At 37.0% G+C, this 72089-nt stretch overlaps 1 protein-coding gene and 1 long non-coding RNA gene across 3 annotated transcripts; one reads left to right on the forward strand and one right to left on the reverse strand.

Moving 5' to 3' along the window:
• Positions 1–26483: 26483 nt before the first annotated feature.
• On the reverse strand, positions 26484–46631 carry LOC131971096 (lactose-binding lectin l-2-like). The gene is made up of 4 exons (XM_059332396.1): positions 46519–46631; positions 43643–43712; positions 29449–29671; positions 26484–26842 (listed from the first exon to the last, which is right to left on the reverse strand). The coding sequence occupies exons 1-4, from the start codon at positions 46629–46631 to the stop codon at positions 26484–26486; spliced, it is 765 nt and encodes a 254-aa protein (XP_059188379.1).
• Positions 46632–47764: 1133 nt separating this feature from the next.
• LOC131971669 (uncharacterized) lies at positions 47765–54913 on the forward strand. Of its 2 annotated transcripts, none has more exons than XR_009394403.1 (5): positions 47765–47918; positions 49280–49388; positions 50999–51124; positions 51241–51328; positions 54746–54913. It is a non-coding gene; the product is annotated as an uncharacterized LOC131971669 (long non-coding RNA). The 2 variants fall into 2 exon arrangements; XR_009394402.1 differs by having other exon boundaries at positions 49283–49388.
• Positions 54914–72089: the final 17176 nt, after the last annotated feature.

Raw genomic sequence — 72089 nt, forward strand, 5'->3', positions numbered from 1 at the left:
AGCTGAGGAAACAAACCAACAAACAATCAGATATTTGACAGAGACGACCTGAGACAGCATGAGAAAGGAAATAAAAACCTCTGGGTGCAACTGCTTGAGTTTGCTCAACTCTGAATTCAGATTTTTGTCAACTCAACTGTAAGTTGTACTAATTTATAATTTTACATTGTAATAACTTTTAATCCTTACTTCTGCTAACTTCTGCAATGTGCTGAATTGGCACGATTGTAACACCGCTATGAAATGTCAGCTAATGTTGCGACCACAATTTTGAGTTAGCATTGATACGCTAATGGCTACTCTTGTAGCTGTAACAAGCAGCGCCGCTAGCATCAGTTAGCCGCTAGCATCAGCTAGCCGCTAGCTTCAGCTTCAAAAGAAATAAGAGTTAGCAGAACTATTGTCCCTTGTTGTGAACCCCAACTTAAAGATATAAGTAACAACAACTCACCAACTTGTTTTTGAGCAGACAACTGGCTTCCTTTGTTGTGCTAACTTACATTATTGCCCTAAATGTCAATCATTTATATTTCCAAGTTTTACCAACTTAAATCACTGTTTTAGGCCAAAAAACACAAGTTGGCTTTTTTGCAGTGTGTTTGCCATCATCAGAGGGACAACAGTAACAGTAGAGCTCAGTATAGAGAGTGTTTCACTAAAAACAATCTCTTAACAATCCTTTTGATTATCGTGCACAGGTTCATCTCAGGCAGCAGTGGGAATAAGAATGGGTTAAAGAAAGTCACCTTCATGTTTGTGCTGCCTGTTTTCCTGCTGGAGATCTTCCGAAAACAGATTATCATCAGTGCCAGCTGTGAGATGTTGAAGATGATGATGAAGGTGATGATGATGGCAACACTCACGACCACAATCATCCACAGATCTGTGTGAGGTTAAAAAGAGAAAAGTTCTCTTTGACTGCTCAAACCCAGGCCTCCCACGTGTTGCCACTTTTCACAGCTTAGATGAAGACCTTTGGCTCTTTCAAACACTGCAGAGTTAAAACTATGTGTATGTTTATGTTTAGAAATGGTGGAGAGTAAAATTGGACGTGACATGAACATCACAACGTGGCCGTCTGATCCCAACCAGCTCACATCCAAATAAATGGTCAACAAATGTTGTATTAAAAAAAAAGACAAAGACAAAGACACTGGCATTTGGTCTTTTCTTAGCATTATTATTATTATCATTATTATTATTTCCTGGTTTGAAAGAGACAATTGGCCATTGTCAGGAATTAACAGGCATCCTGCAGCCAATCAGAGTCAGTTGTTCACCCAGACCATGGTACAAACATATATTATTATATATATATATATATATATATATATATATATTACCTTCTGTTGTCTCCTGTGTTGTTGTAGAAGTGGTCGGAGCTGTGAACAACAGAAACAAATCAAGTCGTGATGAGAGGAAGGAGATACTCTGTGTGCTATGCTTCTCTATACTATGACCATGAATCAGTATTAAAACATCAGCAACTGTCAGTGAAAAGAAAAACTTTCTTCAAATAAACATTTTTATTCTCATTAGTTTTCATTACACTTTGAGAACAAACTCACCATCTGTGACAATGATCTCAAAATGCTTGTAGGGATGGAGAGACAAAGCTCTTTTCAGACCACATCTGTACCGTCCAGAGTCAGACTTGGTCAGCTGTGTGATGTTCACAAACAGATACGCTCCTGACTCAACTCTTTCTAGATACCTGATGCTGATGATGTCTGATCACTTGCTTTCAACTTGTTTTCTAAACAGACGATCAAACATGATGAGTTGAGAGATTTCTGCTCTGATAATAATCAGCATCCTGTTGATATAAAGTGTCCTCAGTTAGTTTAGTCCTGCCTGTGGTCAGTTTAGAGCTATACTGCAGGCCGCCACCAGGGGGCGTTCAGGGGTTTATCAGTCAGTTAGAAGCAGTTACTTCCTCCATCTGTTGATATTCTCACATTGAAGTCAACACAAACTGATTATCTGCAGTTGGTCACACTGCACATTAACACCAGCATCCTGAGTGTTCACATTTATTGTCCAGAAATGTTTTTTACTTTCTCTTTGATGCTAAAGTAAACCTAAATCTAATATAAATACTGTTTGAATCAGGGGTTACCACTCACCTGGACCGGAGCAGATGAATGGATGCTTCAGGTCACATTTCCTGTCCCTCCATCTTCCAGAGGAGCTGAAATCTGCTACTACACAATCCTGCATCCCCCCGTCAGTTTCCCCTTTCTTCCAGTATCTGAACGAGGAGTTGCTTCCATCGGACCACTTCCAGGAGTCTTTGAAAAGGCCGATCCAGACTGCTACTCCTCCTGCTCGAACCAGCTCCTGGACCTCCTGGTTCTCTGCCTGGTTTCTCACACTGGACAGGTCTGTGTAGTGTTCTCTGCAGTAGCTCTGGGCCTCAGTCCAGGTCATGGAGTCGTTAGTGGGGTTAAATGTCACATTCAGCCCTGAAAATAGATACAGAGGCACCATAACACACAACATAGATGCAAACTTTATATCTGAGTTTTTTTGCGTCTGAATATTTTTCTGTTTCGAGTTCTGAATGAGGGTGATTTTAGAGCATGTTGTGCATTAGAAGGGTTAATGAATGTGAGCATGAAGCTGAAGTCTCCGTGGAGCTGTGTGCATATCAACTCCTTTTCTTGCAGCCCTGTTGACTGAGACAGTGACGTGGGATAAAGCTGTTAATGATGGAGCTCTTTATAGAAACAGTGAAATGAAGGCAGGACTCACGTCCATCTGCTTTAAATGAGCTTCATGTAACTGGAGACAGAGAGGCAAAGAGCAGCAGAGAAGGGGAGAGGTCAACAAGCTCAACTGGTCTGTTTTACCTTCACTCATCAATATTCTCACCTCTCACATCACAGCACACCGCCTGTAAGGTGTATGAGCAGCTCGCATCGTTCCATCGTCCATCATCACTATTCATCGCTGCGCAGTCTTCAACACCTCCTGCATTGTTTGGTTCTCCAGTAGCCCATCCTCTGAACTCCTCCTCCCCGTGTCTGTAGAAGCTTGTGTCTGACAGTGACCACTTCCAGCTCGTGACATCATCATCGTACAGTCCGATCCAGGCGACCTGAAACATATTTGCATTAATAATAATATTCAAGTGTCCATATGAACAGTGAAACAGGTTCTGCTTCCTGTAATAATTGCTGCTGTTTATACTGGACATTAAGAGATCTCTTATAAAAAACTTTCAATGGGGAACTAAATCCTTCGCCCTCCTTCAGTGTAAAAAAAAAACATTTAAAAGTTTCTCTGAAGTTTCACGTCTCAGACTGTAAAACTTTAAACCCACGTGTCACTGACATGATGTCAGAAACATGTTTGAAAGGAGAGAAAGAGGAAAGTGAACTCACATAGGAAACTCCTGCTCTTTCTGCTGTTTTCTTCAGGATCTCCACATCCTCCATGCTGTCTACAGTGGCCAGGTCTGTGTATTTCTCTCTGCAGTAACTTTGTGCTTCAGTAAAAGTCTTCTTTTCATGAATGACATGATACTGACGTCCAGCACACAGGCCTGTAGAGACACACATGCATACTGATCACATTCATGCTATAAATAACTTTTTATACATGTTCACTTTGTAACTTTACAGTTTAATGGATTCAGACGCGTCGTTGTGTTTGTAGTCAAATCTGGAATGTAACAAAGAACATTTACTCAAGTACTGCACACAAGGACAATTTAGACTATTTCTGTTTGACGACACATTATACCTGCTATCATATAATATAATCATATATAATATAATACAATAATATTTAATATAACAATATATAACAGTGGTTGGTGCCGTGAGATTTTGTGACAACCACACACTATTAATGCAGTATACAACAATATTAAGTAACTTTAATATGAAAAATAAAATAAAAATGTTTGAGATGGAATCTACTCATTTTGATCACATTAAATATGATCTTTATGTGTATGTAATTCTAAATCAAGAGAATTTTGAATGAATCCAACACAATAGAATTAGTCCGTTTTTAATTGACAGGCACTTCCTGTTAAGTTGTTATTAACTCAACTTGTAACGTAGTTAGATTTTAATTAATAATATTGCGTGCAATCTGTTGCCTCATTTTATTGAGTAGCTATTCTTATCTTTTTTTTTACAGACTAGTTTACCAAGTCGCTGCTGGCTGTCTTCCAGTCTGTGTCTGTGCACGGACTGGAAGACAGCCAGCGGTGACTTCGCGCATGCGCAATTCATTTGCAGCCTGGACGCTGAGGTGTCAACATGTCCTGCTGCTCCTCAACAAGTCAGAACGAGTCTCCAAAAGTCTCCAACAACACCAGAAAAAGTCTCTAGCTTTGTCTCAAGTCGCTTTTTTGAACAAGAGTCTCTAGAGGGGTCTGAATAGTCTAATATAGCTAAAGTCAGAGTTAAAAAAGTCAAAGTCTATTTATTTATAGAGCACATTTAAAAACAACCTCACTTTACCAAAGTGCTGTACAGTTATTAAAATAGAATAAAATCATACACAAATATAGTAATAAATAAAAACAATGAAAACAATAAAATACTAAAAACAGTAAAACAATAAAATAGTAATAAAAACTCAATCCAAAAACAGAGTTAGAGATAGAAAATAAAAATAAAAAGGTAAAAAAGTTTTTAAAAAACAGCGCAAACAAAATCCACCACAGAATTTAAAACTGTAAAAATATTATGCCTTAAATAAAAATCATCCTCAACAATAATTCCCTTCATATTCACAATCATGTAAGCAAACATATTAAAATATGCAATGATGAAGATCAGTGTCTCTGATGGATTAGAGGCATTAGAATGTGCAGTGGACACCAGATTTGGGCATTTACGGCAAAAATGTTGTCCAGTGGAAAGCCCTGATTATTATATAGTTTAATATAATTATTATATTAATATATAATATAATATAACTGCACAACATCTCACACTGAAAGATTTTTCTTTTTACTTATTCTGCATTTAAGAAACAGGACAAATTCATACAACAGAACACATCTTCATATTTTAAACCTTTTTGGCTTGTGACCTCTTCCAAAGAATCTGCATGTACAATAATAAATCATATATTGTATAACAAAGTGTTTTGCCTGAGGGCTCCGCACGGCAACAAAAATCAACTTCAATAAAAATGAAGTGAGTTTAATTAGTGCAGGTATCAAGTGAAGCCCAGTAGTGAAAAAGTGAGCACATTTGAACTGATTTCTCAGAACAATTAGAGATGTGACTGATTCCTACTTTTTAAAAAGGAGATCAGCTCAGTTTTAGCCTCTACATCAGTTATAATGTAACTGAAGGGCATCATAAAAGAGTTGTGATACATCAATGTAGTGTGAATCTAAAAGAAGAGAAAGACTTGCCTGGTGGAGCTATGAGGAGTAGAAAGACCACCAGCATCTTGTTGTCTCTCTGGCTTCATGAGAGGATGACCCTTCGGACTGGCTGCTGCTGCTGGAATTAACGGACAATGAACAGTAGCTCAGTGTTATACCAACATCGTGTCACACTCACACACGCAGCAATCCTTTGCATATTCGGGAGACAACAGGTATAATTACATAAACAAAAATGATCCCTTTGTTTTCACAGACTACAGATGACAACCTGTGGTCCAAAGGCTTCAGCGGCTCTGGGGAGAGAGAGAGGGAGGGAGGGAGGAAAGGTTTCCTCATTTAAATGAAATACTTTTAGGTTTTGGGGATCAACTTTAACGTAGATCCAGCTCTTTTTATTTTGGGTATACTTGCTGATAATATGACACATAAAGATTAATGTTCTTTCCTGAGAATTTAGCTTTTAATAGGAATAACAATGATAAGAGTTTCATTATTAATTACTTTATTAACCCATTTAGGCCTAAAACGCCTGTAAAAACTGCCTGTAAAACCTCTGGGCGATTTTGAAAGAACCCCCTAAAACCTGAAGTTTTTCTGGAAATTCAACAGAAGATTTTTCAGCCTCTGTAGCAGATAGAAATGAAATTCAAACAGCATTTGAGAGCTTATACCTGTGGCTTTCATGAGAAGTTTATTTGTCCAAACCGTCAATAAAGTTTTTTTAAATTTTTAAATTCAACAAACTCAGCAAATGTTACATTTGACTATGCATAATACTAATACATGCCCATTAGCAAGATGCAAATATGATATGACCATTGGAAGAAATAGACATAGTTCTCATTAGCATACTGTAATAAAAAATATTATTAATAATAATAATCATAATAATAATAAATAATAATACGTTTTAACTATATTGCACTTTTGAGGGTACTCATCGACACATAAAGTAATATAAGACATAAACAGTGATGATTTCTTATATCATCATCAAAATCAATTAGTCTTATTATTGTTATTAATATATTATTATTAATATTAATATTATCTCCAGATGGCCACTAATCTGTCTGTTCTTCGGTGAAAATATGTCATCTAAAAACATATTCCTCATCCATAAATCTGGTCAATTGGTTCCGAGGGTTCAAAGTCCAGATCAGCAATAAAATCATCGGTGCTGTTTTCATCAAGATCGCTTCCATCACTTACTTCTGAGCTCCCTCCGCTCATATATATATATATATATATATATATATATATATGTATAGGCTATATATATATATATATATATATAGCCTATACATATACATATTTCTATATGTACATATATACATACATATATATATATAGGCTATATATACATACATATATATATATATATACATATAGACGACTATAGCGGAGGCATTTATATATATATATATATAGGCTATATATAGATACATATATATATATATATAGATACATATATACATATACAAATACATATATATATATACATATAGACGACTATAGCGGAGGCATTTATATATATATATATATATATATATATATATGCCCTGGGCCTCCGCCAGGGCAGCCCCTTGTCTCCGAATCTGTTTGTGGTTTTCATGGACAGGACCTCAAGGCGCAGCTGTTGCAGATGATGTGGTTCTTTTGGCTTCATCAAGCCGGGACCTCCAGCACTCGTTGGGGCGGTTTGCAGCCGAGTGCGAAGCGGTTGGGATGAGAGTTAGCACCTCCAAGTCTGAGGCCATGGTTCTCTGCCGGAAAACGGTGGACTGTCCCCTCTGGGTGGAGAGAGTTTCTGCCTCAAGCGAAGGAGTTCAAGTATCTCGGGGTCTTGTTCACGAGTGAGGGTAGAACGGAGCGTGAGATGGACAGGCGGTTTGGTGCGGCGTCAGCAGTGATGCAGGCGTTGTACCGGACCGTCGTGGTGAAGAAGGAGCTGAGCCGGAAGGCAAAGCTCTCGATTTACCGCTCCATATATGTTCCAACCCTCATCTATGGTCATTAGCTTTGGGTAGTGACCGAAAGAGCAAGATCGCGGATACAAGCGGCTGAAATGAGCTTCCACTGTAGGAATACATACAGCGCAGACAACAACAAAGAAAAACACAAATGTACAACCATTTACACAGAGGCATCACAGCTGTGTGTGTGTGTGTGTGTGTGTGTGTGGATGAGAGGTAGATGATATCACATATATATATATAACATGGCTCACATATATACAACACAATGAAAATAAATAGGCAAACAAAGCAAGAAGCACTAACGTGAGAAGAGAGGGAAGAGGAAAGAAAAAGAGAAAAGAAAAAAATAAACAACATATAATATAATAACACAGGGGGACGGGAGACATCACCACACAATATAGCTTGATGTGATGCAGCACAACATCTTACACAATAACACAGTGCAAGATCATACACATAATCAACCCAACATAAACCAACACATCATGACAATGACAACCATAACAACAGCATACGCCGCAGTGAGGGGGCGGGGCCAACCAGAGCATCATTTATATACCTTTTCAAACATAGAGCTGCTCCTAAGTGTACTTGGTACCAGAGCACTCTAGGCCAAAGATGGATGATTGATTTTGTTATCGTAGCGTCAGATCTGCGGTCGCATGTCTTGGACACTCGGTGAAGCACTCGGTAGGGAGGTTTGCAGCCGAGTGCGGATCGGTTGGGATGAGAGTCAGCACCTCCAAGTCTGAGGCCACGGTTCTGTAAGGGTCTCTCTGGTTCCTAGATTGGAGCCCAAGAGAAAACACACCGGAGGAAAAGACTGGTCTCAATGCAGGCCTTTAATTAGGTCACAGGTAAAGATATAGAGTGCTGGACTCAGACTGACACAGATCTCACAGGATCCCAGTCAGAATGAGCTCTGTAATAATTCACATTTTACTTCATCTACACAAGTTGGACTTACAAGCAAAGCGAATCCTATTGGCCAGTTACTTATGACATGGACAGGCCAACAGCTGTTCAAGTCTCTTCAGAGGTTAAGATACACAATGTGTGTGTGTGTGTGTGTGTGTGTGTGTTGTTGTTGTTGTTGTTGTTGTAGAAGACACGTATCTAGCCTAACAAGATAACATATTGTGAGAACACATTGCCCTGTCTCATGTCTGTCTGTGAAGTAAGACAGATGTTAATGAGATGATAATTATATTCATTATTATTAATCAGTGTTCCAAATTGATAGTTTAGTAACTTTATGAGACTGATTTAGGTGAACTGGCTATATTTTTCTCTGTTGGATGGAAGGATGGATGGATGGATAGTGATGTATGTATGTATGTTTGGATGGATGGATGGATGGATGGATGGATGGAAGTATGGATGGATGGATAGTGATGTATGTATGTATGTATGGATGGATGGATGGATGGCTGGATGATGGATGGATGGATGGATGGATGGATGGATGGAGTATGGATGGATGGATGGATAGTGATGTATGTATGTTTGGATGGATGGATGGATGGATGGATGGATGGATGGATGGATGGATGGATGGATGAATGGATGGATGGATGGATGGCTGGATGATGGATGGATGGATGGATGGATGGATGGATGGATGGATGGATGGATAGTGATTTATGTATGTATGTATGGATGGCTGGATGATGGATGGCTGGATGGATGGATGGATGGATGGCTGGATGATGGCTGGATGGATGGATGGATGGATGGCTGGATGATGGATGGATGGATGGATGGATGGATGGATGGCTGGATGATGGATGGATGGATGGATGGATGGATGGATGGATGGATGGACGGATGAATGGATGGATGGATGAAAGGATAGTGATGGATGGATGGATGGATGGATGGATGGATGGATGGATGGATGGATGATGGATGTATAGATGGATGGATGATGGATGGATGGATGGATGGATGGATGGATGGACGGACGGACGGACGGACGGACGTATGTATGGATGGATGTATGGATGTATGGATGGATGGATGGATGGATGGATGGAAGGATAGTGATGGATGGATGGAAGGATGGATGATGGCTGTATGGATGGATGGATGGATGGATAGATGACAAATGAGAACAGACGGGCACCACGGATACAGGCAGCGCAGCTCTCCCCCCTTTTACTTTAGTCCATTATTATTATTATATTCATATTATTATTAATATTATTCCTGTAATGTTTTTCCTTTTTTGTGTTGATTCCTATTTCTATATGTTACTCAGGTTTCTGTATGAAGTAAACCATCTCCACAGACCTGTGTAGTATTTCTTATTTCTTTTTTTCTGAGGCCCTTTTCTTCTTTATTGGAAAGAGTGGGAGACAGAGAGTGAAAAGGGGGGGCAGAGGGGGAGACAGAGTGACCTTGTAGTGTGAGTGTAAAAAAGGAAGTAGCAAGTTTTGGCTTCATGTTTATGCAAACACAGATGATTTGAATGTTTGTGTGTGAGAGCAGTGTGAACATCGAAATGACTTTATTTCCTGCTTGTTACAAGCAACCATCAGGTTTTCATATATATTCATATATATATATATATATATATATATATATATATATATATATTTATATATATAACATTTTTAGATATATAAAAAATAAACTGTGGATTTAATTGTTTTATTGTTGGAAGGAACATTAAAAACACAGAAACAGTTTCTTTTTAGGTGACCTGAGGTGACCCGGACTAGTGTGTGTGTGTGTGTGTGTGTGTGTGTGGTCTGTTATCTCCTCATCTGTTGGCAGGTCAGCCTCAGCTGCAGCTGGTGAACAGGTTGGACACACACACACATACAAAGAGAGAGAGACACAGAGACACACACAGAGACACACAGAGAGACACACAGAGACACACAGAGACAAAGAGACACACACAGACACACACACACACAGACACACACAGAGACACACACAGAGACACAGAGAGACACACAGACAGACACACACACACACACAGACACACACAGAGACACACACACACACACAGTCTCTCTCTCTCTCTCCCCCTGCAGCCACCTGACCTTATACTAGTCCAGACCAGATTTGGGGACCACTCAAGGAGTCTAAACCTGGTGATGTGTTTTTAAAGGTCCATTTCCAGAGATGATATTTTGGTCTGATAGCCGTCCTAAGTGGCAGCTTTATGACAGTTATCAGCACATAAAGTTATACACCCCCTGCAATAAATAGGCCTCTAAACACAGGGGGCATGTCCTGTTTTGTGCTCATTTTAAGATCTTTACTCACATGTTATGAGGGCATGTTTGGTATCATTTTAAAGTCTGCAATGCTAGCTTTCATTTAGACCTAGTTTTGGGCCTATCTAAAAAAATATAAAGGTCACAGGTCAAAGGTCAAACTGTCTTAACAACTATTTTAAAACTATTTTCGCCTAAACTGTTGTCTTTTTTATAGCACTGTGAAATGTAGTAACAGCACTGACACAAATAACAAAAACTAAAATACTCACAGGACTGTAACAATTCAGGAAATGTATAATTAGGGCCTCGGGGCAATCGCACCGAGCACTGGTCCCATACAGCAATAGCTGTTACGTGCCAGAGGACTGTTTGTGCGTGTTTCTGCCTCTCCTTTCTGTGTCATTCCCAGGTGCTAACCAGCTGATTGGATCCACCTGGAAAGCTGATTTCCACCTGTGGAGCTGGCCAATCAGAGGTGGTGTGTTCAGGCTGAAATAGGACCGTTCTGAGGATCACGGGGGCCATCTTGTCCTTGTTGTGTCACTGTCTTTGAGACTGGTGTTTTGTGTGCTTGGATGTTTAAAATTCGATTTGTTAGTGCTGTGTTGTTGTGGGGGGTTGGGACTAGGTAAGTTGGGTTTTGTTACATTTTGCATCACGTAGAATAATTTCTGTTACTCCATTAGTTTATTGGTTGTGCCACCCCTGTATTGTTCTGAAAGCCTTTTTTGTAGATAAGTAAGTTAGGCCTTTTGTTTGTTTTTTTCTTCACAGCTAGTTTAGATAGGCCTTGTTTTGTTATATTTGTTTCAACTTTCTTTTGGCACAATCACTTGTCCCATCCTCCCCCACCTTAGTGTGTCGTTCTTTTGTTGTTGTAAAATAAATCATAATTTGTTCACATCACTTTTGACTTTGTTTAATTTTCTGATTGTTATGTTATTGTCTGCTGGCTGGGTTTAGTCAGCCCCGAGCACTACTGTTATACTGTGGATTTCTTCTTCCTCTTCCAGACGCAATTTCGTGTGTGTGTGTGTGTGTGTGTGTGTGTGTGTGTGTGTGTGTGTGTGTGTGTGTGTGTGTGTGTGTGTGTGTGTGTGTGTGTGTGTGTGTGTGTGTGTGTGTGTGTGTGTGTGTGTGTGTGTGTGTGTGTGTGTGTGTGTGTGTGTGTGTGTGTGTGTGTGTGTGTGTGTGTGTGTGTGTGTGTGTGTGTGTGTGTGTGTGTGTGTGTGTGTGTGTGTGTGTGTGTGTGTGTGTGTGTGTGTGTGTGTGTGTGTGTGTGTGTGTGTGTGTGTGTGTGTGTGTGTGTGTGTGTGTGTGTGTGTGTGTGTGTGTGAGAAACGCGTCGCCTGTGCCAGCATAAAGTCTGATTAATAGGCGTGCTTACAGACACGCGTATTGCGAGTACACCAGATAACATGGGTGACGGGTGAAAAGTGCCACCAGCGAACGTAGTGGACGCCTGTGTGTGTGTAACGCGTGTACGCCTATAACAGTTCAGCTGTTACAGAGTCTCAGCTTCATATGGTATTGTTTATAAGAAAGCACAACTTATAGATGAACTCCAAGCCTCTCTCTCTCTCTCTCTCTCTCTCTCTCTCTGAATGATATGGAATTGATATTTAATGATAGCAAGGGTGAAAGGGATAATTAAAATAATTTCAGCTACTTAAAAATAGTAATAGTAAAGTGCGACACTCACAGCCAGTTCCCAGCTTAGCGCGCGGACATACAGTTCATAATGCACCAGCTGTAATTAGGTAGGTTTACCTGCCTGCAGAAGCCGTAATCGCTGTCACCTCTGAATATTAAGTAGCCATGCGGACCTATCTAATGAATATTCAGTAGCCATGTGGACAGCAGTCCGTTCACAATATGATTCCAGCGGACCTTATATCTACACTGTTTAACCCAATTCGGCACTTATGCACAGATCCATTATGTTTTACAGACATTCGTAGTTAACTAATGAGGTAAAACATTTTGTTTATGCTGCATTTTGCTGACTTTCACTCCTAAAACAGGCTAATTAAGCCTCCGGTTTTGGCCGAAAAACGTTAAGTTTATCTGGTATGTACGAGATAGTCTTTCTCTTCATCTATAAGTTGTGCTTTCTTATAAACAATACCATATGAAGCTGAGACTCTGTGTAACAGCTTAACTGTTATAGGCGTACACGCGTTACACACACAGGCGTCCACTACGTTCGCTGGTGGCACTTTTCACCCGTCACCCATGTTATCTGGTGTACTCGCAATACGCGTGTCTGTACGCCTATGTAGAATTGTACTTAACAGTCACGCGGGTCTTCATGTCACGTATTTGAGGCGTAGTTCACCCGTCACGCAGCCGTCACGTAGGCGTATGTGCAACAACGCGTGTACAGCGTCTGCGTGACGCCTGTCTGTCCATTGAAAGTGAATGGAATTTACACGCGCACGTTAGACGTTTGATGTCATCGCATAGGCGCTGTACACGCGTTTTAGTATAGTGTGCTGGCATAAAATGCCCCTCATAGTGTGTGTGTGTGTGTGTGTGTGTGTGTGTTCTTTTCTTGCTCATTTTGTGTCTTTTTTTTTTTTCCAAGGTTAAAAGTTCAAGAAATGTTGAAGCTGTGGAATATAAAGCTAACATTTGGATTTATAACTTTGATATCCCATCCGTGTCAGCCATGTTTGTTTTCATTAGCTTTATGAGTGTTTTGATTAAATGAATCACAGGGACCGGCTTTGATGCGAGTGCTGTACTTCCTGGTTTGCCGCGGGGCATTTTGGGAGTTGTAGTTTCTTAGTGCAGATAAAGACTAATGCACCTTTTGCATAGGCTTTTTAGTAGGCTTTGAAAATGGTGCGTGTACATAAAAAAGTATGAATTATTATTACTATTATTAATATTTATAAAATTCTAAAATATAAATAAAATGTTGATTAATGCATATGATGTTTAATTTAGTTATTAATAGTTGATTGATATTTTGATATTTGTTATGAAATATGGGTTATGTTATTTATTATTGTTGCTTATTGTTATTGGGCGATTGAGGTGAGTGAGCTGTGATGTTCGTGTTATGCAAATAATTGAAACATTGCATTCCTTAACTTTCAGGTTTATGACCTGTTGCTGCTATCCCTTTTGAGAAATAGAAAATAAAGAAACAAAAGGTGAATATTGAGAGTGAGTAGTATCCTTTGTACACCGGGTTGCCCTTTCCGTGGGGAGAAAACGGAACAATGTTCTTTCAAAAGCATGTTCTATCACCAAAACATGCTCGTTTCAAGTATTTCTGCCTTATTTTAATGTTACTACAGTCGGGCTTTTCAAGCCACAATTGGTCAAAATAAGTATTTTTCATTATTCATTCATTGTCATTATTCATCAAATAATCTAATCTGTCCCGTCAGAGTCTCATGTGCTGCACTGACGTCACATTTCAACCTACTGAAAGTTTCTCTACACTACTCATAATATAAAGTTATTTGGCGTTGTGTTGCCGTTGCCTCAGCAGTGTCTGTCACCTGTCAGTCAGTCTAAGCCCCGCCCACCTCTCCGTCCTCCTCCCAGACATGCGCACATTCACACAATGACACACGCACTGAATCCACCGAGCTGCCGTGTCTACCTGGTTGGATCTATTTTAGACTCCACAGGGTTAAGAAATGTTGGAGTTGAACTTCTTTCTCCAATTGTATGTTTAGTATTGAACAATTAAACATAATGATGACGTGTACAGTTCATTAATGCAGTATCTAAATGCAAGTATAGTATTTTCTAACCAAAATAACCAGTACAGGAGCTTAAATACAACAACTTTCATACTGTCACTCTTTTTTCACCCTCTGACAACAAACAATCAGACACATTCTGACAAACATTAGACGTCTGATAGACATGCAGATCATGTCTATATTGTCATGTCTACACTTCACTACGTGCAAACTAGGTCTGCTATTTGGACGTCTAATCATGACCCCACTTGGACGTCAATATGCAGTTGAACATTTGAACGTCGGGCTAGGTCACTTATTTCGACGTCTAAGACAGGTGCAGGGATTTGACATGATCTCATTTATTTATTTACATTATTATTATTATTATTATTAATTTATTAGTATGGACATGATGACATATTTTGTGATTAAACATTATTTTTGAATAAAAGTAATATTTTTGTTTGTTTACATTTTCCTGTTTTTCTTTTCTAAAATAGTGTTACAGTATTCTGTTTATTACAACAATAAAGGTGTAGCCTTTGGGGGGGGGGGGGGGGGGGGGGGGTTGTTAAAGTCAACGCCATTGTGATTGGCTGAGGCATTGCGTCATCATCGTCATCAGAACCACTCCCATTGGCCCAGGTGTTTCTCTGCGGTGAAATTCAAATGTCCGCTTGGCTCTGTGCACCTTCGACCTCTACAACAACCTACACAGCAATCCGAAAATCAGCGTCCACTAAATTGCAGGTAAGTTCGGTCAGCCCATAGACCCATAAGTTAATTTTATGTTAATTTATGTATTTATAGCGTTTGCCGTTTTAGCTTTATTGTGTTTATCTACTTGCAGATGGAGTCATGCAGTTTGACAGTTTGGCCACTGAGGAACAAATAAGGAGCTTCAGAGCATTTGAAGCATGCACCGCAAAGGAGTGGAGGGGGGCTTCACAGCATCAGGACTGATTCTACATGTTCTACACTGTAGTTGCAGTCCTCGGTGTTTGTGCATCTTATCATAAATAATAATACTAATTGAAAAAAACCCACATCATTAATAGTAATTTAAAAAAAACTACAAAGGGAATGTGTGGGTTAAAAAATTACCCAGTTGTGTAAAAATAGAAAGAAATGGCCAGATTTATTTTCATCATGTGAATTTGTTAAGTTTGACACAGAAAGAGATATATAAATAAATATATAGAGGTATATAGGGTTTATTAATAATATATATACAGTATATATTTCATATTGTTATATTTGTACATAGTCAATCAGGACTAACCCTATTTTTGAAGTACTTGTATTGTACCTTTATTTTTTTTTTTAACACTGTTTATCTAACTTGAGGCTTATGCTGCCTGCTGTTTAGTAGCCTAGTAACTATTGTCAACTGACATGTGTGCAATAAAAAATGGGTGAAAAAACCGTCCGGATTGGATTTTGATTTATTATTAACGGACTGTAGAATCGTGTCCAGAAGGTAGGAACCTGTTTTCCTGTACTAGCTAATTTTACTGTAGCGTCATTTGGTTATGCATTGGAACTACAGCAGTACAGTAAAAAAAAAAAAAACCCTGTGAGCCGCTCTCCTTTCTCTAGATCAGGGCTCTCAAACTCAAATTACCTGGGGGTCACTGGAGGCAGTATCAAAATGACCAGAAAAGACACAAAATTACTAAAAAAGACACATAATGACCAAAAAAAGACACTAAATTCTTTTAAAAAACAAAACAAAATTACTAAACACAATTATTTTAAAAAGACACAAAATTACAATAACAAAAAGACAGAATTACCCAAAAAAGTAATTAAAGGGACCTTTTTTTGGCATTTTGTGTATTTTTTTGGTCATTTTGTGGCTTTTTTGGTCATTTTGTGAATATTTTTCTTAAAATTTTTTAAATAAGACAAAAGCCGTGAAATCTTTATATCAAACAAGTGAAACAGTCTAAAATAAAAGCTGCTGACTAAGAAGAAATATCTTATCAGACAAAAAATAAGCAGATATCCCCTTGATCTAAGATATTTCATCTGACTTAGATTTCAGTTTTTGCAGTGTACTTTCTCTTGTGCACAAGCCAAGAAAAACACCAAGTGTAGTGATGGAAAAGTAGAAACTCCTGTACAATGTAAATCAATGCAACAACTTAATAATTGAGGCTCATCTCTAAAATCACATTCCAGAGATAAAGAGTGTTTCCTCCATATCTTTCTGTCCTCTCTGTCATGTTCTGGTGCAGCGCTCCTTCTAGTGGTGGAAGTCTGCTTCTATCTGCTTGTCTGTGATCAATTCTGCTGGAAAAGTGTCTTCTTGTTAATTCAGTCGTTGATTTTTCTAATAATGGTAAAAATACAATACAGTTGACCCTTTACAGCGTCCAAAGAGTAATGAAGAGACCAACTATAGAGGAAGTGTAAAGACTTTATGGTTAATGTTAGAAAGAAAATAAATCATCACTGACGTCTGGAAGTTCATGTTGATGCTGACAGTCTCCTGCTTCATTCATTTGCAGACGACAATAAACTTAAAACATTAAAAAAACCTTTTTGCATTTACACAGCAAACTTTTCTCGTCTCTTCTCTTTTTTCTTTTATTGTCAAAATGTCTGAATTTAAATCAGGGAACAACATTCTAGTAAATGATTAACCCTCTATGGTACGGTGTTGCCCCATTTTTAACCTGTCAGATTTCTACAAGTCATGTTTTTGAGTGATGCAATACTTTAATAAAGAGGGAAGAGTATAGGGAACCAATAGCAATGCTTTAATTTGTCACATGACCTCCAGGAGGCCATATTGAAACACTATTTTTCAGACTTTTCCAAATGAAACAGCACAAAAAATCACTCAACATCATTTTCTGGCCCTTTTCCATCTGGAAAATAATCTATTCCTACTGATAGGAGAGTAAACCTTCATTTCTGATAGTTTCATGCAATTTATTTTATAATTAAATAATGGAAACTTGTTAAAGTGCAACTGTTGCCCTGAGGCAACAACGAACCATTATGGAATCAGCAGCATGAGATATTGGTAGTGAGTTTTTTTTCTTCATATTTATGTTCAAAAGTATACCATTCATCATAATTTTGTTTTGATCTTTACAATTTAACAAAGATATATTTGATGTTGATTGCAGTAAAGTAAAGTTCAGGCTATAACTATACCCTGTAGGCCATAATCTACTATTATAGTCAACTTTATGTCTTATTTGCTTATAATTTCTACACATTTTACTGAATCTTTTACACATGTTTATTACATAAATGATGTTCAAATTGAAAAAAAAAACTTTTTCACTTGTGCACCGTTATGGTACAATGTTGTGGACAACAAACCCCAAAAACTTCCCCAAAAAAAAAAATATATATATATATAACATTTCTTCAGATTATGTTTATTTAGTCTATTTTAAAACAAAAAAACACTCCAAACATTTATTTCCTAAATGCCATATTTTTGGGGTCACTTTCACTTTTTTTTAAATAATAACGAAGGACCAGATGTGGCACAAATGCGTCAAATCAAAATAGTTATTTTATTTTTGTCAAAGGAAATTTCATACAAAAGGGCATATTGGGGCCCAATAATAATAATAATTCCCAAGTACAAATCTGTCTGTTTTTACCCAGAATGCAGCAACCAAAACAAAATGTGTAAAAAAAACAACAAACAAACAAAAACAGATGAAGTTGCTAGTTTCCCTTAAAAGCACTTTGAACAGCGACTGAATCAGGGTTGGAGTGAATTCACTTTAGTTCTGTTAAAACACTGACATTTTATAGCAGAAAATGCAGCAGAATGCACCTGGAAAACATTTTATTTTTGCTTCCAACAGCTTATTTTATAGATATTTGTAAAGCTGTAGCGCTTGGATGAAATGGGGAATATTCCAACACAGGTCTGACCCTGTAACTATTTAAAATCATTCCTACAATACTCAATCTTCTACAATCTAAAATAATGTTTTTTTAATTTGAACTGAAGGTGATCTGACTTCCAACCCTGGTGCAAACACTGTAAAAAAAAAAAAAAGGTGTTAAGTCTAAAAACCAGATAAAACAGTAAATCTGAGGGAAATGATCTTGCTGCATGGACAGACAATTTACCTTGACAAGATTTCTTTATACTTTTTATAATTGTATACAGTCTATGTAATATATGTGTGATACTGTTTTATACTCTATTTTATACAGTCTATGTAATATATGTGTGATACTGTTTTATACTCTATTTTATACAGTCTATGTAATATATGTGTGATACTGTTTTATACTCTATTTTATACAGTCTATGTAATATATGTGTGATACTGTTTTATACTCTATTTTATACAGTCTATGTAATATATGTGTTACACTGTTTTGTACTCTATTTTATACAGCAGTGTTTCCCACACATAGACCGACCGCCACAAAATGATTGTTTTTTTTTTTCCCTCTCTAGGGATTAAAAAAAACGTGGTTGTACAGAAAAGCAGCGCTGCTTTGGGGTCAATAACGTTAGCCTACGCACAGAAAACACCACATTCACACCAATAAATAAATGTTTCACAATGAACCGGGCCGATCTCTGAGCTGCCAAGACTCTCCGGTAACGTTAAGGCATATTGAATGGTTAGCCGCAAATGCAGTTAACGGGACGACAGCAGTCAGGGTTACTTGGTCAAAACGGCTGCTTCAAGCTAGCTACATCGAGGGTAGGTTCGCTTCCTATTTTCAAAGTAAAAGCACAAATGCTATCGTTATAATGGGCAACGGGCGTTTTATTTTTGTGAATGTAACCGGAAGTGCGTTGCTCACGACGGCTAGCTTGAGTATCACAACAAAATTGTCAACAGCTGGTATTTAGACAAATTAACGACGCACTGGGGATCTAAACGGCTACTGTCTCGCCTAAAAATGTTTAAAATGTTAATAAAGTGATATATTTAAAGAAATTAGGACTTTACAGCCCTAATATTTGAGATAGACTACTAAAAAAGAATAGACCACATTTTTAAGTTATTATTATTATCAGTCCTTTTTTGAATGTTATAGGGTTACCGGGTTACCGGTACTACCAAAATTGTAAGTAAATGACTCATATATTAACACAGATCTTACATCTGAAGTCACATTTCTTCTCATACTTGAAATTCACAAAGTAAAAATACTAAAATGTTACTTTCAACTGAAAATATGCAGTTGATGTGACAGTTATAAAGAAAAGGGAACTCCTGACGTCCGGTAACTTCTGTACGGAGACTTATGGGGGTTATTTGTTAATATGTCAACTTCATTCACTGTTGAGACTTTTAAAAAGTCATTTCTTCGACTCTTTTTAAGCTCCGCGCTGTGACACACAGCAGCTATCTCTGTCCGGTTCACCTTCTCAGCCTGGTGTTACGGCGGGTTTGGTAAACAGGAAGAGAATACTCAACTGGCCCTCTTTCTTTAGTTTTTCATTAAAAAGTCAACTTTAATCTCTGGATTCTGTTTGATTATGCATCTATCACGTAGATGACACATTTTAAAGTTTAAAGCTGTTTTCAACAGGTGCCGTGACAACGACAACCACAGACGGATTGAGCAGAGTGTCGCAGGTTACCAAGGTTACGAGTTGATCCGTTACACCGGAAGCTACGCTGTTAAATTCCCAGGAGCCCTGAAAGTTACCTAAAGTCTCGCGAGAACAGGCAGCGAGAGCCAAACTGTCAAAACCATTTCAATACATTCATTTTCATAATGTTAAAAGTGATTTTTAGCTGTGTAAATATCTAATGTGAAAAAAAACATAGAAATATAGTTTACAATTACTCCAAACGAGTGGCGTCTTTGCAGGTTTTTTTTATTCACACCATACAAACTCTCAGAGAACACACATAATACAGAATAAATAAATCAAGAGACTTTAAGTGAAAAAAACAAGAAAACAAGATCCAGGGGTTATATATAAACATACATAATTGGGTCATTCCAGAATTGGAGGACATTTTATGTCCCACCCATTAATTTTCAAATAAATCATGCATAAAATTCCAAAACGTGCATTTGTGGTGAAAATTATAATTACTCTGAGACAAAATATGAATAGAGTAATACAAAAACTGGTTCCAAAATATTATTTAAAATATGAAATTACTCTAAACACCCCCTAAAATTGCCCTTTTTCTCTTGTCCCACCCTCTTGATGGCCAACATGCATGTCAAATAAAGTGGTTAAAGTAAGGTTACATTTTTTATTTTTTTAATGATTTTGTTGATTTATGTATTTTGTAAGTGTAAAAACACTTTATTTAATCATAACATATTTTAAATAAAACCAATTTTGCATTAAAGTTGTGTCCCACAACATCCATGCAACCCTGTTACCAAAACCTTTGTTTGAGACACATGGCACAAAAGAAATTGCATCATCAAGCTATTAGCTAATAGCATGGGTAGACAAAAAGTAAGTCCTCTCTTCTATTTTTCATATTTTTTATATTTCATTGGCCTTGGTCGAGTGTGTCCCTCTAAGCAATGCAACCCTGTTACTCATATTACCAGAATAATGCAAAATATTTTCAAAGTTTTCTTTGTTCCTTTAAATAACTAGGTTTGTTCTCAACCTGACAGTAACAGTACATTCCATAGCTAGCATCTTTTTTCTGCTAAACAGCTAACATTAGTACGAATTTGCAACCCTGTTACTCGCAACCCTGTTACTGTAATTAGAGTAACAGGCTTGAACTACAGTAACAGGGTTGAATCTCTTTAAGTTCACTCAGAGGAGACAATCAGTGTTATCAATCGTAAAATCAAATTTGTACATATAATTTAACAAAAACTAGTTTTAAATATTATCATTAGTATTAGTCTAGGCCTACTGTATTTTAGATTTCAGATTTATGTCATAATCTACAATGAAAAGTAATTTGTATATTCAACCCTGTTACTCTAATTTCAACCCTGTTACTGTGTAATTTATCTTAAAATTATCTTAAATGACTGTATCAGCTCATGAGAGTTTATCCTATTGTCATTTTGGAAGTGTGTATGATAATATTCATTATTAATTTTCGCAAATATTTATAGATATAGAAGACTGAAATTTCTAAAAATCATGCATGACGATCACAATGTTTGGGCGAGATTGATTTTTGAAGTTGTTTAAATTAATATATATGTAGTCTGATCTGAAACAAAATGTGTATTCTGTGTGAAAATGACATTTTTTTACTTACTGCTTAAGGACATATTCAACAACATTTTATGTAATACTTTTACAGGTTCCTGAGTATTGGTAACAGGGTTGCGCTAAGCAGGGCACACAATATATAAAATACCTAATAAAAAGTGTCACTTTGAGTCCTGAGCTGGACAGACATAATTATTTGATGGTTAATTACCTGTATTTCTCAAATATATAGCATATATATAGTGTTTCGGTCGGTAAATTGTCCTCGAATTCTGGAATGACCCAATTATGTGTAGTTCATTTTATTTAAATCACAAGACATGTATATAAACATTTTTTTTTTTAAAGGAGCAAGCACTTAAATGAAGGGGAATAAATCAAAACAGTAGAAAGCGAGACATCTCCCAACAAATCTTTCTTGCTTTATTACTAGCTTGCGTTTTATTTTAATTGATGAGAAAAATAATTTAAAATCATTCATAATCTTTATATCTTTGCAGAGCAAATTGTTGTATGCTGCTGTATTAATGTTGTGAATGTTGTTTACATCACCTTTAAGGTTCAGAAAAGATCATGGTTTGACTAAAATAAGTAAATTTCTTGGGTTACTTCACTTTTGAAAGTAAGTGCATGAAAATACAAAAGTGAAGTAGCACATGACTTCAACTATTAGTCCTAAATGGGACACAAACACTGGTCTCCTGAGTCAAAGTCCTGTGTTTGTTTGACCAATCCGTCTGATCTTTAAATTGCATAATTATTACGGCCACCAGAGGTCGCAGCTTAGCAATAAATGTCAATAGTATGAGTCATGATAAGCTGCTTGAGAAAATGGCTTGTGGGGTCGTTTTTTAAGGAAAGGACTGTCTCAAATAATTGTTTTACCTATAATACAAGTTAATATTATATGAAATGTGTCACAATAGAAGAAGATAATAAATAAGAAACTATGAGCTAATTCAACCAAAATGCATCTAAGAAGTACAAACTCATTCTACAATTTGGCAATATTCGCCTCGCATAAAATAATTCAGAAAAGTTGCTGTTTTTTTCCGTGTATGGTTTCTCCTGATTGCAGTGCAGTCAGTAGAAGCTGAGCCCTGGACTACGAAGCCACTTCAACATAGCCAGGATATGTTCTGGTGATCTGGCTTCACTAAGCCTAACAACCGCAGTCAGGGATAAGTGGTATCACTAAGGTGGTTATCAAGTATCTGAGTGAAGCCAGGCTTTCCTCTTCAGGCTCTGTGTGTGTTCACATAAAGGGCCGTTGGAGCATCATTTGACTCAACTAGCGGACAAAAACCATCGCCTTCCACCCACTTCTATGAAGAATATGAATCATTATTACAGCTCAAAGCAATACTGTTGCTCTAAATAAGACATGTGATTACATTTGGAAGAAAATAACAAGTGTGGATTCATGAATGAATATATTTATTGAACCACTCCATGCTCTCAGTGTTGATTTCTAACTTGACAGCTGCACACACAGCACACTTACTGTTACACTGAAAACTGACTTTTAAACATTACAATCATGAAGTGGATTTAGATTTGGCTTTAGCCCACTTCATAAAGAAATTATTTTTAGGCCTATTATCTTGAATGAACAGGCTAACAATAGACATTTTCAAATCAGTACTATATTAGCTGTAATACCAGCAGTTTAAAACGGACATCAGCAAATCATTATAAAGCATATAACATAATGTGTTTACATTAATACTTCACTATATTATTAATCAGTGTGTTTATATTAATACTTCACTATATTATTAATCAGTGTGACGTTTACTGGCATATGAAATACTGTAAGCACACTGATTAATAATATAGTGAAGTATTAATATAAACACACTGATTAATAATATAGTGAAGTATTAATGTAAGCACACTGATTAATAATATAGTGAAGTATTAATGTATGCTAACTTATTTTACGTGAGAGTAATTTCCTGCAGCTATGTTACACACAGTAACTCGACTGTAACTGCACGGCTCCGTTTGGTGATATTAACGTAACGTTACGACTCAACATGTTTAAATTTCTAGTAGGCCAGATAGTAGATCTGTATTTCTCATATAAATATTCTTCTGGGTCTGTAGCGGTTTTTGTCGGCCTTGAAAAACTCTCGCCCTCCTCAGAGACCTGCGGCCCAAGATCCACAGGATCTTCCAAAAAGGTGACGCCATTTTCAAGGAGAATTGATTGGTCAGTAGGCGGGGCTTTTATAGACGCTGATCTCTTGTCTAGAACATAACCTGGTCCCAACCAGGTTAGCTTCTCAGCATGAGTTGCCATGGTGATCTAGCCAGATTAAAAGAGAACCACCTTCATGATACCAAACACCCAGGGTTAGAGCTGAAGTTACCTCAATAACCATCAAATCCACCTTCGTAGTACAGGGCTCAGGACTCTGGAGGCTTATGGGGGTGTATGGTGGATCTGCTTCTGGTCCCCGCCCACTGGATCGATACTCTCGTAGGTGGGGTCTTCATCTGCAGCGACTGGACGACAGTCGTCATAGACCTGAGGAAACAAACCAACAAACAATCAGATATTTGACAGAGACGACCTGAGACAGCAGGAGAAAGGAAATAAAAACCTCTGGGTGCAACTGCTTTGTGCATGAATGTGGAGACTAAAGCTGTCTGCTGAGATATATTTAGTACAAACTTTGAGGAAAGAAAGTGGATTATACCTCAGAAGTGGTTTGGGCTCTGTTGACAATTTCTTGTGAGAATAGTCACTACTTGAGTTCATCATTACTGCTTCCATTTTCTGAGAACTCCAAAATCACTATATTAATTTGTATTTTCCTGTTTAATTTACCTGTTTATACCTCTTCTAGATTTAAATCTGACTCAATCAGTCAAACAGTATCAAGATAAGCACGGCAAAAAAAGAAAAGTTGGGTGAACTCAAAATTTCAAGGCAACAAACCGATAAAATTTTAAGTTGGACAATTAAACTAAATATTTTAAGTTTTGTTTTTGAGTTTGCTCAACTCTGAATTCAGATTTTTGTCAACTCAACTGTAAGTTGTACTAATTTATAATTTTACATTGTAATAACTTTTAATCCTTACTTCTGCTAACTTCTGCAATGTGCTGAATTGGCACGATTGTAACACCGCTATGAAATGTCAGCTAATGTTGCGACCACAATTTTGAGTTAGCATTGATACACTAATGGCTACTCTTGTAGCTGTAACAAGCAGCGCCGCTAGCATCAGTTAGCCGCTAGCATCAGCTAGCCGCTAGCTTCAGCTTCAAAAGAAATAAGAGTTAGCAGAACTATTGTCCCTTGTTGTGAACCCCAACTTAAAGATATAAATAACAACAACTCACCAACTTGTTTTTGAGCAGACAACTGGCTTCCTTTGTTATGCTAACTTACATTATTGCCCGAAATGTCAATCATTTATATTTCCAAGTTTTACCAACTTAAATCACTGTTTTAGGCCAAAAAACATAAGTTGGCTTTTTTGCAGTGTGTTTGCCATCATCAGAGGGACAACAGTAACAGTAGAGCTCAGTATAGAGAGTGTTTCACTAAAAACAATCTCTTAACAATCCTTTTGATTATCGTGCACAGGTTCATCTCAGGCAGCAGTGAGAATAAGAATGGGTTAAAGAAAGTCACCTCCATGTTTGTGCTGCCTGTTTTCCTGCTGGAGATCTTCCGAAAACAGATTATCATCAGTGCCAGCTGTGAGATGTTGAAGATGATGATGAAGGTGATGATGATGGCAACACTCACGACCACAATCATCCACAGATCTGTGTGAGGTTAAAAAGAGAAAAGTTCATTTTACAGACTCTTTGACTGCTCTAACCCAGGCCTCCCACGTGTTGCCACTTTTCACAGCTTAGATGAAGACCTTTGGCTCTTTCAAACACTGCAGGGTTAAAACTATGTGTATGTTTATGTTTAGAAATGGTGGAGAGTAAAATTGGACGTGACATGAACATCACAACGTGGCCGTCTGATCCCAACCAGCTCACATCCAAATAAATGGTCAACAAATGTATTAAAAAAAAAGACAAAGATGAAGACACTGGCATTTGGTCTTTTCTTAGCATTATTATTATTATCATCATTATTATTATTATTATAATTATTATTTCCTGGTTTGAAAGAGACAATTGGCCATTGTCAGGAATTAACAGGCACCCTGCAGCCAATCAGAGTCAGTTGTTCACCCAGACCATGGTACAAACATATATTATTATTATATATATATATATATATATATTACCTTCTGTTGTCTCCTGTGTTGTTGTAGAAGTGGTCGGAGCTGTGAACAACAGAAACAAATCAAGTCCTGATGAGAGGAAGGAGATACTCTGTGTGCTATGCTTCTCTATACTATGACCATGAATCAGTATTAAAACATCAGCAACTGTCAGTGCAAAGAAAAACTTTCTTCAAATAAACATTTTTATTCTCATTAGTTTTCATTACACTTTCAGAACAAACTCACCATCTGTGACAATGATCTCAAAATGCTTGTAGGGATGGAGAGACAAAGCTCTTTTCAGACCACATCTGTACCGTCCAGAGTCAGACTTGGTCAGCTGTGTGATGTTCACAAACAGATACGCTCCTGACTCAACTCTTTCTAGATACCTGATGCTGATGATGTCTGATCACTTGCTTTCAACTTGTTTTCTAAACAGACGATCAAACATGATCAGTTGAGAGATTTCTGCTTGGATAATAATCAGCATTCTGTTGATATAAAGTGTCCTCAGTTAGTTTAGTCCTGCCTGTGGTCAGTTTAGAGCTATACTGCAGGCCGCCACCAGGGGGCGTTCAGGGGTTTATCAGTCAGTTAGAAGCAGTTACTTCCTCCATCTGTTGATATTCTCACATTGAAGTCAACACAAACTGATTATCTGCAGTTGGTCACACTGCACATTAACACCAGCATCCTGAGTGTTCACATTTATTGTCCAGAAATGTTTTTTATTTTCTCTTTGATGCTAAAGTAAACCTAAATCTAATATAAATACTGTTTGAATCAGGGGTTACCACTCACCTGGACTGGAGCAGATGAATGGATGCTTCAGGTCACAGTTCTCGTCCCACCATCCTCCAGAGGAGCTGAAATCTGCTACTGCACAATCCTGCGTCATCCCATTCCAGTTATCAGGTTGCCCTGTCACCCAGTATCTGGACGAGGAGTTGCTTCCATCGGACCACTTCCAGGAGTCTCTGAAAAGGCCGATCCAGACTGCTCCTCCTCCTCCTGGAACCAGCTCCTGGACCTCCTGGTTCTCTGCCTGGTTTCTCACACTGGACAGGTCTGTGTGGTGTTCTCTGCAGTAGCTCTGGGCCTCAGTCCAGGTCATGGAGTCGTTAGTGAGGATAAATGTCACATTCAGCCCTGAAAATAGATACAGAGGCACCATAACACACAACATAGATGCAAACTTTATATTTGAGTTTTTTTGCGTCTGAATATTTTTCTCAGCAGTTTGATGTTTCTTAACCCTTTGATGTACAACACGTATCTAAAGTGACCCGACAGAGTTTTTATGTTCTATATCTTTGCAATAAATTATTTTCATCATTCAGTATTTCATTTTTTTCCTTTTTTTATTGGTCAAATGACGTAACAAACAAGGTGACATGAGAGACAAAAACACTCCACCATGTGGACCACAAGTAGAGACAGCAGACATACAGCGCAGACAACAACAAAGAAAAACACAAATGTACAACCATTTACACAGAGGCATCACAGCTGTGTGTGTGTGTGTGTGCGTGTGTGTGTGTGTGTGTGTGTGTGTGTGTGCGTGTGCGTGTGTGTGTGTGTGTGGATGAGGGGCAGATGCTACGACATATATATAAATATATATAACATGGCTCACTTATATGTATAACACAATGAAAATAAGTAGGCAAACAAAGCAAGAAGCGCTAACGCGAGAAGAGAGGGAAGAGGAAAGAAAGAGAGAAAACAAATAAACAAGAATAAATAAAATAACTAATTAAATAAATTTAAAAAAAGATAATATTATTTTAGAAAGTAATAATAATAATTATATATATATGTACACATATATATATACATATAAACACACATACATACGTACCTACAAAATAAATATAAACAATATATAATATAATAACACAGGGGGACGGGAGACATCACCACACAATATAGTTTGATGTGATACAGAACAACATCTTACACAATAACAAGATGTGCAAGATCATACACATAATCAACCCAACATAAACCAACACATCATGACAATGACAACCATAACAACAACATACGCCGCAGTGAGGGGGCGGGGCCAACCAGAGCATCAGGGGGGGCAGGCCAGGGGACCCCCGAACCGGCCCCAAGCAGCAAAAATGGGCGTCCCAGCAGGAGGAAGGTAAGACAAAACAAGAGTTCCTATTTTTTATTTCTTTTTTTGATTGATTGTGCCTTGGGCCGCAGCCGAACCCGGAGGCGGCTGCTGGCCCGTTGCCAATCTTGCTGTGGCACTTCCTGGTGTGGGCAACTTCCAGACCCATGGGAGGAGGTCTGCCCGCTGAGGAGTGGGTTTATTTGTTTTTTTTATTATTATTTTATTTTTATTTTTTTATCTTTGTTTGTTTGTTTTTGTTTTGTTTGAAAGAGTCCTTCTCACCTGCCTCCATCCGAGGCCCCGCCATGCCCCAAGAGAACCGGCCCGGAGCCCCCACCCGCCCCCACCTTCAACCCGGCTATTTAAATCCGAATAACAAGAAACCAAGGAAGAAAGAAAACATACGCATATATATACCTATATACACACTTCCACACACACACATAAATAAATAAAAATGAAATAAATGGGAAAAGAGAAATAATAATAATAAATAAGTAAATAAGCAAATAATATATATATATATTGATATATATATATATATATACATGCGTACATACGTAGATAAATGTGTGTGTGTGTGTGTGTGTGTGTGTGTGTGCGTGCGTTTGAAATTGTGATGATTTTTTTTTCTTTTTTTTTCTATTATTTTTTCCCTCTTTATATAAGAATGTGCGCAGCAGCGGTGTAGTTGGATCATTCAGTATTTCAGGTTTTCCTCAATTAGTTTGTTTTTGATCATCATACATCCTAATTTTATTTTTTCTTTCATTCATTTTTTTTTAGTAAAATCCCAAACAAAAAAATTTTGTGTCACTACTCTTCTAATGCACAACATGAGTCAAAAATGACCAATATCCATTTTTAGCTAAGTAGCTTGTTAAGCTAACTACTTAGCTAACTTCTTGGCTAAGTAGCTTGCTAAGCTAACTACTTAGCTAACTTCTTGGTAAAGTAGTTAGCTTAACAAGCTACTTAGCCAAGTAGTTAGCTATCTAATAATACTAAAACTGTTTTTCTTCATAAAGTATGAGAAGCAAAATGGAAATAATGATCTGTTGTTATCAGAAAACAAGATATTTAAAGAATACTTGGAATATTCAATCATAAAATAAGTTGATATAAAAAGATAGAGCACAGAAACACACAGCAGCATTAAATAACAATATTATATTAAATAACATGAGGACTGAATGAGGGTCATTTTGGACCCATGTTGTTCATTAGAAGGGGGGTCAATATGTTGAGCATCAAAGGGTTAACAAACCTGTAATATAGTGTTTGTCAAGGAAAACAGAAAAAAAGCAGAGTTCTGAATGAGGGTGATTTTAGAGCATGTTGTGCATTAGAAGGGTTAATGAATGTGAGCATGAAGCTGAAGTCACCGTGGAGCTGTGTGCATATCAACTCCTTTTCTTGCAGCCCTGTTGACTGAGACAGTGACGTGGGATAAAGCTGTTCATGATGGAGCTCTTTATAGAAACAGTGAAATGAAGGCAGGACTCACGTCCATCTGCTTTAAATGAGCTTCATGTAACTGAAGACAGAGAGGCAAAGAGCAGCAGAGAAGGGGAGAGGTCAACAAGCTCAACTGCTCTGTTTTACCTTCACTCATCAATATTCTCACCTCTCACATCACAGCACACCGCCTGATGGTTGGATGTGCAGGTGTTATCGTGCCATAGTCCATCACCGCTAAACATCGCTGTGCAGTGTTGAGCACCTCCATCATTGTCTGGTTCTCCTTCTTTCCACTGTCTGAACTCCTCCTCCTCTGGTCCGTAGAAGCTTGTGTCTGACAGTGACCACCTCCAGCTGTTCACGTCATTGTACAGTCCGATCCAGGCGAACTGAAACACATATTTGCATTAATAATAATATTCATGTGCCCATATGAACAGTGAAACAGGTTCTGCTTCCTGTAATAATTGCTGCTGTTTATACTGGACATTAAGAGATCTCTTATAAAACACGTTCAATGGGGAACTAAATCCTTCGTCCTCCTTCAGTGTAAAAAAAACAAACATTTAAAAGTTTCTCTGAAGTTTGACGTCTCAGACTGTAAAACTTTAAACCCACGTGTCACTGACATGATGTCAGAAAGGAGAGAAAGAGGAAAGTGAACTCACAGAGGAAACTCCTGCTGTTTCTGCTGTTCTGATCAGGATCTCCACATCCTCCATGCTGTCTACAGTGGCCAGGTCTGTGTAATTCTCTCTGCAGTAACTTTTTGCTTCAGTAAAAGTCTTCTTTTCATTAATGACATGATACTGACGTCCAGCACACAGGCCTGTAGAGACACACATGCAGACTGATCACATTCATGCTATAAATAACTTTTTATACATCTTCACTTTGTAACTTTACAGTTTAATGGATTCAGACGCGTCGTTGTGTTTGTAGTCAAATCTGGAATGTAACAAAGTACATTTACTCAAGTACTGCACACAAGGACAATTTAGACTATTTCTGTTTGATGACACATTATACCTGCTATCATATAATATAATCATATATGATATAATATAATACAATAATATTTAATATAACAATATATAACAGTGGTTGGTGTGCCGTGAGATTTTGTGACAACCACACACTATTAATGCAGTATACAACAATATTAAGTAACTTTAATATGAAAAATAAAATAAAAATGTTTGAGATGGAATCTACTTATTTTGATCACATTAAATATAATCTTTATGTGTCTGTAATTCTAAATCAAGAGAATTTTGAATGAATCCAACACAATAGAATTAGTCAGTTTTTAATTGACAGGCACTTCCTGTTAAGTTGTTATTAACTCAACTTGTAACATAGTTAGATTTAATCAATAGTATTGCGTGCAATCTGTTGCCTCATTTTATTGAGTAGCTATTCTTATCTTTTTTTTACAGACTAGTTTACCAAGTCGCTGCTGGCTGTCTTCCAGTCCGTGTCTGTGCACGGACTGGAAGACAGCCAGCGGTGACTTCGCGCATGCGCCATTCATTTGCAGCCTGGACGCTGAGGTGTCAACATGTCCTGCTGCTCCTCAACAAGTCAGAACGAGTCTCCAAAAGTCTCCAACAACACCAGAAAAAGTCTCTAGCTTTGTCTCAAGTCGCTTTTTTGAACAAGAGTCTCTAGAGGGGTCTGAATAGTCTAATATAGCTAAAGTCAGAGTTAAAAAAGTCAAAGTCTATTTATTTATAGAGCACATTTAAAAACAACCTCACTTTACCGATGTGCTGTACAGTTATTAAAATAGAATAAAATCATACACAAATATAGTAATAAATAAAAACAATGAAAACAATAAAATACTAAAAACAGTAAAACAATAAAATAGTAATAAAAACTCAATCCAAAAACAGAGTTAGAGATAGAAAATAAAAATAAAAAGGTAAAAAAGTTTTTAAAAAACAGCGCAAACAAAATCCACCACAGAATTTAAAACTGTAAAAATATTATGCCTTAAATAAAAATCATCCTCAACAATAATTCCCTTCATATTCACAATCATGTAAGCAAACATATTAAAATATGCAATGATGAGGATCAGTGTCTCTGATGGATTAGAGGCATTAGAATGTGCAGTGGACACCAGATGTGGGCATTTACGGCAAAAATGTTGTCCAGTGGAAAGCCCTGATTATTATATAGTTTAATATAATTATTATATTAATATATAATATAATATATTTTAATATAATATAACTGCACAACATCTCACACTGAAAGATTTTTCTTTTTACTTATTCTGCATTTAAGAAACAGGACAAATTCATACAACAGAACACATCTTCATATTTTAAACCTTTTTGGCTTGTGACCTCTTCCAAAGAATCTGCATGTACAATAATAAATCATATATTGTATAACAAAGTGTTTTGCCTGAGGGCTCCGCACGGCAACAAAAATCAACTTCAATAAAAATGAAGTGAGTTTAATTAGTGCAGGTATCAAGTGAAGCCCAGTAGTGAAAAAGTGAGCACATTTGAACTGATTTCTCAGAACAATTAGAGATGTGACTGATTCCTACTTTTTAAAAAGGAGATCAGCTCAGTTTTAGCCTCTACATCAGTTATAATGTAACTGAAGGGCATCATAAAAGAGTTGTGATACATCAATGTAGTGTGAATCTAAAAGAAGAGAAAGACTTGCCTGGTGGAGCTATGAGGAGCAGAAAGACCACCAGCATCTTGTTGTCTCTCTGGCTTCATGAGAAGATGACCCTTCAGACTGGCTGCTGCTGCTGGAATTAACGGACAATGAACAGTAGCTCAGTGTTATACCAACATCGTGTCACACTCACACACGCAGCAATCCTTTGCATATTCGGGAAACAACAGGTATAATTACATAAACAAAAATGATCCCTTTGTTTTCACAGACTACAGATGACAACCTGTGGTCCAAAGGCTTCAGCGGCTCTGGGGAGAGAGACAGGGAGGGAGGGAGGAAAGGTTTCCTCAATTAAATGAAATACTTTTAGGTTTTGGGGATCAACTTTAACGTAGATCCAGCTCTTTTTATTTTGGGTATACTTGCTGATACTATGACACATAAAGATTAATGTTCTTTCCTGAGAATTTAGCTTTTAATAAGAATAACAATGATAAGAGTTTCATTATTAATTACTTTATTAACCCATTTAGGCCTAAAACGCCTGTAAAAACTGCCTGTAAAACCTCTGGCCGATTTTGAAAGAACCCCCTAAAACCTGAAGTTTTTCTGGAAATTCAACAGAAGATTTTTCAGCCTCTGTAGCAGATAGAAATGAAATTCAAACAGTATTTGAGGGCTTATACCTGTGGCTTTCATGAGAAGTTTATTTGTCCAAACAGTCAATAAAGTTTTTTTTTTTTTAATTCAACAAACTCAGCAAATGTTACATTTGACTGAATAAAAATCCTATGCATAATACTAATACATGCCCATTAGCAAGATGCAAACATGATATGACCATTGGAAGAAATAGACATAGTTCTCATTAGCATACTGTAATAAAAAATATTAATAATAATAATCATAATAATAATAAATAATAATAATACGTTTTCGCTATATTGCACTTTTGAGGGTACTCATCGACACATAAAGTAATATAAGACATAAACAGTGATGATTTCTTATATCATCATCAATCAATTAGTCTTATTATTGTTATTAATATATTATTATTAATATTAATATTATCTCCAGATGGCCACAAATCTGTCTGTTCTTCGGTGAAAATATGTCGTCTAAAAACATATTCCTCATCCATAAATCTGGTCAATTGGTTCCGAGGGTTCAAAGTCCAGATCAGCAATAAAATCATCGGTGCTGTTTTCATCAAGATCGCTTCCATCACTTACTTCTGAGCTCCCTCCGCTCATATATATATATATATATATATATATATGTATATGTATAGGCTATATATATATAGCCTATATATATATATATATATATATATATATATGTATGTATATGTATATACTATGTATATCCAGCCCGGACCGTCGTGGTGAAGAAGGAGCTGAGCCGGAAGGCAAAGCTCTGCTGCTCCGCTGCTCCTTCGCGTCGAAAGGAGTCAGCTGAGGTGGTTTGGGCATCTGGTAAGGATCCTTCCGGGCGCCTTCCGTTAGAGGAAGAAAATGGATGGATGGATGGAATATATATATACATATATATATATATATATATACATATATATATATATATATATATGCCTCCGCTATAGTCGTCTTCCGCCATGATTTCAAAGTTCTGGAAAAGTCCCATGATGCATTGCGACACTCCCACATGTATTCTGATGCATTTCATTGGCCAAGAGACCGAAAATAGGTGGTAAAAAACTACAAATACTACAAAACGGCGTATCTGCTCTCCCGATCTTAATGGTAGACCTTCTTGGAGTCTCTGGGTTTTGTCCAGGAAGGGGGACCGCCTGGAGACTCTGTAGTTCTTCTGGAAGACTTCAAGACTCACGTGGGCAACAATGATGGTACCTGGAGGAGGTGACTGGGAGGAACGGCCCGATCTGAACCCAAGAGGTGTTTTGTTATTGGACTTCTGTGCTCGTCATGGATTGGCCGTAACAAACACCATGTTGAAACATAGAGTTGCATCTGGTAAGGATCCTCCCGGTTGCCTATTATATATTTATATAGCTTTTCTTTTTTTTTTCTTTTTTTTCTTTTTTTATTGTTGAAATGACGTAACAAACAAGGTGACATGAGGGACAAAAACACTCCACCATGTGGACCACAAGTAGAGACAGCAGACATACAGCGCAGACAACAACAAAGAAAAACACAAATGTACAACCATTTACACAGAGGCATCACAGCTGTGTGTGTGTGTGTGTGTGTGTGTGTGTGTGTGTGTGTGTGGTAGATGATATAACATATATATATAACATGGCTCACATATATACAACACAATGAAAATAAATAGGCAAACAAAGCAAGAAGCACTAACGTGAGAAGAGAGGGAAGAGGAAAGAAAAAGAGAAAAGAAAAAAAATAAACAACATATAATATAATAACACAGGGGGACGGGAGACATCACCACACAATATAGCTTGATGTGATGCAGCACAACATCTTACACAATAACACAGTGCAAGATCATACACATAATCAACCCAACATAAACCAACACATCATGACAATGACAACCATAACAACAACATACGCCGCAGTGAGGGGGCGGGGCCAACCAGAGCATCATTGATATACCTTTTCAAACATAGAGCTGCTCCTAAGTGTACTTGGTACCAGAGCACTCTAGGCCAAAGATGGATGATTGATTTTGTTATCGTAGCGTCAGATCTGCGGTCGCATGTCTTGGACACTCGGTGAAGCACTCGGTAGGGCGGTTTGCAGCCGAGTGCGGATCGGTTGGGATGAGAGTCAGCACCTCCAAGTCTGAGGCCACGGTTCTGTAAGGGTCTCTCTGGTTCCTAGATTGGAGCCCAAGAGAAAACACACCGGAGGAAAAGACTGGTCTCAATGCAGGCCTTTAATTAGGTCACAGGTAAAGATATAGAGCGCTGGACTCAGACTGACACAGATCTCACAGGATCCCAGTCAGAATGAGCCCCCATCTCTGTAATAATTCACATTTTACTTCATCTACACAAGTTGGACTTACAAGCAAAGCGAATCCTATTGGCCAGTTACTTATGACATGGACAGGCCAACAGCTGTTCAAGTCTCTTCAGAGGTTAAGATACACAATGTGTATGTGTGTGTGTGTGTGTGTGTTGTTGTTGTTGTTGTTGTTGTTGTTGTTGTAGAAGACACGTATCTAGCCTAACAAGATAACATATTGTGAGAACACATTGCCCTGTCTCATGTCTGTCTGTGAAGTAAGACAGATGTTAATGAGATGATAATTATATTCATTATTATTAATCAGTGTTCCAAATTGATAGTTTGGTAACTTTATGAGACTGATTTAGGTGAACTGGCTATATTTTTCTCTGTTGGATGGATGGATGGATGGATGGATGGATGGAGTATGGATGGGTGGCTGGATGGATGGAAGGATGGATGGATGGATAGTGATGTATGTATGTATGTTTGGATGGATGGATGGATGGATGGCTGGATGATGGATGGATGGATGGATGGATGTATGGATGGATGGATGATGGATGGATGGAAGGATGGATGGATAGTGATGTATGTATGGATGGATGGATGGATGGATGGATGGATGGCTGGATGATGGATGGATGGATGGATGGATGGATGGACGGATGAATGGATGGATGGATGGATGGATGGATGGATGGAAGGATAGTGATGGATGATGGCTGTATGGATGGATGTATGGATGATGGATGATGGATGATGGATGGATGGATGGATGATGGATGTATAGATGGATGGATGATGGATGGATAGATGGATGGATGATGGATGGATAGATGGATGGATGATGGATGGATGGATAGATGACAAATGAGGACAGACGGGCACCACGGATACAGGCAGCGCAGCTCTCCCCCCTTTTACTTTAGTCCATTATTATTATATTAATACGGAGCCCCAGAGATGACATGGGAAAAAAAAAATTAAATTGTGGCCACGAAATAGCTATAACGTGCGCACGAATTAGTATCACGAAATACTTATTTCGTGGCCACGAGATAAGTATTTCGTGGCCACGAAATACTAATTCGTGGGAACGAAATAAGTATAACGTGCAACTGTTTACAGACAGGCTGGATGACGTGGTTCACATAGTGGTGAAGGTCGCTGGCTTAAATAGATGGATTAATGTGAGGAGATCATTGCAAAAGTTTTCAATTTCATCAGAGTCAGATGTGCTACATGTGTTGATAACTGGACAGAGTTAATTATGGACTATTTCACCGCACCGGTAGGTGAGGAGACGAGAGGAGAGAGAGACAGCGGGACCTCCGGCTAGGACGCTAACGGTCCGGCTAACGTTAAACAAGATAATGACGGAGAGAGTGAGTTGGGGGAAGATGAGGAGGAAGATATTGCGCTCATGGATGAGCCGATGGTAGCATACAATGTCTCTGACTGTAGTTATCTAAACGAGGACAATGTTAAAGAGACTGCGATAGCTCGGGAGTACAAGTGGAGCCACAAACTTCACAATAGCGGGCCTGCTAGCTGCTGTTTACCGCAGGAGACGTGAGAAGACGTGACCTAGTTAAAGAGACGACTGATGGTAAGTGCTTATACTTTATCTACACGATCCTCTTTTTCTCTGGTAATAAGGGCTAATAAAATCACTAGAGCAGGCTAAGAAAGCAGCTAATAATGCTGTGTGATAACAGCAGTGTGTAACGTTAGCCCAGGTGTGGGCGTGTCTCAGGTGTCTACTGTCTCCTATAAATTACATTTATTAATATAATGAGGAAAATCAGTGTTTGAACATAATCCAGGCAGTGATTACTTTATCACCACACAGCTGAGGCTAATTATTTAACAGTAATATACAAACATAATGTGTAGGAGACAAGTTTGCTGTGAGACACAAAGGTGAGGAGATCTTTAGGCTATAACAAAATAAACAGCCTAAAGTATGGTAAAAGTATAGTAAAAGTATTGTTTAAAAGATCTGATATGGTGAATCATAAACTGTGTGGTAAATATGTTATGTTTCTGAATATGGGGCTGTATTAAATCCTGTGCAGTCTATCAGTTAATACACTGATCATATTGAAGCAATAATACAGAAATGATCAGGCCTCATTCAACAATGATTCAATATGATTTAGCCAGCCCAAAAGGTTTGTGATGACTGGATTTTTCATTTATGCTATCTTATTTTATAGATGAAAACATTTGGTCAATCCTGTGAAGCTCCATACGACTCTATCAGAGGATGCAGTGTGAGAAGCAGCAACACCAGAGGACTGCCTGCTTCCTTGATGCATGTGACAGTTTAATTATGAAATAATAATGAACAAATATGAAATACTATAAAATATATTCTGTATTATTATATTAAAAGGGCCATTGTCTGTATATATTTTTAATTGTATGGATATGCACTTGTAAGTAACTAAGTAAATGTGTGCATGTGGCTTGATATTTAATATTTTATAAATATTCTTGATATTAATATTCTTTAAGTATTATTATATTTAAATACCCATCATATATTCTGTATTACATCATATGTACAGTATATTCTTTCATACTTTATCATTATTGTATTCCATATGTTTTGGATACTTATCTACATGGGCTTCTAGGCCTGTACTGTGTTGTGTATTGCTTTGATTTTTGAATTTATTGGTGTGTTATGTTGTTTAACAGAGGGTTTTTTTGCTTTGATTTTTGAATTTAGTAGTGTGTTATGTTGTTTAATAGAGGGGTTTTGCTGTGATTTTTAATTCAGTTATTTGTTATTTTTTAAATATGTTATTTTTAATTGTGTTCAGTTCAATAAAGATGATGTTAAAGTCACCTCAGTCTTTGATCTCTTACGTAAGTGGTATAACCTGATGTACAAAGCACATTCACCTTGTCAGTGTGTCTGACAGAATTTTTCTAGTACAAGTAAAATGTTACAAATGACACATCATAATAGCATTATAAATTAGGATAGATAAAGTTTTAACATTTATCAAAATAAACAATGACCCATATTTTACTAGAATTCACTAAAGGCAAAAAAAACTCGACATTAGACTTCAAAAGGATGCAAACTATTTTGGCATGATGAAAATGGGAATGACAACAGCTTTTTAAAGTTTTAATGGCGCTTCAAACTCCCTTATTTGTCATTTGGTGCATTTCTCACATCAATATTAACATTTGCACAACAGTTAGTTCAACCTCCTCAACATTTAGTCATTTGTGCTCATCATAGTAGCAGTTTCTCCTTACAACTAATTATAAATGCTTTTGGACATGCATTAATTGCTTTCATACAACTCTCTGCTGTTTTATAACATTATCATTGCTTACGTCATGTCAGTCAAAATTAACTATACTTGTGAATGCAGAATAGTCATTCCATATAAAACTAATAGTCCTCATTTCTTTACTTGAGTCATTACATACAAAAATATAAATATATATATGCTCCTTATTTGTTTATATGCGGCCAATAATAACAACCGAATGGTGCTTCGCGGCTGTCATCAATGAGTGGTGCCGTTGAGTAAATCTAACATACTCCTCCAGCTCTACATTTGACTCCACCCACCTCAACGTCCGTTGAGCTCCGCCCCGAACTGCAGGCTGCAGCCAGGGGCTTCTCTTAATATGTGACCTGCTCCATCAAAGTGAGTCACATTGACCCCGAAACACATTTTGAGATTTTGATGTGTATGTAAAGAGGAGACTCTTGGCTTCATGTCAATACCAAAATTATGTTTCTACGCCAAATATTCCATGAGATATGATCATCCAAAATTCGACTGTTATCAAAAGTTAGTTTTGAGAAAAAGGGCTTTAAAGAAAATGATACAGATTCCTCCATGTTTCACATTAAAACACATTTATTAAGACTAGACTCCAAATGAACACAATATTTTTGGGTCAAAGGTGAAACCCCACATCTGTATGTGTAGTCTACTCATACTGTCACACATACACATGCACGTGACCTCGTGCACGAGCACATACACAACACAGTACAGGCCTAGAAGCCCATGTAGACAAGTATCCAAAACATATGGAATACAATAATGATAAAATATGAACAAATATACTGTACATATGATGTAATACAGAATGTTTGATGTGTATTTAAATATAATAGTAATTAAAAACTATCAATATAAAGAATATTTATAAAATATTAAATATCGAGCCACATGCACACATGTACTTACACTTACTTACAAGTGCATATCCATATAATTAAAAATATATATACAGACAATGACCCTTTTAATATAATAATAATACAGAATGTATTTTATATTATTTCATATTTATTTATTATTATTTCATAATTAAACTGTCACATGCATCAAGGAAGTAGGCAGTCCTCTGGTGTTGCTGCTTCTCACACTGCATCCTCTGATAGAGTCGTATGGAGCTTCACAAGATGGACCAAATGTTTTCATCTACAAAATAAGATAGCATAAATGAAAAATCCAGTCATCACAAACCTTTTGGGCTGGCTAAATCATATTGAATCATTGTTGAATGAGGCCTGATCATTTCTGTATTATTGCTTCAATATGATCAGTGTATTAACTGATAGACTGCACAGGATTTAATACAGCCCCATATTCAGAAACATAACATATTTACCACACAGTTTATGATTCACCATATCAGATCTTTTAAACAATACTTTTACTATACTTTTACCATACTTTAGGCTGTTTATTTTGTCATAGCCTAAAGATCTCCTCAGCTTTGTGTCTCACAGCAAACCTGTCTCCTACAAATTATGTTTGTATATTACTGTTAAATAATTAGCCTTAGTTGTGTAGTGATAAAGTAATCACTGCCTGGATTATGTTCAAACACTGATTTTCCTCATCATATTAATAAATGTAATTTATAGGAGACAGTAGACACCTGAGACACGCCCACACCTGGGCTAACGTTACACACTGCTGTTATCACACAGCATGATTAGCTGCTTTCTTAGCCTGCTCTAGTGATTTTATTAGCCCTTATTACCAGAGAAAAAGAGGATCGTGTAGATAAAGTATAAGCACTTACCATCAGTCATCTCTTTAACTAGGTCACGTCTTCTCACGTCTCCGGCGGTAAACAGCAGCTAGCAGGCGGCGCCGTTGTGAAGTTTGTGGCTCCACTTGTACTCCCGAGCTATCGCAGTCTCTTTAACATTGTCCTCGTTTAGATAACTACAGTCAGAGACATTGTATGCTACCATCGGCTCATCCATGAGCGCAATATCTTCCTCCTCTTCTTCCTCCAACTCACTCTCTCCGTCATTATCTTGGCTAACGTTAGCCGGACCGTTAGCGTCCTAGCCGGAGGTCCCGCTGTCTCTCTCTCCTCTCGTCTCCTCACCTACCGGTGCGGTGAAATAGTCCATAATTAACTCTGTCCAGTTATCAACACATGTAGCACATCTGACTCTGATGAAATTGAAAACTTTTGCAATGATCTCCTCACATTAATCCATCTATTTAAGCCAGCGACCTTCACCACTATGTGAACCACGTCATCCAGCCTGTCTGTAAACAGTTGCACGTTATACTTATTTCGTTCCCACGAATTAGTATTTCGTGGCCACGAGATACTAATTCGTGCGCACGTTATAGCTATTTCGTGGCCACAATTTATTTATTTTTTTCCCATGTCATCTCTGGGGCTCCGTATATTAACATTATTATTAATATTATTCCTGTAATGTTTTTCCTTTTTTGTGTTGATTCCTATTTCTATATGTTACTCAGGTTTCTGTATGAAGTAAACCATCTCCACAGACCTGTGTAGTATTTCTTATTTCTTTTTTTCTGAGGCCCTTTTCTTCTTTATTGGAAAGAGTGGGAGACAGAGAGTGAAAGGGCGGGGGCAGAGGGGGAGACAGAGTGACCTTGTAGTGTGAGTGTAAAAAAGGAAGTAGCAAGTTTTGGCTTCATGTTTATGCAAACACAGCTTGTTAAAAGCAACAGGTTTTCATATATATATATATATATATATATATATATATATATATATATGTATAACATTTTTAGATATATAAAAAAATAAACTGTGGATTTAAGTGTTTTATTGTTGGAAGGAACATTAAAAACACAGAAACTGTTTATTTTTAGGTGACCTGAAGTGACCCGGACTAGTGTGTATGTGTGTGTGTGTGTGTGTGTGTGTGTGTGTGTGTGTGTGTGTGTGTGTGTGTGGTCTGTTATCTCCTCATCTGTTGGCAGGTCAGCCTCAGCTGCAGCTGGTGAACAGGTTGGACACACACACACACACACACACATACAAAGAGAGAGAGACACAGAGACACACAGAGAGACACACAGACACACACAGAGAGACACACAGAGACACACAGAGACAAAGAGACACACACAGAGACACACAGAGACACACACAGAGAGACACAGAGACACACACAGAGACACACAGAAGACACACACAGAGACACAGAGAGACACACAGACACACACACACAGACACACACACACAGACACACACAGAGACAGAGAGAGACACAGACACACACACAGAAACACACAGAGACACAGAGACACACACAGAGACACACAGACACACAGACAGAGACACACACAGAGACACAGAGAGACACACAGACAGACACACACAGAGACACACACAGAGACACACAGAGACACACACACAGAGATACACACAGAGACACACAGAGACACACAGACACACACACAGAGACACACACAGAGACACAGAGAGACACACACAGTGTGAAGGAAATTTGGTGTTTCCTGCATGGTGGGACATGAGGTAGGTGGCGACCTACTTGATATTCAAGACACAAGGCATTGTGGGAACTGACTCTGTGAACTTAACAATGATAACACCATGAGAGAGGGGAACGTGTTGACCAGTGGGCTCTGTCCTGATGTGATGCATAGGACAGGAAGATAGGGCCGCATTGAGTCTTGTTGAGGAATCAATGTTGGGGAATACAACAGATATAAGTCAAGCGGTGTACGGAACTTTGTTGTACTGTAAAAGAGCCATTTGGAATTGCGCGGTGTATGGAATACGAATGTGCTAATAAAACCTGCTGAATAAGAGTATTGAGTGCTTTGTGTTTGGCCAGCTCACCCATTAACTTAGTGCAGTTGGCAAAATTGCCACGACAACAGACACACAGAGACAGACAGACACAGATACACACACAGAGACACAAAGAGACACAGAGAGAGACACAGAGACACAAAGAGACACATACAGAGAGACACACACAGAGACACACAGATACACACAGAGACACACAGAGAGACACAATGACACAAAGAGACACACACAGAATCACAGAGACACACAGAGAGACACACAGAGAGACACACAGACACACACACAGACACACACAGACACACACACACACACAGAGACACACAGACACACACAGAGACGCACACAGAGACACACAGACACACACACAGAGACACAGAGAGACACACTGACAGACACACACACACACACACACACACACAGAGACACACACAGAGACACACACAGACACACTCAGACACACACAGAGACACACACAGTGTGAAGGAAATTTGGTGTTTCCTGCATGGTGGGACATGAGGTAGGCGGCGACCTACTTGATATTCAAGACACAAGGCATTGTGGGAACTGACTCTGTGAACGTAACAATGATAACACCATGAGAGAGGGGAACGTGTTGACCAGTGGGCTCTGTCCTGATGAGATGCATAGGGCAGGAAGATAGGGCCGCATTGAGTCTTGTTGAGGAATCAATGTTGGGGAATACCACAGATATAAGTCGAGCGGTGTACGGGACTTTATTGTACTGTAAAAGAGCCATTTGGAATTGCGCGGTGTATGGAATACGAATGTGCTAATAAAACCTGCTGAATAAGAGTATTGAGTGCTTTGTGTTTGGCCAGCTCACCCATTAACTTAGTGCAGTTGTCAAAATTGCCACGACAACAGACACACAGAGACAGACAGACACAGATACACACACAGAGACACACACAGAGACACAGAGAGACACAGAGACACAAAGAGACACACACAGAGAGACACACAGAGAGACACAGACACACACATAGACACACACAGAGACACAGAGAGACACACACAGAGAGACACAGAGACACAGACAGAGATACACAGAGACACACAGAGACAGACACACAGAGACACACAGAGACAGTGACCAGTGGGCTCTGTCCTGATGTGATGCATAGGGCAGGAAGATAGGGCCGCATTGAGTCTTGTTGAGGAATCAATGTTGGGGAATACAACAGATATAAGTCAAGCGGTGTACGGGACTTTGTTGGACTGTAAAAGAGCCATTTGGAATTGCGCGGTGTATGGAATACGAATGTGCTAATAAAACCTGCTGAATGTCTTAACAACTATTTTCGCCTAAACCGTTGTCTTTTTTATAGCACTGACACAAATAACAAAAACTAAAATACTCACAGGACTGTAACAATTCAGGAAATGTATAATCTTGCCATAATATCCTACTATGAGGGATGAAAAGAGCTTTTATGTAGTTTTGCCCTAATCATCATCATCATCATCATCATCATCATAGTCCAGGGTGAAGGTAACTTCTTCATCCTACTCCACCCCCTGATTTGTGCATTTTTGAAGTTTGCACATTTCTATGCACTTGAAGTAGTTATGGAGGCAGCAGCAGCCTGGAGCCTCCAGCTCTTTACACACTTGCATGCCATGAGGTGTAAGACAGCCATTGGAGCTGGGGGCCCTTTCATCCAGTCCAACACCAGGAGACCTACAGTAAAAGAACACACACATCAGCAGTGGCGCTTCTACACAGGGGCCTCCAGGGGCCACTGCCCCTGTGAAGAAGCCTTTGGCCCCTGCTGTGGCCCCTGTGTCAAATTAATAATAAAATGATCAATTTATAACAATGAACAATGGAACAATTCTAACCTTTTTCTTGTTCAAACAATATCTCATTGTAGACAAAAGGAACCCAGAATGTTACATAATAGTTTAACTCTACGGAGTCTTATTGGGCTATTTTGTCCATTTTTGAATCCCTTTCATGTCTTTACGTGTCTTTTTTGGTCATTTTTGTTTCTGTTGTTGTGTCTTTTTTAGTTATTTTGTGTCTTTTTTTAGTTATTTTGTTTCTTTTTTGTCATTTTGTGTCTTTTTTGGTCATTTGTGTCTTTTTGTGTCTTTTTTTAGTCATTTTGTGTCTTTTTTAGTAATTTTATTTCTGTTGTTGTGTCTTTTTCAGTTATTTTGTGTCTTTTTTTGGTCATTTTGTGTCTTTTTTGTCATTTTGTGTCTTTTTTGTGTCTTTTTTTGGACATTTTGTGTCTTTTTTTTGGTCTGCTTTGTTTTTATGTCTGGATGTGATGAAGAAGTCATGCTTTGGTGCTTTTGGAGACTCCAGAGGGTTAATTGTGCAATAAAATATTGTGTGTGTGTGTGTGTGTGTATATATATATATATATATATATATAAGAAGACTCTCTCTCTCTCTCTCTCTCTCTCTATATATATATATATATATATATATATAGAGAGAGAGAGAGAGAGAGAGAGAGAGTCTTCTTGAAAACTAACATAGAATTACAGATCTTTATTTCATCATTTAGTCAATAATTCTATCATTTTACACCCAAAACTGACACACGTCTGTACTTGAGATTAGTTCTGACTTTGTGAGTTTCAAACATTAGCATTAACATATCACATATTTTGTGTATTTTTTTGGTCATTTTGTGTCTTTTTTGGTCATTTTGTGTCTTTTTTTATTCATTTTGTGTCTTTTTCGGTCATTTTGTGTCTTTTTTAGTCATTCTGTGTCTTTTTTTAGTCATTTTGTGTCTTTTTTAGTAATTTTATTTCTGTTGTTGTGTCTTTTTCAGTTATTTTGTGTCTTTTTTTGGTCATTTTGTGTCTTTTTTGTCATTTTGTGTCTTTTTTGTGTCTTTTTTTGGACATTTTGTGTCTTTTTTTTGGTCTGCTTTGTTTTTATGTCTGGATGTGATGAAGAAGTCATGCTTTGGTGCTTTTGGAGACTCCAGAGGGTTAATTGTGCAATAAAATATTGTGTGTGTGTGTGTGTGTGTATATATATATATATATATATATATAAGAAGACTCTCTCTCTCTCTCTCTCTCTCTCTATATATATATATATATATATATATATATATAGAGAGAGAGAGAGAGAGAGAGAGTCTTCTTGAAAACTAACATAGAATTACAGATCTTTATTTCATCATTTAGTCAATAATTCTATCATTTTACACCCAAAACTGACACACGTCTGTACTTGAGATTAGTTCTGACTTTGTGAGTTTCAAACATTAGCATTAACATATCACATATTTTGTGTATTTTTTTGGTCATTTTGTGTCTTTTTTGGTCATTTTGTGTCTTTTTTTATTCATTTTGTGTCTTTTTCGGTCATTTTGTGTCTTTTTTAGTCATTCTGTGTCTTTTTTAGTCATTCTGTGTCTTTTTTTAGTCATTTTGTGTCTTTTTTGGTAATTTTGTGTCTTTTTTAGTCATTCTGTGTCTTTTTTTAGTCATTTTGTGTCTTTTTTTTTCAAGGTTAAAAGTTCAAGAAATGTTGAAGCTGTGGAATATAAAGCTAACATTTGGATTTATAACTTTGATATCCCATCCGTGTCATCCATGTTTGTTTTCATTACCTTTATGAGTGTTTTGATTAAATTAATCGCAGGGATTGGCTTTGATGCGAGTGCTGTACTTCCTGGTTTGCCGCGGGGCATTTTGGGAGTTGTAGTTTCTTAGTGCAGATAAAGATGAATGCACCTTTTGCATAGGCTTTTTAGTAGGCTTTGAATATGGTGCTGTAACTTGGCTTAATGCACAGCTGCACTATACTTCCTGAACTTCAGCCAGCTCCTTTGTTTCCTGTCTGCCATTATTGGACAAACTGATTAATCCAGGTGTGTCTGACCTCAGTTGTCACAACAACAATAATCAGACACACCTGGATTAATCAGTTTGGTCAAAAGGTATTCTGATACAATTAGAAAAACATATAACATCATCTAAATATGCAAGTTAGATCATTTCCAGTCCTTGGATGATGACAGCATTTTACTCACTGTGTCCTTGTATTTTACTGGAATATATAAAATGTAAATGAATCTATAAGTCCTGCAGCAATATAGAATAAGCACAATCATGGCTAGAAGTGGGAACAACTCAAACATGTCTTTATGCAGAATAACAGTTAGAATGACAGAAATGATCAAAAAAGTTCATTTCTCTGTTAATTATTTTTATATCCTCACACAACAGGCTTACAGAGTTTTACTACAATCTCTTCACAAAATGAACGTGTGCTCAGTGTGTCGAGCTGTCCTCACGTCACCTCGCTGACTCACATGTCAGTCGACAAAAGGTTTGTCTGTGTACAGAAACTTCACCTGAGTATAATTAGATCACATTTGCATTGAGTTTGGTTTGGAAATACACAGAGCAACATGTACCAATGCAGTGTGTGTGTGTGTGTGTGTGTGTGTGTGGTGTGTTTGTGTGTGTGTGTGTGTGTGTGTGTGTGAGTGTGTGTGTGTGTGTGTTACCTGCCCCAGGCGTCCTGTCCGTCACAGGGCAGTGGGCGGAGCTTGTCGTAGGGGAAAGCGTTGTCCAGGTAACTGTTGTAGGCGTGGTAGAACACGGATCTGATGCGCTGCATGAAAAGTGAAGCACATCCAATGTCATGTATTTCATATATTATATTTAAGTTATGTTCTCGGTTTGTGAATTTATTTATACATTTTTAGGTCATCAGTTTAAAAAACCCTCTCGGCTCAGCTGTAAAGTCCTCGTCACAAAGCTGAAACAGCTGTTTTTGTGACTTTGTAGAGATACGTGGTTCTCACAGGACAGCTACACTACAAACATATGATGATCTTATAGAATATGATTTATCACTGCAGGTTAACTCTATGGAGTCTTGGACTATTTTGTCCATTTTTGAATCCTTTTCATGTCTTTTCTGGTCTTTCTTGTGTCTTTTTTTAGTTATTTTGTGTCTTTTTGTCATTTTGTGTCTTTTTTGTGTCTTTTTTTTGTCATTTTGTGTCTTTTTTTGTCATTTTGTCTCTCTTTTTTGTCATTTTGTGTCTTCTGTGTCTTTTTTTGTCATTTTGTCTCTCTTTTTTGTCATTTTGTGTCTTCTGTGTCTTTTTTTGTCATTTTGTGTCTTTTTTTAGTTATTTTGTGTCTTTTTTTGTCATTTTGTGTCTTCTGTGTCTTTTTTGGTCATTTTGTGTCATTTTTTCTAGTCATTTTGTGTCTTCTTTGTGTCTTTTTTGTCATTTTGTATAATAGAGAAGACTTTCCATAATACTGCTGATTTTTAACACTAAATGGCCTCAGTGATCTAGAATCTATTTATAAAGTTTCATCTTCTCTAAGATGTTTTCTGGCTTCATTAAGGGTTATAATAGTTTAGTGACTGTGCCTGCTGTTTAGGAAGGATTTTACATTATTTTCTCATCACTTAAATAAAATTCATGCTAGTAATAAAGGAAGAAATATTTGTGTGGATATGTCTTTTCATTTATTTCAGGTTTTTTTTGTCCTAGCTCCTTTAGGTTTTGTCTTCTTCCCTTTTTGTTGTTTGACATCATAGATGCCTTATGATCTGAATATGATTGTTTATTCCCCATACTATAAATATCTATATTTAATAACCCCTGAATCTTGTTAATTTTTGTCCTTTCACTTAACAATTTTTATTTAAACTTAATGTTTTATGTGTATGTTCTCTGCGAGAGTTTGTCTGCTGTAAATGTGTGTTAATAATTAAAAAAAAACAACAGAATAATTATCTCCGAGAAGACGTGAACAGTCACGTTGGTGTGACGTCATCGCGTCGCGCTGTTACCATGGACACGGACACAGGGTTCAACATGAGTTGACGTTAGTTCACTAAACAGGTTCTCCAAACAAAACCCGTTAATTTCTGTAGAACTTGGTGAGTACAGCTGTAAATACTTTATATATATTTGTTTATATATTTGAGAAGGTGTTTTTTTTATGAGAGGACAGACACAAGTGGCCGCCTGTAAAGAGATATGGGTCCTGCTGACTTTTTTGTTCGTCTGGAAGAGTTCTATATGCCGACTGAATATTATAAATTTTCGTCAATCTTGGAGCTCAGGAAATGACGTAGGGGGCGCTACAGAGCCAATTTGCCACGCCCATTCCTGAAACTCATCGTGTCAGTGTCAGCTGTGCCAAATTTCAATCTTTTATGAGTAGCCCAAGCACCTCATTTTTTAACTCCAAAGGGATAAAATAATAATAATAATAATAATAAGAAGAAGAAATATAATCCTTGTGGATACAATAGGTCCCTCACTGTCAGTGCTGGGGCCCTAAAAACCCATTTTATTCCAACTTTATGGGTGACTGTGTACAGTGGCGGACTCAGACTGTTAGAAGGGCAGGGGCGAAAAAATAAAAGGGCAAATTCTGCACAACATGGGCCCCACCAGCACGCAAAAAGCTATGATGCATCATGTATGATGAAATATTAGCAGTAAGTTAAAAGGAGATCCAGATCAAAGTAATTAATGATATTGTACTGACAATTAAAAGTATCCCCCCCCCCCATGAGAAAATTTTTACATTTTAAAGTAAAATGCATCTATTTTGTGCACTTTGAGAACTAAATGAGAGCAAACATCTCACATCATCATAATTTATTGTATAAAGGGGCACCCTAGAGGGCAATAAATATGTTTTTTCACGTGTAAAGGGCAGCCAATAAGTCACTTTCTCTCATTTTCACCACTCTAGAGGGCACTTTCGAACGCTTTTTCAACCACGGAGGCACCAAACAGGAAAAAGGGCACTAGAAGGGCTCTCATTAAGGCACGTTATCGAATTTTCTTGCACTAGAGGGCACATCATCATAATTTATTGTATGAGGGGGCACCATAGAGGGCACCAAATAATTTTTTGCACGTGTAAAGGGCAGCCAATAAGGCACTTCCTCTCGTTTTCACCACTCTAGAGGCACTTTACCACGCTTTTTCAACCAGGCATGAGGGGGGGCGGTCGCGATGCCCCCCCCCCCCCCCGTGAGAAATGGACCAAAGCGACTGAGATAAACTGTAATCAGAAATGAAGAAACATGCATATTATATATTCTACAAAGTATAAATATCAGAGATCAAAGCTGTTATATATGTATTAAAGGGTTCTGCTAAATTGGCACACTTAAACTGTTAATTGTGGTTTCATTTCCATAGCGATTTGGAAGAGATTATTCTAGTTATACACTTTATCTGTCAAAGATTAATCACATTGTCACATTCATTTTATGGAAAGAAGTAAAAAACAAGAAGAAGAGGACTGTCCCTGCAGCCTTCCAGGACCTGCTGCTGAGGAGCATCCCCAGAACATGATGCTGCCTCCACCATGCTGCACACTGGAGATGGTGCGTTTGTGGTGATGTGCACCAAACATAGCGTCTAGTCTGATAGACAAAAAGATCAATTTTTGTCTCATCAGACTGTAGAACCTTCTTCCAGTTGACCCTGGAGTTTCCATAATGCATTTGGGTGAATTCCAGGCCAGATATCATGATCTTATTTATTCTCCAATACAGCTCCGAAGAACCCGGCAACAGTTGTTGTATATCGTCACCCTGTTAAAATAATCCCATTTTTTCAAGTTTTGCAGGAAACACAAAAAACTTCACCAAAAGTGTAACATATGACATTTATTGATCATTTCACTCAAAAAGGATGTAACAAAGGATGGCTATTGGCATAGTAATAACACTGTGTGTAAATTATGTAACTTAAGAGAAATAAATGACTTAGGCAATTTTTTGAACATGCCTTTGTGACTAAAGCAAGATATGGTAACACTTTATTTTGAAGGTGTCTACATAAGAGTCACACAAGCCTGTCAGAAACATGACATGACAGGTATCATGAGCATTAATGTTACTTCAGAGTGTCATTAATGTTCATGACACATCCCATGTCATGTTTATGACACGCTCATGTCACTCTTATGTAGACACCTTCAAAATAAAGTGTCACCATATCTTGCTTAAGTTAAAAAAAATGCCAAATTCACATTTTATTTTGACTTAGGCATAATAAATCCGCTTAAGTCACACACTTGACATAGGCCATTATCTTAAAGGGGTAAAATCACATGATCTGATCAACTGAGGATGTAGGTGATTTACCATAGGTGGGAATGAGGAGATGATTTAGGCAAAAAAACAATTTTGACAAAAAATGACTTAGGTGATTATTTTAACAGTGTGACGATGTGCAGGTCTCCTATCTGAGACACTGAAGCTTATAACTCCTACAGAGTGGTCCTTGTAGCAGGAATAGTGATGAACCAGAGATTGGACCTCCCAGACACAGATTTTTATACTAAAATCACACATCAGCTGCACTCAGGTGATCTCATTTCACTAACTGTGACTCTGCTGCATCAACCAGCTGGAACTCTGTTGAATTAGGTCAGTTACTTTAAAGGGGATGAATATTTATGCAATCATTTACTTTACCTTATATATTAGATTAGATTAGATTCAACTTTATTGTCATTGCACATGTCAAGAACAAAGCAAGGAAATGCAGATAGCATCTAACCAGAAGTGCTTAAGCAGTAATTAAGTGAATTATAGTGCAATACATACAGGAATTAATTATATATATTAAAAAAATGCAGTATATACAGGTATGGATTATAAAAAATAATGCAGATCTAACTATTATTATTAAATATTTTAATGAATTGACATTATTTTTGGAAAAAATCAGTTTTCACTTTGATGTTAAAGTTGCAAATTGCAAATTCTTGTCAAAAAGGCCAAATGATATAGACCATAATTTCATGTGTTAAGCAAAGAAAAGGATGAAACATCCAAGGGATGAATACTTTTTATAGACATTGTTTATTATTTTACTCTGTTAGGTTTGAATGCAGCACTTTTACTTGTAGTGTAGTATTTTCACAGTGTAGTATGAGTACTTTTAGTGCAGTAAAGGCTCTGAATACGTCCTGTATTCCTCCCAGGTGTGTTCCTCTCTGTTACCTGGTAAAGCAGCTGTTTCTCCTCAGTGAACTGTCCTGCTGCCACATCACTCAGCAGCCAAACAAACAGCGTCACGAACACAACAACAAAGGTTCACATTTGTTTAGGTAACGGTAATCATTTGCCTGTTATTTCCTTAATATGGAAATGATTGCTGCCTCTGTTGGTACCATGAAGTTGGAATAATACTGAGGTGTTGTTCATTGTTCATCTATTTCATCAGCAGCAGTGAGTCTGAAGAGTCACTCTCACATGAAGCGAGAGAGAAAACATGATGTTGGTTCTTCTTCTGCTCCTCACGACTGCACCAGGTAAGTCTTTCTTTTCTTTTATATTCTCACTACATTAATATATCATTGTGGCTGCAGAGCTCTTATCACAACTCTTTTATGATGCACTTCAGTTACATTATGATTGATGTACAGACTTTTTTTCAGATTTTTATTAACAGTGAGAGAAATACAGGCATGTCAGTTACAGTTACTGTAGATTTATATATATATATATATATATATATAGAGAGAGAGAGAGAGAGAGAGAGGGAGAGAGAGAGAGAGAGAGAGAGAGACTTTACAGTTGATGTCAAATAAGAAATGTGAACAGCCTCTGCTACATTTTAAAAACTAATTTTCAGAAACCCAAGAATAGTATAAAAGTAAGCACCTTATATGCTATGTGCCTTGTTATATTATTCTTTTATTTTTATTATTTATACACACACAAACACACACACATATATTTTTTTATTATATATATCATAAAAATAAAAATTGTATATTATATATATACTTTTTTATTATATATATATATTTTTAAATATATATAATTTATATATATATATATATATATAAAATAAAAAATATAACAAGGCACATATGGTATAAGGTGCTTACTTTTATACTACTCTGGGGTTTCTGAAAATTAATTTTTAAAGTTTAGCAGAGTGCATTCACATTTCTTATTTGACATCAACTCTAAAGTCTCTATATAAAACTTCTATTGTAAAAACACTAAAGTTAGGTAGGAATTTGGAAAACTTCATCTTGTGGATGTGAAACTTTCCCATCAGAAGCATAAGATTTGTTATAAAGCATGCTGTTTTGTTATTAGATTCATATTTTGAGATCTTTAGGTTAAAAAATTATGGGCTGTCCAGTCTTATCAAGTGTGAATTTTTTCATATCCCTCCAAAATATAGATGACATAAAATAATATATAATAATAAATATAGATGACAATGGGCAAACATAAAATAAATGTAAAGTTCTCTCTGGATTATCTCCACAAAAAGTGCACATTTCGCCTACATCAGCAAACCTGGAAATGAATTTATTACATGGGTAAATATTATGCAGAATTTTAAAATGAACTTCTCTGATCTTATTTGAGAGACAGAATGTGAAGGGACACAACCGGCTCTACGCCACTTTATTCTGTCCAGTTGTGGATCCCAAAAGAACTTTCCTCTGGGGGAATCTTATTTTGTCTCTGTACATTTTTCTGATATACTTGTTTGTGCATTTTTTATACATTATATCAATCCCACACATTTTTAGAGAAGGTATATGAACAGTAACATTTTGATAATTTAAGTGACATTTTATTAACCCTCTGGAGTCCAAGAAAGTGCCGGAGAGCCCTGCTGCTGTCAGCTTCCCTCTAAAGTTTTGGCTTTTCTAGAAGTTTCCATGTCCCATTTAGCGTGTCAACTCTTTTCAGCAAAGGTTAAAACCACCTCGACCAAGTCTAACATGATTTCACTGAAGTTTTTTTTTAATTTTGCAGTGTGCATTCAGCAATTCAATGCATTTTTAATGTAATCTTTTGTGTTTAATGTTTTTTGTGTGTTTTTATGTTTTTTGTAAATTTTTTTGTCTTTTTTTGTCATGTTTTGTGTGTTTTTTGTGTGATTTCTGTGTGTTTTATGTAATTTTATTGTGTGTTTTTTGTCATTTTTTGTGTGTTTTTTGTATTTTTTTGTGTGATTTCTGTGTTTTTGTGTATTTTTTGTGGGGTTTTTTTTGTAATTTTATTATGTTTTTTGTGTGTGTTTTGTAATTTTTGTGTGTGTTTTGATGTGTTTTTCTGTTCAACATGTTGATCCAGTAATACAAAATGAAAAAATAATAATCAGGTCATATAGGGGAGGTTGTCCTGAAAACAATGCTACCAACTCGGCATGGTGAACACTTGTTAAGTGGTTTATACAGGCAGAATGAAAAGGAGTCAAAAACCAACAGAAAAGCCCCAAACTCCAAAGGGTTAACTCAATCATACCAGTTTGGATGGCCTTTACAATAGAAACAAACTCTCTGTATTTGACTGGAAAAACTTTAGCTTCTAGGAAGGTTTCGTAGCTATAAAGACTTCCATTATCGTCAAACAAGTCCGTCACAAAGATTATGTCCCTCACAATCCAGCTCTCTTTATATACACTTTTGTTTTTAATAATTTGACCATTGTTCCAAAGTTATTCCTTGTGTGGATAAAAAGTTGTGAACATAGCATAATTTCCAAGAGAGTAAAGCCTGCTGATAATACTTTGAGAGTTTCAGTGGCATTTTAGCTAATCAGGAATCTTAACCCTCTGAAGTCCAGGAGATTTTGGTTCAAATTTGTCAACTTCCTCTGCATTAGTTTCTGTCTCTGTTTAGCATCTTTCAGTCTGTCCTTACATCACACGCATGGCTCCTTTTTCTCCACACAAACTTGGCTATCAGTCAGATTTTTCATTTTATTTTAATTAACAAATTATAAAGCTGCCAGGAAGCCAAAATACAAACAATAACATAACATATAAATTAGAAATAGTAGTTTTCATTGTGGAAAGAAAATTCACATTTAAAAAATGTGAAAACTCCTATGATTGACTTTCAACTGGCTTTCTCAGCTTGTCTACATATGATATATAAATAAAGTTATTACTGTAAATAAAAAGTGTATTTCCAATAAATAGATGGACTCCAGAGGGTAAAGCCTCCTAATTTTCCAATTTTCCCCGCCACCTTCACCATGTCGGACACTTGCACTGAAATATCTTGTGCTCGTTTCTATTTTTCCAGTCCAGCTCGGAGGATGTCATTTATAAACTGACTCCTCTGATCTTTGTCAGAGTGACTTTTAACTAAAACACACACTGACCTGATATCCTTTAAAAAAAAAAAAAAAAGCAGGAATCAGTCACATGCCTAATTTTTCTTGTATGTATTAGAGATAAATCAGTTAAAATGTTCTCAGTCTGTGTTTCCACTGCTGAGTTTATATACTTTATACCTGCACCAATTACACTAATTTTCTTCATGAAAAAAAAAACATTTTTATTTAAGTTTTTATTTTTGATTGACATGTGGAGCCCTCAGGCATGTCAGCTCCTGGTAGATCTGCCCTGATGTTATCTAACCAAAACACTTTATTATACAATATACTTTATTATTTATTGTTATACATACAGATCTTTTGTATTGTGTTGCAAAAATTTGTCCTGTTTCTTAAACTAGAATAAGTAAAAAGAACAGTGTCTATCAGTGTGAAATTTTGTCAGTTATATTATATTATATTATTGCAGGTATAAAGTGGCATCAAACAGAAATACTTTAAACTCTCCAGTGCAGTACTTGAGTAAATGTACTTTGTTACATTCCTGATTTTACAAAAAAAAAGTAAAGTGAACATGTATAAAAAGTTATTTATAGCATAAATGTGATCAGTATGCATGTGTGTCTCTACAGGCCTGTGTGCTGGACGTCAGTACCATTTAATTTCTGACCCGAAGACTTTTACTGAAGCACAAAGTTACTGCAGAGAGAAATACACAGACCTGGCCACTATAGACAGCATGGAGGATGTGGAGACCCTGAAGAAAATGGCAGAAACAGCAGGAGTTTCCTCTGTGAGTTCACTTTTCTCTTTCTTGATACTTCAGAGAAACTTTTAAATGTTTTTTATTACATTGAACAGGAACGAAGGATTTTGTTCCCCATTGAACGTGCATTATAAGGGATCTCTTCATGTCCAGTATAAACAGCAGGAATTATTACAGGAAGCAGAACCTGTTTCACTGTTCATATGGACACATGAATATTATTATTAATGCAAATATGTGTTTCAGTTCGTCTGGATCGGGCTGTATGATGACGATGTCATGAGCTTGAAGTGGTCACTGTCAGACACAAGTTTCTACAGACACGGGGAGGAGGAGTTCAGACGATGGGCTGATAGAGAACCAGACAATTACGGTGGTGATGAACACTGCGCAGCCATGTGGTATTCTGGACAATGGTTCGATTACAGCTGCACAGGCAAATATCAGGCCGTCTGCTGTGATGTCAGAGGTGAGAATATTGACCAGTGAAGGTAAAACAGACCAGTTGAGCTTGTTGACCTCTCCCCTTCTCTGCTGCTCTTTGCCTCTCTGTCTTCAGTTACATGAAGGTCATTTAAAGCAGATGGACGTGAGTCCTGCCTTCATTTATATAAATATATAAAGGTTTATATAAAGAGCTCCATCATTAACAGCTTTATCCCATGTCACTGTCTCAGTCAACAGGGCTGCAAGAAAAGGAGTTCATATGCACACAGCTCCACGGAGACTTCAGCTTCATGCTGACATTCATTAAGAAACATCAAACTGCTGAGAAAAATATTCATACGGAGAAAACTCAAATATAAAGTATGCATCAGTGTTGTGTGTCATGTTGCCTCTGCACAGCATTTCTCTCTGCTCTATTTTCAGGGCAGGATGTGACATTTGACCTCACTGACGACTCCATGACCTGGACTGAGGCCCAGAGCTACTGCAGAGAACACCACACAGACCTGGCCAGTGTGAGGAACAAGGCAGAGAACCAGAAGGTCCTGGAGCTGGTTCCAGAACAGAAAGGAGTCTGGATCGGCCTTTTCAGAGACTCCTGGAAGTGGTCCGATGGAAGTAGCTCCTCGTTCAGATACTGGAGGTCAGGGGAACCTAATAACCACCTGGGGTGGAAGGAGGATTGTGCAGCAGCAGATTTCAGCTCCTCTGGAGGATGGGTGGACGTGAAATGTGACGGGAAGTTTCCATTCATCTGCTCCGGTCCATCTGAGTGGTAACCCCTGATTCAAACAGTATTTATAATAGATTTAGGTTTACTTTAGCATGAAATGAGAAAATAAAAAACATTTCTGGACAATAAATGTGAACACTCAGGATGCTGATGTTAGCGTGCAGTGACCAACTGCAGATAATCAGTTTGTGTTGACTTCAATGTGAGAATATCAACAGATGGAGGAAGTAACTGCTGATAACTGACTGATAAGCCCCGCCCCCTGGTGGCGGCCTGCAGTATAGCTCTAAACTGACCACAGGCAGGACTAAACTAACTGATGACACTTTATATCAACAGGATGCTGATTATTATCCAAGCAGAAATCTCTGAACTAATCATGTTTGATTGTTTTTTCTTAAGCGTCTTCGAAGAAGAAGTAGAAGAAGACAGTGAAGAGATTGAGGATGACTGTGACTGTATCTGCTGTGATTGAGGGAATGCTGAAGCAGGTAAATCATCTTTTTATTCTTTTTATTCAACTTTTATGCAAAAACTGAGCAGACAAATGACTGTTAAAAGCAAATTTAAAATAAGATGAGATGAAACTTTATCGGCCCTCAGAGAGTTAATTCACACCAGAAAAAGTCTGAGGAAGAAACAAATAAAGAGACATTATAATAATAAATTAAACAAAATCATTCACAAACTATATGTTATACACTGCAAAAAAAGGGGTGTCTAAAAAAAGATAAAAACACTAAATCTGAGGGAAATGATCCTGCTGCATGGACAGATAATTTCATTTGACAAGATTTTTTAAATTAAGATTATTAAATCTAGAAATAATAATATAATAATAAGGGTTTTTTTCTTTATCTTGGTAAGAAACAAATGATTTATAATCCAGTTAATCTGCTTGTATCTTTAATTCCTCTTGTTTTAAGAGCTAATTTCTTATTTTAAGCGTTCAACATGCTTATTTCTAGATTTAATAATCTTAATTTAAGAAATCTTGTCAAGTGAAATTATCTGTCCATGCAGCAAGATCATTTCCCTCAGATTTAGTGTTTTTATCTTGTTTTTAGACACACCTTTTTTGCAGTGTAAACATTACAATGCTTTGGACAATAACAGTAGAAACAGGGAAAGTCACAAACTATCATGTGAGGAAAAAAGGCAGAAAAAGAGCTTCCAGAGGATGAAATGTAAAGAAGAATGCAGGATGTAATCTCTCTGTGTGAGTAATAATGTTGGTCAGCTCCAACAGAAGCTGAAGGACCAGGGGCTGAATGACGACGTCACACTGAGCTGGAGGAAGCAGGCAGATGGAAAAGTCTTCCACAAGGAGAAGAAGAAGACCAGCTTTCATTGAGATTTGCTGTTAATCAGAGAAAAGTGTGTTTCTTTCCTCAGAGTCCTCGTGTGATGTGTGAGAATTCTGCCCTACAAAGCCTTTAACTGCACTAACTACATTTTGGGTCTAAATTGAGTCAAAACCAAAAATGAACTCCTTTGTGTCTGTTTTATCTTGTGACAAAATTTTAGATTTCAATTTGGCTTTATGTCAGAGAAATAATGACTCTAATAATAAAAAATCCAAAATCAAGACAAGAATAATAGAAATTGTAAGTTTATTTAATAGGGAAATTATTATCTAGATAGTGATGGAGTAAAAAAGTGAGATAAAATTATATTAAGACTAAAATATAACATAATTTATAATATTGAGTCTAAAATACACAATTTTTTTAATAGAGTTGCTGAACAAATCTAACAATATGAATTTGAAAATGTTTTTTCACTGAAAACAAAATATAAAAGCTTAAAGAAGACAACAAATCTGTTTAATTCACGGTAAAATACCGGCAGCTGTGGTTGCCAGAACATCACCATAAAAAATACAGTGAGCGTATGTAAATGTAAATATCAGCAAAAACTGTAATTTATACAGAATAATCCCATTATTTTTAGGATAATTGTGTCATCATGGTATTTCTCCATTAACTTTACATGAAAATTTTATATTTTTATAGCAAAACTGTGTGTTTTCTTCAGTTTATGACGGTAGAATTTAAAGTTTTATACTATTCTTTGATTGACAGTAATTAAAAGTATCTACTACGGTGATGTACAATGTTTAATTTTATGACCTATTTCTGATGCAATTTGACAGTTTTTTACTGTAATTTCTACAAACATGTTTACAGTGTACTGCACTCTGTTTATCATTACTATTAGAATCTTTTACAGCAAAACCAGAGTGCAGTAACTACATTTTTAAAGTCAAAGGTCAAATAAATCGTCATGATTTTTGGGCAAAAAAATGACATCATCAATACATGTAGAAATAAGTGTCATAAAACTGACCTAGAGCTGCAACAATTAGCAGATTAATTGACTCGTTGCAGCTGTTTTTATAATCAAATCATAATTTTAGTCATTTTACGAGCTCAAATGTCAAATATCTTCTGCTTCCTTCTCCTCTTTTTTAAAGATTTAATGCTTTTATTGGTCATATATGGTCATAAAGTTATATTTACTTATATTTAAACATATAAAGACTGTTGGTTTATTAAGTATGAATTTATGTTTTGGGGCTGTGGGAAATTATAACAGGCAATGTTTTATTATTTTCTCACATTTTATAGGTAAGATAATATAAATTAGATTTGACTGGAATCAACTCCAGTAAAAATACACCTTTAAACGTTAATGTTGTGTGGAATCATTCAAATCTACTTTCATGAGTAAAAACATCTTTCTTCATTTGAGTGTAATATAATGCAAACAGTTCTGGATTAATATGAATACTTAATGTTTTTCTTTGTCATATATGGTCATAAACTTATATTTACTTATATTTAAAGGTGTTGGTTTATTAAAACAAGACATTTGAATTCATGTGTTTGTGCTGTGGGGATTTATAACAGAGTTTTTTCATTATTTTCTGACATTTCATTGATAAGATTAATACAATTAGATTACACATATTCTTTATGATGAGATTAGATATTTGGTTCCTTCAACTTCATATGTTTTGGTTTAGAAATTAAAGTGTCACTGCTATGACATTTTATTTAGTTTATAATGAAATAAAATATGTAAGTGTATGATGAAATAACATAATGTCTGCAATGACTTTAATAAATTTCTTTAATTATTTCACAAATTGTTGCTTTATTTATATTTGTCACAACTGACTTGTGTGATGATTTATTTGGTATTTTATAATAGAGACAATAGAGAAGATTTTCCATAATACTGCTGATTTTTAACACTAAATGGCCTCTGTGATCTATCATCTTTTTATAAAGTTTCATCGTCTCTGAGATGTTTTTTTGGCTTCATTAAGGGTTATAGTAGTTTACTGACTGTGCCTGCTGTTTAGGAAGGATTTTACATTATTTTCTCATCACTTAAATAAAATGCATGCTAGTAATAAAGGAAGAAATATTTATGTGGAGATGTCTTTTCATTTATTTCAGTTTTTTTTTTAGTCCTAGCTCCTTTAGGTTTTGGCTTCTTCCCTTTTTGTTGTTTGACATCATAGATGCCTTATGATCTGAATATGATTGTTTATTCCCCATACTGTGTATATTTATATTTAATAAGCCCTGAATCTTGTTATTTTTTATATTGTCTTTTAACTTCTTAATTTTTATTTAAACTTAATGTTTTATGTGTATGTTCTCTGCGAGAGTTTGTCTTCTGTAAATGTGTGTTAATAATTAAAAAAAAATGAATATTTATCTCCGAGAAGACGTGAACGGTCACGTTGGTGTGACGTCATCGCGTTGGGCTGTTACCATGGACACTGCCACAGGGTTCAACAGGAGTTGACGTTGGTTCACTAAACAGGTTCTCCAAACAAAACCCGTTAATTTCTGTAGAACTTGGTGAGAACAGCTGTAAATACTTTATATATATTTGTTAACATATTTGAGAAGGTGTTTTTTAAAAGGCCAGATTGAGGAAAAGGAAGGCCTTGGAGGAGGTGCTGCCAAATATGCTAAACTGACATTTTGATGAGTTTGCCACGCCCATTCCTGAACTGTGCAACATTTCGTTTGTTTCCAGGATCATTTGTAGCTACTTTACACAGAACTGACGTCAGACCTAGCTAACATTACATGTATAGTTAAGGATATAACTTTCTTCAACCACATTTTTATCATCTCAAAACCAGCATCGCAACTATGCTAGCACTGTGCTTTCATTATAATTTAATTTATTGATAGATAGTTAATCAGTTTTTACCTCTTTCCTCTCGTCTCTTCTTTCCTCGCGACTCCTGGCTCCCTCGCTTCGCGCCACTCAGTTTTCAAAACAAACCAGTCTCGTGCCGGCCGCTCTGACGTTAACTCGTGCTGCATTCACAAGCAGTCGGACATTGGAAATTCGCGCTCGGAAATGTCAAATCGGACGTAACTTTTCTTTTAAAGTTTTTTACAACCGCTATGACCCGTTGTTCAATACTTTTAACGCTTTTTCAAAACTCTTCACACAGTTACCACAACATCAGCCTGTATGGGCTATACAATGAACACAATTCTTCTTCTTTTGACACAAAATACACACATTTTACACATTTAAAATTAGTTTTAACTCCTTTTACACACAAGCTCAATCAAGACCAAAACAGTAGATGTTAACTGGTGAATTTTCAATTGCTTTCACACGGTTTGTCAAAACAGAAAACCTCATGTTCAAAACTAATGAATTGAAGATTACATTGACCACTGCTGATTCCCGTCTCACCCAGTTCAGGTGCTGGGCTTTTTTCAATCACATCGCCAATCACATCACCTTTATTTATAGGCGGATCTTGTGAGGGAAAATAACAAAATATAAGACAAGGGACAAGGCGGAGGATTTGCATAAAACAAGTGAGAAAAATGCCTAGAGGGAGAGGGAGAGTTAGAATGTGTGGTGGGGCTCGAAGAAGGGCCAGAGATACGGTGACAGATGAAATACGAGCTACCATCATGGACCAGGTCATCAACCATGGGTTGTCACATAGAGAGGCCTGCACAAAAGTCAAACTGGCCCCTACAACACCGAACGCCTTCTCCAGTTTGTAGAAGAGCTGTATGATAGACTGGTACCTGAGGGGGAAAGGGGACCGGGTGAGTTGGGGGGTAACTTGCTAACATATGTGATCACCTGGGACAATGTGGCGTTTATGCACATGCAGTCACAGCTTGGTTTGATGCCCATCCCAGGATGATGTCCCTTTTCCTTGCCCCTTACTCCCCTTTCCTCAACCCGCATAGAGGAGTTTTCCATCACACTCCACATGACCAAATGTCCCTCCTGGATGCAATGGCTGCTGCATGCCAGGACATCACAGCTGACAACTGCCAGGGCTGGATAAGGCATGCAAAAAGATCCTTCCCAAGATGCCTGGCCGGAGAAGACATCAGGTGTGATGTCAATGAAAATATGTGGCCCAATGCTGACGACTGAGCAGATAAGCTTTTTCTTCTTCCTCTTTTACAGTGATTTCTTCTGCTCCTTTTTCTTTTTGTGTATGTGACAATACAGTAATGAATGACAGCTAAATGCTGATTTTCCCCTCTTTACTCTACTGTAAGTCATTTTCATTTGCAATACAGTAAATTGTTTACTGCAAATCCTGTCATTTACTGTCTTCTTCTTTGATAAACATTCTGCAAAGCTGCTCTGACATGGCTCTTTCACTTTTTGTACTGAGTGTTTTACAAAGAAAAAGGAACAAAATCATGCCCAACAAATGAAAAATGAAGAAAGATCATCACAAACATTCATTTACATGTATGATCAATACAATAATCTGTTGATTGTAAAAGAAAAAGGAAAAAAAGTAGATTTGACATGCAAAGTGATTCAGTTTGTGTTATTCCATCAGTTGTCAGTGTTTTTATGACACTGTGCTGTGACTGACTAAATGTTTCTGTTGAAGACAACTTGTGTCAGTGTTTTGGTAGATTTAGTGAACTGTGTTAGTGTATTATTGTATTTTGGAAGTGTGTGTCTGTGTTTAGTTACACTGGGTGATTTTGAGCATGAAATTAACTGTTAGGAGAATTGTGTTTTTCAGAATGTGATGTTTGTTAAAAGTTTTGGAAAAAGTTTTTAAGGTTCTGACAAATGGGTCATAGTGGTTGTAAAAAACTGTATTACTGCATATGCTCTTTGCAATTCTAATTTGTTAACAGCATTATGCAAAAGGAAAAAAAACACCCTTTTTTACAACCAACATAAAGTCCCTTTGTGAGCTGTGCACAGTACAGTGTGACAGTGTTGTAGAAATGGTCCACACTATGTCCTGCTGGGGTCATATATGTTGTAAAGTGTTTATGGGTTTATGGATTCAGCTCTGAGTGATGGTAGAGAAGTGGCTTATTGGTTGCAACTAATGCGTCACACAGCCCTTCTCATCGTGAAAGATGAGGTTCACCTGAGAGAAATTGTTCAATTCTGGAGACATTTTTAGTAAAAAAATTTTTTAAAAAAAATGTAAATGTACAAAATTAGCCTGACAGATTTTGACAACTAGTTCAACATTTGTATGTACTCAAGCAATGAAATGAGGACAATTAGTTTTATAAGTATAGTTAATTTTGACTGACATGACATAAGCAAATGATAATGTTATAAAACAGCAGAGTTGTATGAAAGCTATTGATGACTGTCCAAAAGCATTTGTAATTTGTTGTAAGGAATGAGAAACTGCTACTATGATGAGCACAAATGACTAAATGTTGTGGAGGTTGAACTAACTGTTGAGCAAATGTTAATAGTGATTTGAGAAATGCACCAAAGCCACTGAGAAAAACTGTAATCAGAAATTTAAAAAAATGCATATTATATGTTCCACAAATAGTGGGGCGGATTAGCTGAACAATCGTTCACTTTGTGATAAAAGCATGAAATTTGGTAGATGTGTTGGTGAATATGTTTCGAACAAATCTGGATATTGGGCCACCTCAAAAGCGCCCCCTAGTGGCCATGGCAGGCATTTGTTATACAAATAAATCAATAATGAATAAAAACTGCCCTTTTAATAATACCAACTGGTGATGAATTGTATATTGTTGGAAAGCCTGATTAGTCACCTTTACAACGAGGTATAGCTTGTAAGGATCGTGCATTCATGGAATGAGCAACGGGGCTAAACGTGTGGGTAGCACCCCCCAAAAATGTGCATCCCCTGTGGGGCGGATTAGCTCAATAAATCACAAGAATTGTTTATTTTGTGATAGAAGCACACAATTTGGTGGATGTGTTGGTGGATATGTTTCAAACAAATCTGTATATTAGGCCATCGCAAATTCGCCCCCTAGTGGCCATAGCAGTCATTTTCTTCGTTAAAATTACAAAAAATATTTAAATTATTTCTTAAAATATTTAAAAAATGTAAACTAAATATACAAACGTAAATCAAAAAATGTAAATACACATATTAAATTAACAAAAATCCAGTTAGACACTCTTTCAGTTATTTTTCCTGCCCCACCACAATCTGGCTAGCCATCGAGCTAGCTAGCAAATGAGCTAGCTAGCATTTGCTTCCTGGGACAAGCAGTGCAGTGGACTGTCCATCAAGGTATGTCTAAATATTTTATTTCACCTGTTATAATTATGAATAAAATATGCTATGAACATCATAAAGGCTAAAGAGAAAAACAATCATCATGGGCCTTGGCGGAAAAGTAAATTAGCAAGATAGCAAAAATAGGTACTTAAGCTAGCTAGTTAGCTTGGAACATGTATCAGTGGCTGTTGGGTGTGAAAGCTTAATAAGACACTGTTAAATTATGTCCTGTGGAATGTGGACATCCCTACACACACACACACACACACACACACACACACACGCACACACACACACACACACAGGCACACACACACTATATGTAATGTCTCCTTTGCCCATGTGGTTCTTTTTTTCTTTTTTTAAATGTATTTTATAACTCCATCACAGTTAGTCAGGCGGCTTAGGACCAGATTTGAGAAGAAAGGGGACACGCCGGACAAAAGCACCAAAATTTTTCCACATGCTCTCTATCACCAAAGGTTTCAACTTTTGGGAGGAGCCACTTCATCAAGATTGCAGATCGGAGATGGCAGCCATATAAGCCATAAGCCATAAGTCCAAGCCACTTAGAAGGTCAATCTTGGTGTCAAAATACACATTTTCTGGGTCAAAGAATCATTTAAAGCTATTGAGAATATCACTGGATGACTCACTGTAAATAATTTGTTGATCAAGATCTGACATGAGATGAAAGCGTACCCTTCATTTTTTTGAGCAGTGTACATGGCAGCTAATCCTCACTCTCCCGTGAACATTGATTCCAAACATTTTCAACTCAGGATTCCCTGCTGCAGCACTTGAAGCGAGTTGCCCAGTCTGAGTGAAAATGAACATATCTATTTGATCAAATAATCATCTAGTGATATTCTCAATTAAACTTTAAATGATTCCTGGACCCAGAAAATGTATATTTTGACACCAAGATTGACCTTCTAAGTGGCTTGGAAGATATAGCATTTCTCATAGACTTTATATGGCTGCCATCACCGCAATCTTGATGAAGTGGCTCCTACTAAAAATTGAAACCTATAATGATAGAGAGTATGTGGAAAAAATGTGGTGCTCTTGTCCGGCGTGTCCCGTTTATTTGGCTAAGCCGCCTGACTAAGTCACACACCTCAGTACAAGGATTTTGCCAGAAAGAGTAACCTGCTACAAGTAACCCTAGTAGAATTTTTTAAAATGTATGATTTTTTTCTCTGTCTAAATGTGTTTTGTTTTTATTGTTGCAGGTCATACAATATTGAAAATTATTTTTTCTTTTTAAGGAGCAACAGAAGAATACAAGCCAAGGAGGAGGCCGTAGCCTGTGAATGGGAATATCAAGACCTAATAAAATGTTATACAAAGTTAATGTTCTTTTCTATTAGACTGTAATAAAGCTTTTGTCACTTTAACATGTCTCTAAATTATCTTTGTGGTGCTGAAAACATGAAACAGCAGCTGTAGGGTAGGCAAAGCATTCCTCGCCAGTAACCACCGGCGGCCATTTTTGAAAATGGCCGCCACAGCCCTCAGAATTTTTTTTGCGATGGCCCAATATCCACATTCATTAAACATGTATTCAGCAATGAGTGTACCAAATTTGATGCTTTTATCATAACTGGATTTTTGTTAATTTAATATGTGTATTTACATTTTTTGATTTACGTTTGTATATTTAGTTTAAATTTCTTAAATATTTTAGGAAATAATTTAAATATTTTTTGTAATTTTAACGAAGAAAATGACTGCTATGGCCACTAGGGGGCGAATTTGCGATGGCCTAATATACAGATTTGTTTGAAACATATCCACCAACACATCCACCAAATTGTGTGCTTCTATCACAAAATAAACAATTCTTGTGATTTATTGAGCTAATCCGCCCCACAGGGGATGCACATTTTTGGGGGGTGCTACCCACACGTTTAGCCCCGTTGCTCATCCCATGAATGCACGATCCTTACAAGCTGTACCTCGTTGTAAAGGTGACGAATCAGGCTTTCCAACAATATACAATTCATCACCAGTTGGTATTATTAAAAGGGCAGTTTTTATTCATCATTGATTTATTTGTATAACAAATGCCTGCTACGGCCACTAGGGGGCGCTTTTGAGGTGGCCCAATTTCCAGATTTGTTCGAAACATATTCACCAACACATCTACCAAATTTCATGCTTTTATCACAAAGTGAACGATTGTTGTAAAATATTGAGCTAATCCACCCCACTAAAAGTATAAATATCAGAGGTCAAAGCTGTTATACATGCATTAAAGGATTTTGCTAGATTTGCACACTACATTAGTAGACGTAGAAGATGCTGGGAAACATACAGTCCTTTAAGTTTACGTATTGCAGACAGTCTTTGTTGGCTCCTCTTGAAGATGTCAGTGGTGTTGGTTGAAACCAAGTTTATTGTCCAGTGTTACTTCCAGGTATTTAAAACTGCAGACGGTTGCAATGTTTTGGCTGTTTGAAGGTAATGGTTGTCCTCACACCACTTGGTGAAGTGTGATGGTGCTGTGGTAATCCTGGAGAGAGTGATTGTCAGTGAGCAGGGCAAGAATCAAGTCAAGTCAAGTATAGTTTATTTGTCCCAACTTGGGCAATTTGTTTGCAGTCTAGGTGTGTAAAATACATAAAAAACAATACATTCCAACACACATACATACAACAGGTCACAGCCTCATTATATATATATCTAAAGATAAAACAAACAAAACAATAATGCAACAGAAGGCAATTCCAGGTGGAGTGTCAACCACATAAGTCCCCAACATCAACAACATCATCCTCATCGTCAATATCAAACTCATCATCATCATCACTATCACTATCAACATCACCATCATCGTTCAACCAGGTTCAGTTCCCTAACTGGGGAAATGGGGATGAATGAATATCTGCACCTGTTCTTTTTCACCCTAGGGGCACATAAGCGCACACCAGATGGTAACCAGACATACTCAGAGCTAAGAGGATGGGTACCGTCTGAACAGATACTCCTAGCTTTCCTCAGTACTTGCCTTTTAAATAAACAATTCAAATCAACAAACTGAGTCCCCACAATCTTGCTAGCAACCTTCACAATGCCCTGTAGGGCATTTTTATGTTTCATTCCAAGGTTACCATACCAGCAAATGATAGAAAATGAAATAACAGATTCGATAAAAGATCTTTAGAACAGAGTCATTAAGGTCTTATCAACTTGAAATGCAGCTAGTTTTCTACAGTTTTCAACAAAAAAGGCACTGCTGGCCTTTCTTACATAGCGTTTCTGTGTTGAAATCAAATTTTAGTTTATTGTTAAAAATGGTGCCAAGATACTTATAAGTGGTCACCACATCCACTACTTGGCCATTTATGACACTGCTCTGGAGGGCTGCTGGAGCATGCTGTCTAAAATTAATACACATATCCTTAGTTTTGGTAACATTAGGTTGGAGAATGTTGCCAAACATCCAAGGAGGTGAATACTTTTTATAGACATTGTTTATTCTTTTACTCTCAGTAAAGTTTGAATGCAGCACTTTTACTTGTAGTGTGGTATTTTCACAGTGTAGTATGAGTACTTTTAGCGCAATAAAGGCTCTGAATACGTCCTGTATTCCTCCCAGGTGTGTTCCTCTCTGTTACCTGGTAAAGCAGCTGTTTCTCCTCAGTGAACTGTCCTGCTGCCACATCACTCAGCAGCCAAACAAACAGCGTCACATACAACAAAAAAGGTTCACATTTGGTCAGGTAATGATGCACATCATTTGCCTTTTATTTTCGTAATATGGAAATGATTGCTGCCTCTATTGGTACCATAAAGTTGGAATAATACTGAGGTGTTGTTCACTGTTCATCTATTTCAACAGCAGCAGTGAGTCTGAAGAGTCACTCTCACATGAAGCGAGAGAGAAAACATGATGTTGGTTCTTCTTCTGCTCCTCACCGCTGCACCAGGTAAGTCTTTCTTTTCTTTTATATTCTCACTACATTAATATATCTTTGTGGCTGCAGAGCTCTTATCACAACTCTTTTATGATGCCCTTCAGTTACATTATTGATGTACAGACTAAAACAGACTGATTGGTGTTGATGGCTGGATAAAGAGCTCTGGTCCCGGGGCCTCAGGTCTCAGGGCCCCGCCACCTTCACCATGTCGGACACTTACACTGAAATATTTTGTGCTTGTTTCTATTTTTCCAGTCCAGCTCGGAGGATGTCATTTATAAACTGAGTCCTCTGATCTTTGGCACATTGGCTATGTGGTAAAAAGTGCTTTTTGCCAGCTGCGACTACTAAATCTGACAGAAATGACCTTGCTGCATGGACAGATAATTTCACTCGACAAGATTTCTTAAATTAAGATTATTAAATCTAGAAATAAGCATGTTGAACGCTTAAAATAAGAAATTAACTCTTAAAAAAAGATAAATTAAAGCTGCAAGCAGCGATGAACTGGCCCGAGCAGAGTGACCTGACAATTATTTGTTTCTTACCAAGATAAAAAAAAAATTTGATTTAGAAGTGTTAGATCATTTAACTTGTTTTAAGAGTTAATTTCTTATTTTAAGTGTTCAACATGCTTATTTCTAGATTTAATAATCTGAATTTAAGAAATCTTGTCAAGTTAAATTATCTGTCCATGCAGCAAGATCATTTTCCTCCAGATTTAGTGTTTTTATCTTGATTTTAGACACACCTTTTTGCAGTGTACTTCTCTCCTAGTGACCTGGAGAAGGTTATTCATGCTTTATTTTCCTCAAAACTAGATTTTTGCAACTGGTTGTATGTAGGTTTAGACCAGCGCTCATTGTGACGCCTACAACTTGTACAGAATGCTGTAGCTCGTCTTCTAAAAGGCACAAAGAAACGGGAACACATATCCCCAGTTCTGGCCTCTCTGCACTGGCTTCCTGTCCGTTTCAGAATTGATTCTAAGGTCCTGATGTTTGTTTTTAAAATTTTAAACGGTTTGGCCCCAGCTGAACTCATACATGTTCACAGACAGACCAGAGCTCTGAGGTCTAAATGAGTCCTACCTGGATGTGAAAAAAAAAACTAAAGGCCATCGATCTTTTGCAGTGGCTGTGGAACAGTTTACTGCTGCATATCCGCTCGTCAGAGACTTTGGACATTTTTAAATCTTCTCTTAAAACTCACTTTTTCTCCCTGGCTTTAGAACCTGTGTGAGACGAAAGTTGTTTTGTGTGCTGTATTGTACATCTCATATCATATATTACTTGATGTAATTGTCTTTTCTAATTTTATCTTTGATTTTTTTTGTTATTTATGTATGTATCTTTTGTTTTTTTGTTGTTGTTATTCATTTATATAAAGCTCTTTGGTCAACCTTGGTTGTGTATAAGGTGCTCTACAAATAAACGTGACATTGACCTTTAGAGTGACTTTTAACTAAAACACACACTGAACTGATATCCTTTTTTTAAAGCAGGAATCAGTCACATCTCTAATTTTTCTTGTATGTATTAGAGATAAATCAGTTAAAATGTGCTCAGTCTCTGTTTTCCACTGCTGAGTTTATATAATTTATATCTGCAGTAATTAAACTAATTTTCTTCATGAAAAATATTCATTTTTATTGAAGTTAATTTTTGATTGACATGTGGAGCCCTCAGACATGTCGGCTCCTGGTAGATCTGCCCTGATGTTATCTAACCAAAACACTTTATTATACAATATACTTTATTATTTATTGTTATACATACAGATGATTTGGAAGAGGTCACACGCCAAAAATGTTTAAAATACAACAATGTGTTGTCTTGTATGAATTTGTCCTGTTTGTTAAATGCAGAATGAGTAAAAAGAACAATATTTCATTGTGAAATGGTGTCAGTTATATTATATTATATTATTGCAGGTATAAAATGCATGAAAGAAAAATGAATTGTCCCTGTGTGCAGTACTTGAGTAAATGTACTTAAGATAAAAGATAAGAAGAGATATGACTTTATTTTATTTTTTATTCTTAGTTGTCACAGCAGCTCCAGACACAGACATAAAGATATAAAAGACAGAATAAGAATATAAAAAATAAGACCTATACATACATTCTATACACCGTATATACATACATTTATGCTATATGGCATTTATTGTTAATATATATTTTTGTGTTTGTTTGTTTCCTGAAAGTACTTTTCATTTTACAGATATTGCACATTGGAGAAAAAATATTTCAGCATTTTAAATTGGTTAAATAGGGTTTTTTGCGTGTATTAGTATGAACAACATCAATGAATAAATATTTCTTAATATTTTTAAACTTTGTAATAAAATATATTACATTTTAATACATCCCTGATTTTACTAAAAACACAATGCGATGTCTGAATCCATTAAATGTAAAGTTACAAAGTGAACATGTATAAAAAAGTTATTTATAGCATGAATGTGATCAGTATGCATGTGTGTCTCTACAGGCCTGTGTGCTGGACGTCAGTACCATTTAATTTCTGACCGGAAGACTTTTACTGAAGCACAAACTTACTGCAGAGAGAAATACACAGACCTGGCCACTATAGACAGCATGGAGGATGTGGAGACCCTGAAGAAAATGCCAGAAACAGCAGGAGTGCAGGTGAGTTCACTTTTCTCTTTATTTCCTTTCAAAGCTGTTTTTGACATCATGTCAGTGACAGGTGGATTTAAAGTTTTACAATCTGAGCCGTGATACTTCAGAGAAACTTTTAAATGTTTTTTATTACATTGAACGAGGACTATTTTGTTCCCCATTGAAGGTGCATTATAAGGGATCTCTTCATGTCCAGTATAAACAGCAGGAATTATTACAGGAAGCAGAACCTGTTTCACTGGTCATATGGACACATGAATATTATTATTAATGCAAATATGTGTTTCAGTCTGTCTGGATCGGGCTGTACGATAACCATGTCATGAGCTTGAAGTGGTCACTGTCAGACACAAGTTTCTACAGACACGGGGAGGAGGAGTTCAGACGATGGTTTTATGGACAACCAGACAATGTAGGAGGTGATCAACACTGCACAGAGATGTTTAGTGATGGAAAATGGTTCGATACCAGCTGCACAAACAAAAGATGGCCAGTCTGCTGTGATGTGAGAGGTGAGAATATTGATGAGTGAAGGTAAAACAGACCAGTTGAGCTTGTTGACCTCTCCCCTTCTCTGCTGCTCTTTGCCTCTCTGTCTTCAGTTACATGAAGGTCATTTAAAGCAGATGGACATGAGTCCTGCCTTCATTTATATAAATATATAAAGGTTTATATAAAGAGCTCCATCATTAACAGCTTTATCCCACGTCACTGTCTCAGTCAACTGGGCTGCAAGAAAAGGAGTTCATATGCACACAGCTCCACGGAGACTTCAGCTTCATGCTGACATTCATTAAGAAACATCAAACTGCTGAGAAAAATATTCATACGGAGAAAAACTCAAATATAAAGTATGCATCAGTGTTGTGTGTTATGTTGCCTCTGCACAGCATTTCTCTCTGCTCTATTTTCAGGGCTGGATGTGACATTTGTCCTCACTAATGACGACATGACCTGGACTGAGGCCCAGAGCTACTGCAGAGAACACCACACAGACCTGGCCAGTGTGAGGAACATGACAGAGAACCAGAAGGTCCTGGAGCTGGTTCCAGAACAGAAAGGAGTCTGGATCGGCCTTTTCAGAGACTCCTGGAAGTGGTCCGATGGAAGTAGCTCCTCGTTCAGATACTGGAGGTCAGGGGAACCTGATAACTACTGGGGGAGGAAGGAGGATTGTGCAGCAGCAGATTTCAGGTCCTCTGGAGGATGGGTGGACGTGAACTGTGACGATAAGTTTCCATTCATCTGCTCCGGTCCATCTGAGTGGTAACCCCTGATTCAAACAGTATTTATAATAGATTTAGGTTTACTTTAGCATTAAATGAGAAAATAAAAAACATTTCATGACAATAAATGTGAACACTCAGGATGCTGATGTTAGCGTGCAGTGACCAACTGCAGATAATCAGTTTGTTATTATCCAAGCAGAAATCTCTGAACTAATCATGTTTGATTGTTTTTTCTTAAGCGTCTTCGAAGAAGAAGAAGAAGACAGTGAAGAGATTGAGGATGACTGTGACTGTATCTGCTGTGATTGAGGGAATGCTGAAGCAGGTAAATCATCTTTTTATTCTTTTTATTCAACTTTTATGTAAAAACTGAGCAGACAAATGACTGTTAAAAGCAAATTTAAAATGAGATGAGATGAAACTTTATCGGCCCTCAGAGAGTTAATTCACACCAGAAAAAGTCTGAGGAAGAAACAGATAAAGAGACATTTAAAACAATAAATTAAACAAAATCATTCACAAACTATATGTTAAACACTGCAAAAAAAGGTGTGTCTAAAAACAAGATAAAAACACTAAATCTGAGGGAAATGATCTTGCTGCATGGACAGATAATTTCACTTGACAAGTCTTAAATTAAGATTGTTAAATCTAGAAATAAGCATGTTGA

The sequence above is a fragment of the Centropristis striata genome, chromosome 5 (genome assembly GCF_030273125.1).
Source record: "Centropristis striata isolate RG_2023a ecotype Rhode Island chromosome 5, C.striata_1.0, whole genome shotgun sequence".
Taxonomy (NCBI): domain Eukaryota; kingdom Metazoa; phylum Chordata; class Actinopteri; order Perciformes; family Serranidae; genus Centropristis; species Centropristis striata.

What these genes read in the sequence shown, in the direction of transcription:
- LOC131971096 (XM_059332396.1), bottom strand. Translation starts at nt 46,631, where the DNA reads ATGCAGCGCATCAGATCCGTGTTCTACCACGCCTACAACAGTTACCTG. An exon ending in GGACAGGACGCCTGGGGCAG is followed by an intron (nt 43,713 to 46,518) that starts GTAACACACACA and finishes CTTTTACTGTAG; the next exon opens with GTCTCCTGGTGTTGGACTGG. An exon ending in TTACACCTCATGGCATGCAA is followed by an intron (nt 29,672 to 43,642) that starts GTGTGTAAAGAG and finishes TATGTGTTTCAG; the next exon opens with TTCGCCTGGATCGGACTGTA.